This window comes from Syngnathus floridae, unplaced genomic scaffold (genome assembly GCF_059516105.1).
Source record: "Syngnathus floridae isolate MCC-2025c unplaced genomic scaffold, RoL_Sflo_1.0 HiC_scaffold_24, whole genome shotgun sequence".
In the NCBI taxonomy this organism is placed as follows: Eukaryota; Metazoa; Chordata; class Actinopteri; order Syngnathiformes; family Syngnathidae; genus Syngnathus; species Syngnathus floridae.
In genome coordinates this window covers 830,565-902,653 of record NW_028284053.1, presented here as the reverse complement: position 1 = coordinate 902,653, position 72,089 = coordinate 830,565, and the positions used below count along the sequence as shown (strand labels likewise).

The 72,089-nt window shown below is 46.2% G+C and overlaps 3 protein-coding genes across 9 annotated transcripts; all 3 read left to right on the top strand.

The window, feature by feature from the left end:
* The first annotated feature begins 3,408 nt into the window (after positions 1-3,408).
* LOC148378887 (janus kinase and microtubule-interacting protein 3-like) lies at positions 3,409-4,798 on the top strand. 2 transcript variants are annotated; one of them, XM_088367669.1, is made up of 4 exons: positions 3,409-3,493; positions 3,570-3,937; positions 4,017-4,142; positions 4,512-4,798. In XM_088367669.1, the coding sequence occupies exons 2-3, from the start codon at positions 3,725-3,727 to the stop codon at positions 4,131-4,133; spliced, it is 330 nt and encodes a 109-aa protein (XP_088223795.1). In that variant the 5' UTR covers positions 3,409-3,493; positions 3,570-3,724; the 3' UTR covers positions 4,134-4,142; positions 4,512-4,798. The 2 variants fall into 2 exon arrangements, with proteins under 2 accessions (XP_088223795.1, XP_088223794.1); XM_088367668.1 differs by lacking the exon at positions 4,512-4,798 and having other exon boundaries at positions 4,017-4,501.
* A 19,518-nt stretch (positions 4,799-24,316) lies between these two features.
* Positions 24,317-26,484, top strand: LOC148378886 (janus kinase and microtubule-interacting protein 3-like). Of its 5 annotated transcripts, none has more exons than XM_088367663.1 (7): positions 24,317-24,812; positions 24,949-25,053; positions 25,200-25,311; positions 25,426-25,509; positions 25,732-25,794; positions 25,881-26,298; positions 26,419-26,484. In XM_088367663.1, exons 4-6 carry the CDS (start codon positions 25,441-25,443, stop codon positions 26,004-26,006), a joined length of 258 nt encoding a protein of 85 aa, XP_088223789.1. In that variant the 5' UTR covers positions 24,317-24,812; positions 24,949-25,053; positions 25,200-25,311; positions 25,426-25,440; the 3' UTR covers positions 26,007-26,298; positions 26,419-26,484. The 5 variants fall into 5 exon arrangements, 2 of the variants coding, with proteins under 2 accessions (XP_088223789.1, XP_088223790.1); XM_088367664.1 differs by having other exon boundaries at positions 24,318-24,812; positions 25,448-25,509; XR_015855557.1 differs by having other exon boundaries at positions 24,324-24,812; positions 25,470-25,509.
* A 45-nt stretch (positions 26,485-26,529) lies between these two features.
* On the top strand, positions 26,530-27,919 carry LOC148378885 (janus kinase and microtubule-interacting protein 3-like). Of its 2 annotated transcripts, XM_088367676.1 has the most exons (4): positions 26,530-26,614; positions 26,691-27,058; positions 27,138-27,263; positions 27,633-27,919. In XM_088367676.1, exons 2-3 carry the CDS (start codon positions 26,846-26,848, stop codon positions 27,252-27,254), a joined length of 330 nt encoding a protein of 109 aa, XP_088223802.1. In that variant the 5' UTR covers positions 26,530-26,614; positions 26,691-26,845; the 3' UTR covers positions 27,255-27,263; positions 27,633-27,919. The 2 variants fall into 2 exon arrangements, with proteins under 2 accessions (XP_088223802.1, XP_088223801.1); XM_088367675.1 differs by lacking the exon at positions 27,633-27,919 and having other exon boundaries at positions 27,138-27,622.
* The last annotated feature ends 44,170 nt before the right edge of the window (positions 27,920-72,089 follow it).

Below are 72,089 nucleotides of genomic sequence, written 5' to 3'. Positions count from 1 at the left end.
TGGAGGAAGGTAGCACAAAAACAGTTTTGAACTTTGAACGAGTGCTTGTGTGTGTGTGTTGCGGGGCGTTTTCAGTCTCAGGAGGATCGGGACACGCGACGGTTTCATCTGAAAATCGCTGAGCTCAGCGCAGTCATCAGGAAACTGGAGGATCGAAACGCCCTGCTTTCTGAAGAGCGCAATGAACTGGTAATTTATTGACGGCACGCTTGAAGGTTTGCGCTACGTTTGATGCGCGCCATCCAGCGAGGCACCCATTGCGCTTGCTTATTAGTTGAGCGGCGCGGCGAGTCGGTTGCCTGGTAGATGTCTTTTATTGGGAGCCAAAGCCACGATTCCGTTCAAACCGATGCAAAAGGAATGGATACGTTCTGGCCCGCGTGTTGTGCGTCTTTCACATCCCGCACTTCATGCTTGCAGCTAAAGCGACTGAGAGAAACAGAAAGCCAGTTTCTGCCACTCCTGTACAAAAACAAACGCCTGAGCAGGAAGAATGAAGAACTCTCGCTGGTGCTGTGTCGCCTTGAAAACAAAGTGCGCTTTGTCACCCAGGAGAACGAGGAGATGGCAAGCTTGGTAAGTCGACGCGGACAACGGCGGCGTGCCAACAGAGTCCACTGCATTTGTGTTCCACAGAGAAGGCCTAGTTCGCTCAATGACCTGGACCGCGGTTGCGGCCAGCAGGACGGTGAAATGGAGTTCCTTCAAGTTGTGGAGCAGCGGCACATCATCGACGACTTGTCCAAGGTCTTCAGGCAGGCGACTCGGTGCACGTACGGCAGCGCCGCGCTCGCTCGCTGTCGCCAGGAAACCTTTTCCGTCCAAAGCTTGGCCGGCGGCCGCCATCCAAAAAATTGGCCCCTTAAATTCCGACCTTTCAAGCAGGAGCATTGTGCGCACGCGTTTGAACACGCTTTAGACTTGTTTTGCCGTTTTCAGCAGCTCAAAGCTCCCGTTTTGTCAGCGCCTTTGCCACTCGCTGTGCGCTGAAAACGACGGACTTGCCCGGCTGCTCAGCCCGTCAACCATGAGCCGCGAGCGCGACGTCATTGTCCGTAGGCAGCTAGTGGCAAAATGCACCCTGTTAGAGTTGCGCTCGCTCCAACTTATTTTGCAAGAACCACACGGGAGACAAGTAAGTTCTTTTGGACACCTGCAGGTGGAGAGTCCATCCGTTGTACGAATGAAGTCTGACTCTCGGCTCCTGCACGAGCATTTTAATTAAGAGAAACAGGGTGGGTGTAAGAGTGGATTGAATAGAGGAAGCCCTTGACCCCTAGTCAAAACATAGCAAGGGGTGTTTTACGACTTTGTGTAGGAAGGGATAAGCGATAGGGATAAATAAGGGATAAATAATATTATTTATTACAGGTCGCAGTCAAAGTCAAAGCAACACAATGATACGATAAAGATAATCTGGAAAACCCTGACACACCCTGTAGTTGTCACTTTTGGAAAAGACGAGCGTCCCTCCAATCATCGCCGGTGACGTGTTTTTCAGGCTCTGGAGACAGGAGCTCATGTCAGAAATGTCATTGTGAGTCGCGTTTGTTTCTGCGCCGGAGCCGTTCGTTCCCTTTGCATCCAAAGAATCTCAAAGGCGGATTATTTGTGTCGACAGGAGAGAGATTTGCTGCTACGATACCGACGTCGAGAATCTCTGAGGAGGAACAAAGCGTGAGGTCCTGCAAGGTGAGTCTGTTTGTTTGCGGCTGCTTGGTGTTGCGCAAGATGAAATGGCCTTTTTCTCGCTATCGTTCTTCTCGTCGATTCATCGTGAGGTGTCGCTTCAGTTTGTTCAGAGAGATGTTCGCTTCCGCGCCCGCAGGTCATCGAAACATTTTACGGCTACGACGAAGACGTGTTGGTGGACTCGGACGGATCGTCCTTGTCTTTTCACACCGACAGAACCCCCGACACGGAACCCGAAGAGGTAGCCCGCCATTTCTGCCAGCGTATTGGCACCAAACATTCCTCTTCAGCCTGGAATCGGACTCGTCTTTGCGTCGCGGGTGCTTTGTCGCCGGTCTGACTGATTCTGGTACTAGTGCTGTGTTGCATTGGTGTGTGCATGAAGAGGCGGAGCTTCGCTACCGCCAGCTGACGCAAGAATATCAAGCGCTGCAACGAGCCTACGCTCTGCTAGCCCAGACCAGCGAAGGGGACTACGACGCCGAGAAGGAGATCAAGGTGGCGCCCCTTCCCGCAACCCCCGGCCGGGTCGCAGCCTCCCCGTTCTCACCCAGCCTCGGGTGTTCTCTGGTCTGAAAGGAGGAGGAGGAGCCTCCCTCCTCCTCCTTTCAGACCAGAGAAAAGCTGATGGTAGAAATGGGTCACTATCAAAGCAGAGTAGCAGATCTGGAGTCAGCGCTGAAGCAACAAGGACAGGTAAGCTCATCAATGAGCACACCTTTTTCTCAGACAAAATAGCTACATTCTTCAGTCACTCATCCGTCTGGCATTACTGGACCAACCCCCCCCCCCCCCCCCCCCCCGAACGTGGCTGGGAAAATGCGGAGAAAAGCAAATGTCATTTTCCAGTCAACCAAAGAATTTGTGGATGAAAATGACACAACATTCCAAAGCTGTCCACGCGTTTGTCTCTTCTAGAATGTCAAGTGGGTGGAGGAGAAGCAGCTGCTGCGTCAGAGCAATCAGCAGTTGGCCGAAAAGGTGACGGAAAGAAAGGCGCTGGGCGGAGTCGCTTGGCGTCACACCTGTCGGGAAGCCCCGCAGATGAGGTCTGACTGTCTTTTCAGGTCAGGCGGATGGAGGCGGAAGAAGCGCGTCTGAAAGAGCACATCCAGGATATCCGAGACCAAAACGAACTGCTTGAGTTCCGCATCCTGGAGCTGGAGGTGGGAAGACTCGCACAAGCGTGTTGAGGCCAGAGATGTGACGGACGGACGGACGGACGGACGGATGCATGCCTCTGCCTTTCAGGAGAGGGAGTGGCGCTCCCCCGTCTTGAAGTTTCTGCAAGTCCGTTTCCCAGACGGCCTCAGCCCTTTGCAGATCTACTGCGAGGCCGAGGGCGTGAGCGTACGTAAGGCGTCCCTCGCAACCCTAACCTTAACCCGAGGTCCCAGAACACCTTACATTGCTCCTTGCGCCTTTCCCCCGGACATCGTCATCAGTGATCTGATGAAGAAGCTGGACATCCTGGGCTATAACGCCGTAAGTGTATGTCGAACTCCTTATGTTCGCACTCCACGAGACTCGGCGGCTCAAATGTGACTTTTGGAAGGCTTTGCGCTGAAAGAAGCTTGTTGACGCTGTGCCTTTGGGCTCTTGCAGAATCTCACCAACGAGGAGCAGGTGGTCGTGATTCACGCCAGGACCCTTCTCACCCTAGCCGAGAAGGTAACGCGCACGTCCACGCACGCTCTCGCATTCTGCTTATGTGACAGCAGCCTTTCCTCAGTGGTTAGAATACATCAAAGTGACCAAGTCAGCACTTCAACAGAAGATGTTGGACATTGAAAGTGAGAAGGTAGACAGACACGCGACATCAGCCAAGGGGAACTCCGGCAATGTGCCCCAACAATTCTGACCTTGAGCTGTGCTAGGATATGTTCTGCAAGCAGAAGGGCTACCTGGATGAAGAGTTGGACTTCAGGAAGTGTTCCATGGACCAGGCTCATAAGGTAAGCCGCCCTCAAATCTCCCGCCGGACCACTGATGGACGAGGATTGCGGCCCAGAGGATCCTGGAGCTGGAGGCCATGTTGTACGAGGCGCTACCGCAGCGGGACTGCCCCGCCACGGACGGCGAAAAAGCCAGCCACGCTGGCGTGAATGACGTGCTGACGGCGGATCAGAGAGAAGAGCTTAGGAGCGCCGTGGACCAATGGAAGCGAGCCCTGATGTGCGAGTTGAGGGAGCGCGACGCTTGCATCCTCCAAGAGAGAATGGATCTGCTGCACAGCGCGCAACAGGTAAGGGCCCAAAGCCAGCCCGGCACTTACTTGCACGCTTACTGGCTTTTGAATGCCACTTTCCATTTGTCCGTCCTAGAGGAACAAAGAGCTGAAAGAATTCATCGAAGCTCAGAAGAGACAAATCAAACAATTGGAGGAGAAGTTTCTGTTTCTCTTTCTATTCTTCTCCTTGGCCTTCATTCTGTGGCCCTAACACCAGCTGGTGAGTGAGCTCCAGCGGCACCGCACTCGACACCTCCGATACACTGCCAGCCGGTCTCAGACGTTGGCAGACGCTCCGATGCCAACGTATACCCCCCGCCACGGTGACAGAGGCACCGCGTCACACCGGCGCTCATCCAATCAGAAGGCAGGAAAAGCAAATTCACATGCAGGGCACTTTTGAACCAGAAGAGAGCGCCACAAAAAACGGTTGTTGCCCCAAACGCGCACTAAAAAGGGTCAGAATAACAAGAGTCCCACTGGCCAGCCGGGGCCACCCGTCCAGCTGTTTCTTCAGGGGGGAAAAAAATTGGAGTCACCGGTGAGTACATTTTGCATTTAGCTCTGCTTTTCTGCTTCTGTCTTCAAGTGTGTGGCATCCTGCGATCAAAGAGTCAGCCAACCCCAAAGCGGTTGACCTCAACGTCCCACCACCATGCCTACCAGAGCAGGTGACGTGATGCTTTGGACATCCTTCCGTCTCAGATGCCCAAAAGTACTCTTTGCCACATCTGCGGCAATACGGTGTCTTTTCAAAGGTGCAAATAAATCCAGCGTGGGCGGAACACGCACGTCTTCGGTTTTTCCCGCTTTGTTTGTGTGACAGCTGTTGTGAAAATTTTATACAAATAAAGTTGTATAGTACAGGTTTGGCCAAGCCGCAACTCCCGAACCGCATGCGGCTCTTTTATGTTCATATCAACATTTGTGTGTGTGTGTGTGTGTGGGGGGGGGGGGGGGTTGTGCGTGTTGGCTTCACTTGAGTTCAATTTGGTATTTTGGTCAAAAGCGCATGTGGTGAAATTCCACAAAGTAGGATGGGCAAACACATTTCTTTAAACTATGAGTGTCAATTGGGCTCTCGAAATGGCAGGGAAAAGATGCACAGCAAAACGAAAATACGTAGATGAACACAGGACGTTTTAATCAGAGTGGGAAAGTTTCTATTTTTTGTTGAACGTGATGGCAAACCATTCTGCCTGATATGTCAGACCTCAGCGCATTTCAAAGATTCAAATCTTCAGCGCCATGCACTTCAGCTCACTCCATGCTAACATTGATCAGGCGTCGAACCCGCATCATCATGCTTAAGAGGTGGCCATGCTAACCAGTGCGCCATTATGTCAACGCATAATAACTAAGTCTACTGGTCAAAACAGCGGTTACTATATGACGTCGCTACGTCGTGGTCACGTGACGCAGACAAGACGTCAATGGACGTGGGCAGAGTTAACTTGTTTAAAAGGGAGTAGGCAGAAGAAATATTTAATTTATTTAAATCTATTTTGAGTGCACACCATTATGCCAATGCATAACAACTGTAAATCTACTAAACAAAACAGCGGTTGCTATATGACATCTGCCACGTCGTGGTCACGTGACATACGTGACGTCGATGGGCGTAACTTTCGCCGGAATTCAAATCCGCGGGGAGAGTTAACTTGTTTAAAAGAGAGTGGGCAGAAGAATTATTTAATTTATTTAAATCTATTTGGTGTGTGCGCCATTATGTCAATGCATAACAACTGTAAGTCTACTAAACAAAACAGCGGTTGCTATTTGACGTCTGCCACGTCGTGGTCACGTGACGCGGACGTGACGTCGACGCCTACTTTACATCCCACCGATCACAGGACTCCTCGGCTGCATAACCGTGCCCCCTTCCCAACCAATCGGATTTGCTATACGCGAAAACGACGCCAATGGAAAGAGCTTCCGCCCAAATTTAAATCCGTGGGCGTGGCTCGCAGCAGGAAGTAGGAAAATGGCGGCGATGTTGACAAAGACACAGCGGATGGTAACATACGACTAACAAGAGAAATATTTTTATTTTCTGCTTGCAACTGGACCGTCCAGAGCGTACACGGTAAGTACAACTCATCGTTTTTAAAAAGAAGTACTTTTGTTGCCCTGAAAAGCGAGTGAGCGTGGCGTTTGTGGGGGACGTCGAATTTCGACGATTCTTTCTGGTCAACGGTTGTAAATGATTGTGTTGATTAAAAAAGAAAACTTGATGTAACTCTACTTTTAACTGCCGTTTCAGATAGATTTGGAATTGCATCACATCCAATTTTGCCTAGAGCGTACACGGTAAGTAACACTCGTTGTGTTTAAGGAGATTTACGTTTGTAATAGCAGAAGTGTAGCCGCGTTGCGTTGTACGTGTGAATGTTGGTCCGGGCGAAATGTTAATGTTTAATTTCATTTCTTTAGGTTCCACGGTGTTTGTTGGCTGCAAGTTTTCCACTGCAAGAAGAGGCTCATATCATTGACCAGGAGCGAGCTACAATGGTGAGTAGCCATAACATTTATGTTAAACACTTCCTATTTCATGTCTAACAGTACTTGATTTAACAAATAACCATAAATAAATACAGTGTGGGCACTGAAGTTAACATATGTGATTATACTGCCTAATCTGTCACCGAGTAGATTGTTGCAAAGTAATATAAGATCCAAAGTTGTAATTCAAAATAGTTTTCAAAAGAAGGCCATTAGAATTATATACAAGTCTGATTACCCTGAACAAGCTATTAATTAAATCACAAATTCTTCAATTCAAAGATTTGGTAGATTATCAGACAAATAATGTCTAACAGTAATTGATTTAACACATCACGATAAGTAGATTGAGTGTGGGCACTCTCAAGTTAACATATGTGATTATACTGCCTAATCTGTTACAGAGTATGTTGTTGCCAAGTAATGTAGAATAGATCCAAAGTAGTAATCCAGAATAGTTTTGAAGAGGCCATTAGAATGATAAACAAATCTGATTACCTTGAACATAATAACAAGCTAAGTGTTTAATATGTCCTATGAAGTCAAAATTGGGCACCATCATGTGGTGAAATTTGGAATTGCATCACATCCAATTTTGCCTGGGAACAAACAGATTACATAAATCTTAGTTTTGAATAAGCCACTCCTTCTCAAACAAGTAAACTCTGCCCATTTTGCGCAGTAGATGTTCTGTTAATATCTAGTATTTATACAAAGTCATAATTTAAATTGCTTTCAACCTTCATTCATCGGTTCAACCAACATTACTCGCTCTTATTACCAACTTGTATTGATTTAACTAAGCGTTTAATACTTCCTATCAGGTCTCAAATCGAGATTTGGCAAAATACAATTTCAGCAAATCCAATTTTGCCAGGGAACAAAAATAGATTAAATAAACTAAATAAGTCCTCTTCCCATTAAATAAATCAGAAAAGTCTGTCTTGTAACCAGTCCTCTTCAAACAAGTAAAGTCTGCCCATTTTGTGCCGTAGATTTTGTGTCTATGCCTAGTATTTAAACAAAATCATAATTTAAACGACTTCTTTCCTTCATTCACTTTGGAAATTTGGAATTGCAGCAAATCGAATTTTGGCAGGGAACAAAAATAGATCAATTAAACTAAATAAGTCTTCTTCCCATTAAATAAATTAAAAAAGTCTGTCTTGTAACCAGTCCTTTTCAAACAAGTAAAGTCTGCCCATTTTGTGCCGTCGATTTTGTGTTAATGCCTAGTATTTATACAAAATCATAATTTAAAGGACTTCATTCCTTCATTCACTTTGGAAATTTGGAATTGCAGCACATCAAATTTTGCCTGGGAAGAAAAGTAGATTAAATAAATTTAATAAGTCTTACTACTTCCCATTAAATAAATTAAATACGTCTTACTTGTTCCCACTCCTTTTCAAAACAGTAGTTTAAAACGAGGGCCCTTCACTCAATCTTTAACCTCAACCCCGCACGTTGTGTTGTATCTGTGAATGTTGGTTGTGGCCAAATGATAGTTTTCTTTCATTCGTTTAGGTTCCAAGAAAACTTGATGTAACTCTACTTTTAACTGCCGTTTCAGATAAGCGGGTATTACGTCGCAGTCAAATGCCGCGGATATGACGTAATTGCCCGAACCTCCGCCAAAATTCAAATCTGTTGGCGCGATGGCCGTGAGCCACTGAGCAGCGACGATTATCAACAGAAATATCTTTATTTTCTGCTTGCAACTGGACCGTCTAGAGCGTACACGGTAAGTAACACTCATTGTGTTTAAGGAGATTTACGTTTGTAATAGCAGAAGTGTAGCCGCGTTGCGTTGTACGTGTGAAAATTGGTCGAGGCGAAATGTTAATGTTTAATTTCATTCCTTTAGGTTCCACGGTGTTTGTTGGCTGCAAGTTTTCCACTGCAAGAAGAGGCTTGTATCATTGACCAGGAGCGAGCTACAATGGTGAGTAGCCATAACATTTATGTTAAACACTTCCTATTTCATGTCTAACAGTACTTGATTTAACAAATAACCATAAATAAATACAGTGTGGGCACTGAAGTTAACATATGTGATTATACTGCCTAATCTGTCACGGAGTAGATTGTTGCAAAGTAATATAAGATCCAAAGTTGTAATTCAGAATAGTTTTCAAAAGAAGGCCATTAGAATTATATACAAGTCTGATTACCCTGAACAAGCTATTAATTAAATCACAAATTCTTCAATTCAAAGATTTGGTAGATTATCAGACAAATAATGTCTAACAGTAATTGATTTAACACATCACGATAAGTAGATTGAGTGTGGGCACTCTCAAGTTAACATATGTGATTATACTGCCTAATCTGTTACAGAGTATGTTGTTGCCAAGTAATGTAGAATAGATCCAAAGTAGTAATCCAGAATAGTTTTGAAGAGGCCATTAGAATGATAAACAAATCTGATTACCTTGAACATAATAACAAGCTAAGTGTTTAATATGTCCTATGAAGTCAAAATTGGGCACCATCATGTGGTGAAATTTGGAATTGCATCACATCCAATTTTGCCTGGGAACAAACAGATTACATAAATCTTAGTTTTGAATAAGCCACTCCTTCTCAAACAAGTAAACTCTGCCCATTTTGCGCAGTAGATGTTCTGTTAATATCTAGTATTTATACAAAGTCATAATTTAAATTGCTTTCAACCTTCATTCATCGGTTCAACCAACATTACTCGCTCTTATTACCAACTTGTATTGATTTAACTAAGCGTTTAATACTTCCTATCAGGTCTCAAATCGAGATTTGGCAAAATACAATTTCAGCAAATCCAATTTTGCCAGGGAACAAAAATAGATTAAATAAACTAAATAAGTCCTCTTCCCATTAAATAAATCAGAAAAGTCTGTCTTGTAACCAGTCCTCTTCAAACAAGTAAAGTCTGCCCATTTTGTGCCGTAGATTTTGTGTCTATGCCTAGTATTTAAACAAAATCATAATTTAAACGACTTCTTTCCTTCATTCACTTTGGAAATTTGGAATTGCAGCAAATCGAATTTTGGCAGGGAACAAAAATAGATCAATTAAACTAAATAAGTCTTCTTCCCATTAAATAAATTAAAAAAGTCTGTCTTGTAACCAGTCCTTTTCAAACAAGTAAAGTCTGCCCATTTTGTGCCGTCGATTTTGTGTTAATGCCTAGTATTTATACAAAATCATAATTTAAAGGACTTCATTCCTTCATTCACTTTGGAAATTTGGAATTGCAGCACATCAAATTTTGCCTGGGAAGAAAAGTAGATTAAATAAATTTAATGAGTCTTACTACTTCCCATTAAATAAATTAAATACGTCTTACTTGTTCCCACTCCTTTTCAAAACAGTAGTTTAAAACGAGGGCCCTTCACTCAATCTTTAACCCCAACCCCGCACGTTGTGTTGTATCTGTGAGTGTTGGTTGTGGCCAAATGATAGTTTTCTTTCATTCGTTTAGGTTCCAAGAAAACTTGATGTAACTCTACTTTTAACTGCCGTTTCAGATAAGCGGGTATTACGTCGCAGTCATGTGCCGTGGATATGACGTAATTGCCCGAACCTCCGCCAAAATTCAAATCTGTTGGCGCGATGGCCGTGAGCCACTGAGCAGCGACGATTATCAACAGAAATATCTTTATTTTCTGCTTGCAACTGGACCGTCTAGAGCGTACACGGTAAGTAACACTCATTGTGTTTAAGGAGATTTACGTTTGTAATAGCAGAAGTGTAGCCGCGTTGCGTTGTACGTGTGAAAATTGGTCGAGGCGAAATGTTAATGTTTAATTTCATTCCTTTAGGTTCCACGGTGTTTGTTGGCTGCAAGTTTTCCACTGCAAGAAGAGGCTCGTATCATTGACCAGGAGCGAGCTACAATGGTGAGTAGCCATAACATTTATGTTAAACACTTCCTATTTCATGTCTAACAGTACTTGATTTAACAAATAACCATAAATAAATACAGTGTGGGCACTGAAGTTAACATATGTGATTATACTGCCTAATCTGTCACGGAGTAGATTGTTGCAAAGTAATATAAGATCCAAAGTTGTAATTCAGAATAGTTTTCAAAAGAAGGCCATTAGAATTATATACAAGTCTGATTACCCTTAACATAACAACAAGCTATTAATTAAATCACAAATTCTTCAATTCAAAGATTTGGTAGATTATCAGACAAATAATGTCTAACAGTAATTGATTTAACATCACGATAAGTAGATTGAGTGTGGGCACTCTCAAGTTAACAGATATGATTATACTGCCTAATCTGTTACAGAGTATGTTGTTGCCAAGTAATGTAGAATAGATCCAAAGTAGTAATCCAGAATAGTTTTGAAGAGGCCATTAGAATAATAAACAAATCTGATTACCTTGAACATAATAACAAGCTAAGTGTTTAATATGTCCTATGAAGTCAAAATTGGGCACCATCATGTGGTGAAATTTGGAATTGCATCACATCCAATTTTGCCTGGGAACAAACAGATTAAATAAATCTTAGTTTTGAATAAGCCACTCCTTCTCAAACAAGTAAACTCTGCCCATTTCGCGCAGTAGATGTTCTGTTAATATCTAGTATTTATACAAAGTCATAATTTAAATTGCTTTCAACCTTCATTCATCGGTTCAACCAACATTACTCGCTCTTATTACCAACTTGTATTGATTTAACTAAGCGTTTAATACTTCCTATCAGGTCTCAAGGCAAGATTTGGCAAAATACAATTTCAGCAAATCCAATTTTGCCAGGGAACAAAAATAGATTAAATAAACTAAATAAGTCTTCTTCCCATTAAATAAATCAGAAAAGTCTGTCTTGTAACCAGTCCTCTTCAAACAAGTAAAGTCTGCCCATTTTGTGCCGTAGATTTTGTGTCTATGCCTAGTATTTAAACAAAATCATAATTTAAACGACTTCTTTCCTTCATTCACTTTGGAAATTTGGAATTGCAGCAAATCGAATTTTGCCAGGGAACAAAAATAGATCAATTAAACTAAATAAGTCTTCTTCCCATTAAATAAATTAAAAAAGTCTGTCTTGTAACCAGTCCTTTTCAAACAAGTAAAGTCTGCCCATTTTGTGCCGTCGATTTTGTGTTAATGCCTAGTATTTATACAAAATCATAATTTAAAGGACTTCATTCCTTCATTCACTTTGGAAATTTGGAATTGCAGCACATCAAATTTTGCCTGGGAAGAAAAGTAGATTAAATAAATTTAATAAGTCTTACTACTTCCCATTAAATAAATTAAATACGTCTTACTTGTTCCCACTCCTTTACAAAAAAGTAGTTTAAAACGAGGTCCCTTCACTCAACCTTTAACCCTATTTATTCACCTTCTAGGCTAAGTGTTAAAGGCTAAGTGTTAAAGGCTAAGTGTTAAAGGCTAAGTGTTAGAGGCTAAGTGCCAGAGGCTAGGCGCCAGAGGCGAGTTTTTGTGGGCTGAAGTTTTAGTGGGGTTAGTGTGAATACAATCCAAAAGAATACAACAGAATACAATACAATAGAATATAATACATAGATTAAATTCAATAGCTCTTACTACTTCCCATTAAATAAATTAAATACGTCTTACTTGTTCCCAATCCTTTTCAAAAAAGTAGTTTAAAACGAGGGCCCTTCACTCAACCTTTAACCTCAACCCCGCACGTCACATTGTGTTGTATCTGTGAATGTTGGTTGTGGCCAAATGATAGTTTTCTTTCATTCGTTTAGGTTCCACGGTGTTTGTTGGCTATGTTTTCCACTGTCAGAAGGATGAAAATACAAAGTACAACGCTTGGACGTGGGCGAAGACGTCACCGGTGAGTCCTTCCTTCCTATTTATTTACCTTCTAGATGCTAGAGGCTAAGTGTTAGAGGCTAAGTGTTAGAGGCTAAGTGTTAAACACAATACGAACAACACAACGATACTGCACTGAACAACACGATACCGCACTGAGAAACACGATACCGCACTGAACAACACGATACCGCACTGAACAACACCATGCCGCACTGAACACCATGCCACACTGAACAACACCATCCCGCACTGAACAACACCATGCCGCACTAAACAACACCATGCCGCACTGAACAACACCATGCCTCACTGAACGACACCATGCCGCACTGAAAGACACCATGCCGCACTGAACGACACCATGCCGCACTGAAAGACACCATCCCGCACTGAACACCATGCCGCACTGAACAACACCATCCTGCACTGAACAACACCATCCCGCACTGAACAACACCATGCCGCACTGAACAACATTATGCCGCACTGAACATTATGCCGCACTGAACAACACCATGCCGCACTGAACAACACCATGCCGCACTGAACAACATTATGCCGCACTGAACAACACCATGCCGCACTGAACAACACCATGCCGCACTGAACAACACCATGCCGCACTGAACAACATTATGCCGCACTGAACAACACCATGCCGCACTGAACAACACCATCCTGCACTGAACAACACCATTCCGCATTGAACACCATGCCGCACTGAACAACACCATCCCGCACTGAACAACACCATCCCGCACTGAACAACACCATGCCGCACTGAACAACATTATGCCGCACTGAACAACATTATGCCGCACTGAACAACACCATGCCGCACTGAACAACACCATGCCGCACTGAACAACACCATGCCGCACTGAACAACATTATAACGCACTGAACAACACCATCCCGCACTGAACAACACCATGCCGCACTAAACAACATTATGCCGCACTGAACAACATTATGCCGAAATGAACAACACCATGCCGCACTGAACAACACCATGCCGCACTGAACAACACCATCCTGCACTGAACAACACCATCCCGCACTGAACAACACCATGCCGCACTGAACAACATTATGGCGCACTGAACAACATTATGCCGCACTGAACAACACCATGCCGCACTGAACAACACCATGCCGCACTGAACAACACCATGCCGCAATGAACAACACCATCCCGCACTGAACAACACCATGCCGCACTGAGCAACACCATGCCGCACTGAACAACACCATCCTGCACTGAACAACACCATGCCGCACTGAACAACACCATTCCGCACTGAACAACACCATGCCGCACTGAACAACATTACGCTGCACTGAACAACACCATGCCGCACTGAACAACACCATGCCGCACTGAACAACACCATGCCGCATTGAACAACACCATGCCGCATTGAACAACACCATGCCGCACTGAACAACACCATCCTGCACTGAACAACACCATGCCGCATTGAACAACACCATGCCGCACTGAACAACACCATCCTGCACTGAACAACACCATCCCGCACTGAACAACACCATCCCGCATTGAACAACACCATCCTGCACTGAACAACACCATGCCGCACTGAACAACACCATGCCGCACTGAACAACACCATTCCGCACTGAACAACACCATGCCGCACTGAACAACACCATCCTGCACTGAACAACACCATCCCGCACTGAACAACACCATGCCGCACTGAACAACACCATCCTGCACTGAACAACACCATCCTGCACTGAACAACACCATGCCGCACTGAACAACACCATGCCGCACTGAACAACACCATGCCGCACTGAACAACACCATGCCGCACTGAACAACATTATGCCGCACTGAACAACATTATGTCGCACTGAACAACACCATGCCGCACTGAACAACACCATGCCGCACTGAACAACATTATGCCGCACTGAAAAACACCATGCCGCACTGAACAACACCATCCCGCACTGAACAACACCATGCCGCATTGAACAACACCATGCCGCACTGAACAACACCATGCTGCACTGAACAACATTATGCTGCACTGAACAACACGATCCTGCATTGAACAACACCATGCCGCACTGAACAACACCATCCTGCACTGAACAACACCATCCTGCACTGAACAACACCACCCCGCACTGAACAACACGATCCCGCATTGAACACCATCCCGCACTGAACAACACCATGCCGCACTGAACAACACCATGCCGCACTGAACAACACCATTCCGCACTGAACAACACCATGCCGCACTGAACAACACCATGCCGCACTGAACAACACCATGCCGCATTAAACAACACCATGCCGCATTAAACAACACCATGCCGCACTGAACAACACCATGCCGCACTGAACAACACCATGCCGCACTGAACAACACCATGCCGCACTGAACAACATTATGCCGCACTGAACAACATTATGCCGCACTGAACAACATTATGCCGCACTAAACAACATTATGCCGCACTGAACAACACCATGCCGCACTGAACAACATTATGCCGCACTGAACAACATTATGCCGCATTGAACAACACCATCCCGCAGTGAACAACACCATGCCGCAGTGAACAACACCATGCCGCACTGAACAACACCATCCTGCACTGAACAACACCATGCCGCATTGAACAACACCATGCCGCACTGAACAACACCATCCTGCACTGAACAACACCATCCCGCACTGAACAACACCATCCCGCATTGAACAACACCATCCTGCACTGAACAACACCATGCCGCACTGAACAACACCATGCCGCACTGAACAACACCATTCCGCACTGAACAACACCATGCCGCACTGAACAACACCATCCTGCACTGAACAACACCATCCCGCACTGAACAACACCATGCCGCACTGAACAACACCATCCTGCACTGAACAACACCATCCTGCACTGAACAACACCATGCCGCACTGAACAACACCATGCCGCACTGAACAACACCATGCCGCACTGAACAACACCATGCCGCACTGAACAACATTATGCCGCACTGAACAACATTATGTCGCACTGAACAACACCATGCCGCACTGAACAACACCATGCCGCACTGAACAACATTATGCCGCACTGAAAAACACCATGCCGCACTGAACAACACCATCCCGCACTGAACAACACCATGCCGCATTGAACAACACCATGCCGCACTGAACAACACCATGCTGCACTGAACAACATTATGCTGCACTGAACAACACGATCCTGCATTGAACAACACCATGCCGCACTGAACAACACCATCCTGCACTGAACAACACCATCCTGCACTGAACAACACCACCCCGCACTGAACAACACGATCCCGCATTGAACACCATCCCGCACTGAACAACACCATGCCGCACTGAACAACACCATGCCGCACTGAACAACACCATTCCGCACTGAACAACACCATGCCGCACTGAACAACACCATGCCGCACTGAACAACACCATGCCGCATTAAACAACACCATGCCGCATTAAACAACACCATGCCGCACTGAACAACACCATGCCGCACTGAACAACACCATGCCGCACTGAACAACACCATGCCGCACTGAACAACATTATGCCGCACTGAACAACATTATGCCGCACTGAACAACATTATGCCGCACTAAACAACATTATGCCGCACTGAACAACACCATGCCGCACTGAACAACATTATGCCGCACTGAACAACATTATGCCGCATTGAACAACACCATCCCGCAGTGAACAACACCATGCCGCAGTGAACAACACCATGCCGCACTGAACAACACCATGCTGCACTGAACAACATTATGCTGCACTGAACAACACGATCCTGCATTGAACAACACCATGCCGCACTGAACAACACCATCCTGCACTGAACAACACCATGCCGCACTGAACAACACCATGCCGCACTGAACAACATTATGCCGCACTGAAAAACACCATGCCGCACTGAACAACACCATCCCGCACTGAACAACACCATGCCCCATTGAACAACACCATGCCGCACTGAACAACACCATGCTGCACTGAACAACATTATGCTGCACTGAACAACACGATCCTGCATTGAACAACACCATGCCGCACTGAACAACACCATCCTGCACTGAACAACACCATCCTGCACTGAACAACACCACCCCGCACTGAACAACACGATCCCGCATTGAACAACACCATCCCGCACTGAACAACACCATGCCGCACTGAACAACACCATGCCGCACTGAACAACACCATGCCGCACTGAACAACACCATGCCGCACTGAACAACACCATGCCGTACTGAACAACATTATGCCGCACTGAACAACACCATGCCGCACTGAACAACACCATCCCGCACTGAACAACACCATGCCGCATTGAACAACACCATGCCGCACTGAACAACACCATCCTGCACTGAACAACACCATCCCGCACTAAACAACACCATGCCGCACTGAACAACATTATGGCGCACTGGACAACATTATGCCGCACTGAACAACACCATGCCGCACTGAACAACACCATGCCGCACTGAACAACACCATGCCGCACTGAACAACATTATGCCGCACTGAACAACACCATGCCGCACTGAACAACACCATGCCGCACTGAACAACACGATCCCGCATTGAACAACACCATCCTGCACTGAACAACACCATGCCGCACTGAACAACACCATGCCGCACTGAACAACACCATGCCGCACTGAACAACACCATGCCGCACTGAACAACACCATCCTGCACTGAACAACACCATCCCGCACTGAACAACACCATGCCGCATTGAACAACACCATGCCGCACTGAACAACACCATCCTGCACTGAACAACACCATGCCGCACTGAACAACACCATGCCGCACTGAACAACACCATGCCGCACTGAACAACATTATGCCGCACTGAACAACATTATGCCGCACTAAACAACATTATGTCGCACTGAACAACACCATGCCGCACTGAACAACACCATGCTGCACTGAACAACATTATGCCGCACTGAACAACACGATCCCGCATTGAACAACACCATCCCGCAGTGAACAACACCATGCCGCATTGAACAACACCATGCCGCACTGAACAACACCATGCTGCACTGAACAACATTATGCTGCACTGAACAACACGATCCTGCATTGAACAACACCATGCCGCACTGAACAACACCATCCTGCACTGAACAACACCTTTCCACACTGAACAACACCATGCCGCACTGAACAACATTATGCCGCACTGAACAACACCATGCCGCACTGAACAACACCATGCCGCACTGAACAACACCATGCCGCACTGAACAACACCATGCCGCAATGAACAACACCATCCCGCACTGAACAACACCATGCCGCATTGAACAACACCATGCCGCACTGAACAACACCATCCCGCACTGAACAACACCACCCCGCACTGAACAACACGATCCCGCATTGAACAACACCATCCCGGACTGAACAACACCATGCCGCACTGAACAACACCATTCCGCACTGAACAACACCATGCCGCACTGAACAACACCATGCCGCACTGAACAACACCATGCCGCACTGAACAACACCATGCCGCACTGAACAACACCATGCCGCACTGAACAACACCATGCCGCACTGAACAACACCATCCCGCACTGAACAACACCATGCCGCATTGAACAACACCATGCCGCACTGAACAACACCATCCTGCACTGAACAACACCATCCCGCACTGAACAACACCATGCCGCACTGAACAACATTATGGCGCACTGAACAACATTATGCCGCACTGAACAACACCATGCCGCACTGAACAACACCATGCCGCACTGAACAACATTATGCCGCACTGAACAACATTATGCCGCACTGAACAACACCATGCCGCACTGAACAACACCATGCCGCACTGAACAACACCATGCCGCACTGAACAACACGACGTCGCACTGAACAACACGACGCCGCACAGAACAACACGACGCCGCACAGAATAACACAATACCGCACAGAACAACACAATACCGCACAAACAGTTTTAGATAATATTACGTCGCAGTCATGTGACGCGGACATGACGTCAATAGGCGGAACTCACGGCAAAATTATAATCCGTGGGCGTGGCTTGCAACAGGAAGTAGGAAAGCGGCAGTTCTGGCAAACAAGACACAGCTGTTAGTAACACGATGACTAACAAGGCAAATATTTTTGTTTTCAGCTTGCAACTTGACCGTCTAGAGCGTACAAGGTAATTACAACTGTTTTTTTTTAGCCCTGAAAAGCGAGGGAGTGTGGCGTTTGGGAGGAATGTCGAACTCGGCGTCTGCTTCCAGCCACAGACGCCAAATTTCGACGATTATTTCGACTGGTCAACGGTTGTAAATTATTGCGTTGACTAAAAACTTTATTTAACTCTACTCTTAACTTTGCCGTTTCAGATATGCGGGTATTACACCGCGGAAATGACGTCAATAGGCTGAACTCTCGCCAAAATTCAAATCTGTGGGCGCAATGGCCTTGAGCGAGACACCGGATACAAACACGACGATTATCAACAGAAATATCTTTATTTTCCGCTTGCAAGTGGACCGTCTAGAGCGTACACGGTAAGTACAACTCATTGTGTTTAAAAAGATTTACGTTTGTGTAGTTTGCGTTGCGTTGTATCTGTGAATGTTGGTTGAGGCTAAATGTTAATGTTTAATTTCATTCCTTTAGGTTCCACGGTGTTTGTTGGCTGTATGTTTTCCACTGCAAGAAGAGGCTCGTATCATTGACCAGCAGGAGCTACAATGGTGAGTACCCCTTTCGTCTTCCATTTATGTTAAACACTTCCTATTTCATGTCTAACAGTACTCGATTTAACAAATAACCATAAATAAATACAGTGTGGGCAGTCACGTTAACATATGTGATTATCCTGCCTAATATGTTTATCACAAATATGTCACTAATCACTAATATGTTTATTTGTTTATCACAACACCTTTGGACCTTCAGCAATCGATTATTTCCCTTCATCTACATAGAGACAGAACGATGGTGTCTTAAACATCTCATTCATTTCACCAAATAACTTCACGCAGGTGGATAACGGCCGTCTCGGTCACGCTATGTTGCGTGATGCAGTTTTGAAGAACCAAATGCATTTATTCAATGAATAAGTCAAGCTAGTTCTATGTTTATGATGTTGTAAGTTACGGTACCGATTGAAGTTGAGTTCGAAGCCAGTGGAAAACAGCGCTGCGTTTGTGCTCTCCAGGTACAAATGTTGTGATCTCTGACTGACGACCGGGCGAGACTCGAGTAAGAGATGTCCAAACGAGCTCCGGCAGGGCGGGCCAAGGCGGAGCGAACGGACGCCCTTCAGGCCGCCAATGACGAGCTGAGAACCAAACTGATGGACGTCCAGTTAGAACTTCAGCAGGAGAAGAACAAGGTGAAAACCTCAACAGACAGACACTGCCTGCCTCCCTGCCTGCCTCCCTGCCTGCCTCCCTGCCTGCCTCCCTCCCTCCCAGTTTTCCCGATGTAGATTAGACATGCGTGTGCCATGACTGTGTCAGCCTACATCAACAAATGCACCGAGGACGTCAGCACCACTAAGAATATCATCACCCGGGGCAACCAACGACCCTGGATGACTGAGGAGGTACGTCAAACGCTACGAGCGCGGAACTCTGCCTTCAAGTCTGGCGACAAGGAGACACTGAGGACAGCGAGAGCCAACTTGAACCGTGCCATCAGGATAGCGAAGCGAGACCGCAGTCGAAAATTTCAGGATCGTTTCCACGACGTCAAAAACATCAGGAGTATGTGGCAAGGCATACGGGCGATTACAGACTACAACTCACCCTCCCCCCCCCCCGGTGGGTGTAGTTGATGCTGACTTTCTAAATGGTCTAAATAACTTCTTTGGGAGGTTCGAGGCACTAAACGGCACTCCAGCAGTTAAAACTGTCCCCCATCAGGAAGAGGAGGTACTCTGCCTTGACTCCGCCGATGTGTTGAAGACCCTGAGGAGAGTCAACCCCTGTAAGGCCCCTGGCCCCGACAACATTCCTGGGCGTGTGTTCAGGGAATGTGCAAGTCATCTGGCTGGGGTCATCACAGACATTTTTAACACCTCGCTGGGCCAAGCCACAGTGCCGGCGTGCTTTAAGACTGCCTCCATCATTCCGGTGCCGAAGAAACCTCAAATCACCTCATTTAATGATTACCGGCCTGTTGCACTGACTCCGGTTATGATGAAGTGCTTCGAAAGGCTGCTTAAAGGTCACATCGTTTCCAGACTCCCCCTATTATTTGACCCGTTCCAGTTTGCCGACCGGCAAAACCGCTCCACTCAGGACGCCATCTCCTCCGTTCTTCACCTGAGCCTGGCTCACCTGGAGGAGAAGAACACCCATGTGCGGAGGCTGTTCCTGGACTTCAGCTCAGCGTTTAACACCATCATCCCACAGCATCTGGTAGGAAAATTGGAACACCTGGGCTTCAACACCCCCCTTCGCAACTGGCTGCTAGACTTCCTCACCAACAGACCTCAGTCAGTCCGGGTCGGACAGAACACCTCTGATGTCATCACCCTCAGCACAGGCTCCCTTCAGGGCTGCGTCCTGAGCCCCCTGCTGTGCACCCTGATGACACACGACTGCGTCCTCAGGTTCACCACCAATCACATCGTGAAGTCAGCAGACGACACAACGGTGGTGGGGCTCATCAGAGACAACAACGACCTGGACTACAGAGAGGAGGTGGAGCAGCTGGTGGGCTGGTGCAGAGAAAACAGCCTGATCCTGAATGAGGAGAAGATGAAGGAGATCATCGTCGACTTCAGGAAAAAACAGCCTCACCACGCTCCACTGATCATCAACAGCTCAGCTGTGGAGGTGGTCAGCACCACCAAATTCCTGGGGGTCCACATCACAGAAGACCTCACCTGGACTATGAACACTACGGCACTGGTCAAGAGGGCACAGAAGCGCTTGTACTTCCTGCGGAGGATGAGGAGAGCCCACCTGCCCCCACCCATCATGAGGACGTTCTACAGGAGCACCATAGAGAGCATTCTGACAAGCTGTCTCTCTGTGTGGTGTGGAGGCTGCACCGCCTCCGATTGGAAGAACGTGAGGAGAGTGGTGAGGACAGCAGAGAGGATCATAGGGGCTCCTCTTCCCTCCATTCAGGACATTTCATCTCAGCGCTGCATGTCCCGTGCCCGTAACATCATCAATGACCCATCACACCCCCACCATGGACTGTTCTCCCTGCTGCCCTCTGGGAAGAGGTTTGCAGCATCCGCTGCAGGTCCACCAGGTTCTGCAACAGCTTTTTCCCTGCTGTCATCAGACTGTTGAACACTAGAACTGTTGAGCTCTAAACTGAACTCTGCATCACACATTCACAGAACTGTACTTTATGACACTACGGACCTCTATCTTGCACTATCTCGCACTACCAACTTTACTGAACTTGTATAAACCCTTTAAATAGAAGTTTAATACATGGTTTAGCATTCCTCTGCACACTCTTGAATACTGTTTTGCCTACTTGCACTATTGCATAATTATCACTGCTGCACTTTATACTTATTTTTAATATATATATATATAGTATATATGTATATATATATATTTTCATAGGATATGTTACTTCTATTCAACTGCAATATCACTACTTTGTTGTAAGACGTATGCAACGGAATTTCGTTTTGTATGCACCATGTGCAGACAAGATGACAATAAAGTTTGTCTAAGTCTAAGTCATGTCAGGTCAGCTGTCTGGAGAGAGAGAGAAGTCAGGACCTGCGGGCGGAGCACCACCGTGCCACCGCCGCCATGACGGAACTCAAAAGCAAACTCCATGAGGAGAAGCAGAAAGAGTTAGCCATTACCAGGGAGACATTACTGCGGCAGCATGAAATGGAGCTGATGAGAGTGATCAAAATCAAAGATGGAGAGATCCAGCGACTGAATGCCTTGGTCCTCAGCCTGAGGGACGGCTCCATGGACAAGGTGATCCGCTCTATCCGTGTCTGACTATCCGCACGCCACGTCGGGCTTCGATGCGGCCGCTACCGTATTGTGTAGCTTGTCCCCAGTAAGCGTCGCGGCGCTCCGTTGCGGTCTCAACGGCCCGGTGTGGCGCAATGTCTGCTCAGGTGAGGAGGGGGGGCGCTTTGCTGGCGGAGGTGGAGGAGACGCGGCGGTGTCGGGAGACCGAGCGGTGTCGCCTCCACCAGGAGCGCGGAAGAAGCCCTGGCAGCGGCCCAGCAGGCCTGGCAGTCCCGAGCGGCCGAGCTCCGATCGGCTCATCACCAGCATCGGGAGGAGCTGAGCCGAACCAAGAGAGACTGCGAGAGGGAGATCCGCCGACTGGTAGGACTGATCAGATGCGCGGTGCGTGGCTATGTTCCCAATTTCGTTGTATACCTGCAGTGCAATGACACCTAAGGCATTCTATTCTATTCTATTTCACAAGAAGAAAATGTCCGGTTGCTCGCTTCGCTTTTGTCACAGCAAAGGTGTTCTAGTCGATTCCAGAAAAAAATTGGCCGGTTGCTCTCTTTGTTTTTGTCACAATTCTGGCAAATGAGTTTGCCCGCCTGCCTGAGCGCTCCCCGTTTGTACATCCAGACGGATGAGATCAAGCTGAAAGACAGAGCGGTTAGTGTTTTGGATGAAGCCCTGGGGCCGGCCACGTCCACCGCCTTCAGCTGCAGACTCAGGCTGCCGAGCAGCAGATCGCTGCCCTGAGGGATTCCCAAAGGGCGGGCCTAAACTACCCTGGAAGTGGGGTCAACGCCGCTACTAGCAATCCTCTTCATTGCGTAAGCCACCTCATCACACACTTGCAGTACGCATGACTTAGTTCGTTGCTGGAGGAAGGTAGCACAAAAACAGTTTTGAACTTTGAACGAGTGCTTGTGTGTGTGTGTTGCGGGGCGTTTTCAGTCTCAGGAGGATCGGGACACGCGACGGTTTCATCTGAAAATCGCTGAGCTCAGCGCAGTCATCAGGAAACTGGAGGATCGAAACGCCCTGCTTTCTGAAGAGCGCAATGAACTGGTAATTTATTGACGGCACGCTTGAAGGTTTGCGCTACGTTTGATGCGCGCCATCCAGCGAGGCACCCATTGCGCTTGCTTATTAGTTGAGCGGCGCGGCGAGTCGGTTGCCTGGTAGATGTCTTTTATTGGGAGCCAAAGCCACGATTCCGTTCAAACCGATGCAAAAGGAATGGATACGTTCTGGCCCGCGTGTTGTGCGTCTTTCACATCCCGCACTTCATGCTTGCAGCTAAAGCGACTGAGAGAAACAGAAAGCCAGTTTCTGCCACTCCTGTACAAAAACAAACGCCTGAGCAGGAAGAATGAAGAACTCTCGCTGGTGCTGTGTCGCCTTGAAAACAAAGTGCGCTTTGTCACCCAGGAGAACGAGGAGATGGCAAGCTTGGTAAGTCGACGCGGACAACGGCGGCGTGCCAACAGAGTCCACTGCATTTGTGTTCCACAGAGAAGGCCTAGTTCGCTCAATGACCTGGACCGCGGTTGCGGCCAGCAGGACGGTGAAATGGAGTTCCTTCAAGTTGTGGAGCAGCGGCACATCATCGACGACTTGTCCAAGGTCTTCAGGCAGGCGACTCGGTGCACGTACGGCAGCGCCGCGCTCGCTCGCTGTCGCCAGGAAACCTTTTCCGTCCAAAGCTTGGCCGGCGGCCGCCATCCAAAAAATTGGCCCCTTAAATTCCGACCTTTCAAGCAGGAGCATTGTGCGCACGCGTTTGAACACGCTTTAGACTTGTTTTGCCGTTTTCAGCAGCTCAAAGCTCCCGTTTTGTCAGCGCCTTTGCCACTCGCTGTGCGCTGAAAACGACGGACTTGCCCGGCTGCTCAGCCCGTCAACCATGAGCCGCGAGCGCGACGTCATTGTCCGTAGGCAGCTAGTGGCAAAATGCACCCTGTTAGAGTTGCGCTCGCTCCAACTTATTTTGCAAGAACCACACGGGAGACAAGTAAGTTCTTTTGGACACCTGCAGGTGGAGAGTCCATCCGTTGTACGAATGAAGTCTGACTCTCGGCTCCTGCACGAGCATTTTAATTAAGAGAAACAGGGTGGGTGTAAGAGTGGATTGAATAGAGGAAGCCCTTGACCTCTAGTCAAAACATAGCAAGGGGTGTTTTACGACTTTGTGTAGGAAGGGATAACCGATAGGGATAAATAAGGGATAAATAATATTATTTATTACAGGTCGCAGTCAAAGTCAAAGCAACACAATGATACGATAAAGATAATCTGGAAAACCCTGACACACCCTGTAGTTGTCACTTTTGGAAAAGACGAGCGTCCCTCCAATCATCGCCGGTGACGTGTTTTTCAGGCTCTGGAGACAGGAGCTCATGTCAGAAATGTCATTGTGAGTCGCGTTTGTTTCTGCGCCGGAGCCGTTCGTTCCCTTTGCATCCAAAGAATCTCAAAGGCGGATTATTTGTGTCGACAGGAGAGAGATTTGCTGCTACGATACCGACGTCGAGAATCTCTGAGGAGGAACAAAGCGTGAGGTCCTGCAAGGTGAGTCTGTTTGTTTGCGGCTGCTTGGTGTTGCGCAAGATGAAATGGCCTTTTTCTCGCTATCGTTCCTCTCGTCGATTCATCGTGAGGTGTCGCTTCAGTTTGTTCAGAGAGATGTTTGCTTCCGCGCCCGCAGGTCATCGAAACATTTTACGGCTACGACGAAGACGTGTTGGTGGACTCGGACGGATCGTCCTTGTCTTTTCACACCGACAGAACCCCCGACACGGAACCCGAAGAGGTAGCCCGCCATTTCTGCCAGCGTATTGGCACCAAACATTCCTCTTCAGCCTGGAATCGGACTCGTCTTTGCGTCGCGGGTGCTTTGTCGCCGGTCTGACTGATTCTGGTACTAGTGCTGTGTTGCATTGGTGTGTGCATGAAGAGGCGGAGCTTCGCTACCGCCAGCTGACGCAAGAATATCAAGCGCTGCAACGAGCCTACGCTCTGCTAGCCCAGACCAGCGAAAGGGGACTACGACGCCGAGAAGGAGATCAAGGTGGCGCCCCTTCCCGCAACCCCCGGCCGGGTCGCAGCCTCCCCGTTCTCACCCAGCCTCGGGTGTTCTCTGGTCTGAAAGGAGGAGGAGGAGCCTCCCTCCTCCTCCTTTCAGACCAGAGAAAAGCTGATGGTAGAAATGGGTCACTATCAAAGCAGAGTAGCAGATCTGGAGTCAGCGCTGAAGCAACAAGGACAGGTAAGCTCATCAATGAGCACACCTTTTTCTCAGACAAAATAGCTACATTCTTCAGTCACTCATCCGTCTGGCATTACTGGACCAACCCCCCCCCCCCCCCCCCCCCCGAACGTGGCTGGGAAAATGCGGAGAAAAGCAAATGTCATTTTCCAGTCAACCAAAGAATTTGTGGATGAAAATGACACAACATTCCAAAGCTGTCCACGCGTTTGTCTCTTCTAGAATGTCAAGTGGGTGGAGGAGAAGCAGCTGCTGCGTCAGAGCAATCAGCAGTTGGCCGAAAAGGTGACGGAAAGAAAGGCGCTGGGCGGAGTCGCTTGGCGTCACACCTGTCGGGAAGCCCCGCAGATGAGGTCTGACTGTCTTTTCAGGTCAGGCGGATGGAGGCGGAAGAAGCGCGTCTGAAAGAGCACATCCAGGATATCCGAGACCAAAACGAACTGCTTGAGTTCCGCATCCTGGAGCTGGAGGTGGGAAGACTCGCACAAGCGTGTTGAGGCCAGAGATGTGACGGACGGACGGACGGACGGACGGATGCATGCCTCTGCCTTTCAGGAGAGGGAGTGGCGCTCCCCCGTCTTGAAGTTTCTGCAAGTCCGTTTCCCAGACGGCCTCAGCCCTTTGCAGATCTACTGCGAGGCCGAGGGCGTGAGCGTACGTAAGGCGTCCCTCGCAACCCTAACCTTAACCCGAGGTCCCAGAACACCTTACATTGCTCCTTGCGCCTTTCCCCCGGACATCGTCATCAGTGATCTGATGAAGAAGCTGGACATCCTGGGCTATAACGCCGTAAGTGTATGTCGAACTCCTTATGTTCGCACTCCACGAGACTCGGCGGCTCAAATGTGACTTTTGGAAGGCTTTGCGCTGAAAGAAGCTTGTTGACGCTGTGCCTTTGGGCTCTTGCAGAATCTCACCAACGAGGAGCAGGTGGTCGTGATTCACGCCAGGACCCTTCTCACCCTAGCCGAGAAGGTAACGCGCACGTCCACGCACGCTCTCGCATTCTGCTTATGTGACAGCAGCCTTTCCTCAGTGGTTAGAATACATCAAAGTGACCAAGTCAGCACTTCAACAGAAGATGTTGGACATTGAAAGTGAGAAGGTAGACAGACACGCGACATCAGCCAAGGGGAACTCCGGCAATGTGCCCCAACAATTCTGACCTTGAGCTGTGCTAGGATATGTTCTGCAAGCAGAAGGGCTACCTGGATGAAGAGTTGGACTTCAGGAAGTGTTCCATGGACCAGGCTCATAAGGTAAGCCGCCCTCAAATCTCCCGCCGGACCACTGATGGACGAGGATTGCGGCCCAGAGGATCCTGGAGCTGGAGGCCATGTTGTACGAGGCGCTACCGCAGCGGGACTGCCCCGCCACGGACGGCGAAAAAGCCAGCCACGCTGGCGTGAATGACGTGCTGACGGCGGATCAGAGAGAAGAGCTTAGGAGCGCCGTGGACCAATGGAAGCGAGCCCTGATGTGCGAGTTGAGGGAGCGCGACGCTTGCATCCTCCAAGAGAGAATGGATCTGCTGCACAGCGCGCAACAGGTAAGGGCCCAAAGCCAGCCCGGCACTTACTTGCACGCTTACTGGCTTTTGAATGCCACTTTCCATTTGTCCGTCCTAGAGGAACAAAGAGCTGAAAGAATTCATCGAAGCTCAGAAGAGACAAATCAAACAATTGGAGGAGAAGTTTCTGTTTCTCTTTCTATTCTTCTCCTTGGCCTTCATTCTGTGGCCCTAACACCAGCTGGTGAGTGAGCTCCAGCGGCACCGCACTCGACACCTCCGATACACTGCCAGCCGGTCTCAGACGTTGGCAGACGCTCCGATGCCAACGTATACCCCCCGCCACGGTGACAGAGGCACCGCGTCACACCGGCGCTCATCCAATCAGAAGGCAGGAAAAGCAAATTCACATGCAGGGCACTTTTGAACCAGAAGAGAGCGCCACAAAAAACGGTTGTTGCCCCAAACGCGCACTAAAAAGGGTCAGAATAACAAGAGTCCCACTGGCCAGCCGGGGCCACCCGTCCAGCTGTTTCTTCAGGGGGGAAAAAAATTGGAGTCACCGGTGAGTACATTTTGCATTTAGCTCTGCTTTTCTGCTTCTGTCTTCAAGTGTGTGGCATCCTGCGATCAAAGAGTCAGCCAACCCCAAAGCGGTTGACCTCAACGTCCCACCACCATGCCTACCAGAGCAGGTGACGTGATGCTTTGGACATCCTTCCGTCTCAGATGCCCAAAAGTACTCTTTGCCACATCTGCGGCAATACGGTGTCTTTTCAAAGGTGCAAATAAATCCAGCGTGGGCGGAACACGCACGTCTTCGGTTTTTCCCGCTTTGTTTGTGTGACAGCTGTTGTGAAAATTTTATACAAATAAAGTTGTATAGTACAGGTTTGGCCAAGCCGCAACTCCCGAACCGCATGCGGCTCTTTTATGTTCATATCAACATTTGTGTGTGTGTGTGTGTGTGTGTGGGGGGGGGGGGTTGTGCGTGTTGGCTTCACTTGAGTTCAATTTGGTATTTTGGTCAAAAGCGCATGTGGTGAAATTCCACAAAGTAGGATGGGCAAACACATTTCTTTAAACTATGAGTGTCAATTGGGCTCTCGAAATGGCAGGGAAAAGATGCACAGCAAAACGAAAATACGTAGATGAACACAGGACGTTTTAATCAGAGTGGGAAAGTTTCTATTTTTTGTTGAACGTGATGGCAAACCATTCTGCCTGATATGTCAGACCTCAGCGCATTTCAAAGATTCAAATCTTCAGCGCCATGCACTTCAGCTCACTCCATGCTAACATTGATCAGGCGTCGAACCCGCATCATCATGCTTAAGAGGTGGCCATGCTAACCAGTGCGCCATTATGTCAACGCATAATAACTAAGTCTACTGGTCAAAACAGCGGTTACTATATGACGTCGCTACGTCGTGGTCACGTGACGCAGACAAGACGTCAATGGACGTGGGCAGAGTTAACTTGTTTAAAAGGGAGTAGGCAGAAGAAATATTTAATTTATTTAAATCTATTTTGAGTGCACACCATTATGCCAATGCATAACAACTGTAAATCTACTAAACAAAACAGCGGTTGCTATATGACATCTGCCACGTCGTGGTCACGTGACATACGTGACGTCGATGGGCGTAACTTTCGCCGGAATTCAAATCCGCGGGGAGAGTTAACTTGTTTAAAAGAGAGTGGGCAGAAGAATTATTTAATTTATTTAAATCTATTTGGTGTGTGCGCCATTATGTCAATGCATAACAACTGTAAGTCTACTAAACAAAACAGCGGTTGCTATTTGACGTCTGCCACGTCGTGGTCACGTGACGCGGACGTGACGTCGACGCCTACTTTACATCCCACCGATCACAGGACTCCTCGGCTGCATAACCGTGCCCCCTTCCCAACCAATCGGATTTGCTATACGCGAAAACGACGCCAATGGAAAGAGCTTCCGCCCAAATTTAAATCCGTGGGCGTGGCTCGCAGCAGGAAGTAGGAAAATGGCGGCGATGTTGACAAAGACACAGCGGATGGTAACATACGACTAACAAGAGAAATATTTTTATTTTCTGCTTGCAACTGGACCGTCCAGAGCGTACACGGTAAGTACAACTCATCGTTTTTAAAAAGAAGTACTTTTGTTGCCCTGAAAAGCGAGTGAGCGTGGCGTTTGTGGGGGACGTCGAATTTCGACGATTCTTTCTGGTCAACGGTTGTAAATGATTGTGTTGATTAAAAAAGAAAACTTGATGTAACTCTACTTTTAACTGCCGTTTCAGATAGATTTGGAATTGCATCACATCCAATTTTGCCTAGAGCGTACACGGTAAGTAACACTCGTTGTGTTTAAGGAGATTTACGTTTGTAATAGCAGAAGTGTAGCCGCGTTGCGTTGTACGTGTGAATGATGGTCCGGGCGAAATGTTAATGTTTAATTTCATTCCTTTAGGTTCCACGGTGTTTGTTGGCTGCAAGTTTTCCACTGCAAGAAGAGGCTCATATCATTGACCAGGAGCGAGCTACAATGGTGAGTAGCCATAACATTTATGTTAAACACTTCCTATTTCATGTCTAACAGTACTTGATTTAACAAATAACCATAAATAAATACAGTGTGGGCACTGAAGTTAACATATGTGATTATACTGCCTAATCTGTCACCGAGTAGATTGTTGCAAAGTAATATAAGATCCAAAGTTGTAATTCAGAATAGTTTTCAAAAGAAGGCCATTAGAATTATATACAAGTCTGATTACCCTGAACAAGCTATTAATTAAATCACAAATTCTTCAATTCAAAGATTTGGTAGATTATCAGACAAATAATGTCTAACAGTAATTGATTTAACACATCACGATAAGTAGATTGAGTGTGGGCACTCTCAAGTTAACATATGTGATTATACTGCCTAATCTGTTACAGAGTATGTTGTTGCCAAGTAATGTAGAATAGATCCAAAGTAGTAATCCAGAATAGTTTTGAAGAGGCCATTAGAATGATAAACAAATCTGATTACCTTGAACATAATAACAAGCTAAGTGTTTAATATGTCCTATGAAGTCAAAATTGGGCACCATCATGTGGTGAAATTTGGAATTGCATCACATCCAATTTTGCCTGGGAACAAACAGATTACATAAATCTTAGTTTTGAATAAGCCACTCCTTCTCAAACAAGTAAACTCTGCCCATTTTGCGCAGTAGATGTTCTGTTAATATCTAGTATTTATACAAAGTCATAATTTAAATTGCTTTCAACCTTCATTCATCGGTTCAACCAACATTACTCGCTCTTATTACCAACTTGTATTGATTTAACTAAGCGTTTAATACTTCCTATCAGGTCTCAAATCGAGATTTGGCAAAATACAATTTCAGCAAATCCAATTTTGCCAGGGAACAAAAATAGATTAAATAAACTAAATAAGTCCTCTTCCCATTAAATAAATCAGAAAAGTCTGTCTTGTAACCAGTCCTCTTCAAACAAGTAAAGTCTGCCCATTTTGTGCCGTAGATTTTGTGTCTATGCCTAGTATTTAAACAAAATCATAATTTAAACGACTTCTTTCCTTCATTCACTTTGGAAATTTGGAATTGCAGCAAATCGAATTTTGGCAGGGAACAAAAATAGATCAATTAAACTAAATAAGTCTTCTTCCCATTAAATAAATTAAAAAAGTCTGTCTTGTAACCAGTCCTTTTCAAACAAGTAAAGTCTGCCCATTTTGTGCCGTCGATTTTGTGTTAATGCCTAGTATTTATACAAAATCATAATTTAAAGGACTTCATTCCTTCATTCACTTTGGAAATTTGGAATTGCAGCACATCAAATTTTGCCTGGGAAGAAAAGTAGATTAAATAAATTTAATAAGTCTTACTACTTCCCATTAAATAAATTAAATACGTCTTACTTGTTCCCACTCCTTTTCAAAACAGTAGTTTAAAACGAGGGCCCTTCACTCAATCTTTAACCTCAACCCCGCACGTTGTGTTGTATCTGTGAATGTTGGTTGTGGCCAAATGATAGTTTTCTTTCATTCGTTTAGGTTCCAAGAAAACTTGATGTAACTCTACTTTTAACTGCCGTTTCAGATAAGCGGGTATTACGTCGCAGTCAAATGCCGCGGATATGACGTAATTGCCCGAACCTCCGCCAAAATTCAAATCTGTTGGCGCGATGGCCGTGAGCCACTGAGCAGCGACGATTATCAACAGAAATATCTTTATTTTCTGCTTGCAACTGGACCGTCTAGAGCGTACACGGTAAGTAACACTCATTGTGTTTAAGGAGATTTACGTTTGTAATAGCAGAAGTGTAGCCGCGTTGCGTTGTACGTGTGAAAATTGGTCGAGGCGAAATGTTAATGTTTAATTTCATTCCTTTAGGTTCCACGGTGTTTGTTGGCTGCAAGTTTTCCACTGCAAGAAGAGGCTCGTATCATTGACCAGGAGCGAGCTACAATGGTGAGTAGCCATAACATTTATGTTAAACACTTCCTATTTCATGTCTAACAGTACTTGATTTAACAAATAACCATAAATAAATACAGTGTGGGCACTGAAGTTAACATATGTGATTATACTGCCTAATCTGTCACGGAGTAGATTGTTGCAAAGTAATATAAGATCCAAAGTTGTAATTCAGAATAGTTTTCAAAAGAAGGCCATTAGAATTATATACAAGTCTGATTACCCTGAACAAGCTATTAATTAAATCACAAATTCTTCAATTCAAAGATTTGGTAGATTATCAGACAAATAATGTCTAACAGTAATTGATTTAACACATCACGATAAGTAGATTGAGTGTGGGCACTCTCAAGTTAACATATGTGATTATACTGCCTAATCTGTTACAGAGTATGTTGTTGCCAAGTAATGTAGAATAGATCCAAAGTAGTAATCCAGAATAGTTTTGAAGAGGCCATTAGAATGATAAACAAATCTGATTACCTTGAACATAATAACAAGCTAAGTGTTTAATATGTCCTATGAAGTCAAAATTGGGCACCATCATGTGGTGAAATTTGGAATTGCATCACATCCAATTTTGCCTGGGAACAAACAGATTACATAAATCTTAGTTTTGAATAAGCCACTCCTTCTCAAACAAGTAAACTCTGCCCATTTTGCGCAGTAGATGTTCTGTTAATATCTAGTATTTATACAAAGTCATAATTTAAATTGCTTTCAACCTTCATTCATCGGTTCAACCAACATTACTCGCTCTTATTACCAACTTGTATTGATTTAACTAAGCGTTTAATACTTCCTATCAGGTCTCAAATCGAGATTTGGCTAAATACAATTTCAGCAAATCCAATTTTGCCAGGGAACAAAAATAGATTAAATAAACTAAATAAGTCCTCTTCCCATTAAATAAATCAGAAAAGTCTGTCTTGTAACCAGTCCTCTTCAAACAAGTAAAGTCTGCCCATTTTGTGCCGTAGATTTTGTGTCTATGCCTAGTATTTAAACAAAATCATAATTTAAACGACTTCTTTCCTTCATTCACTTTGGAAATTTGGAATTGCAGCAAATCGAATTTTGGCAGGGAACAAAAATAGATCAATTAAACTAAATAAGTCTTCTTCCCATTAAATAAATTAAAAAAGTCTGTCTTGTAACCAGTCCTTTTCAAACAAGTAAAGTCTGCCCATTTTGTGCCGTCGATTTTGTGTTAATGCCTAGTATTTATACAAAATCATAATTTAAAGGACTTCATTCCTTCATTCACTTTGGAAATTTGGAATTGCAGCACATCAAATTTTGCCTGGGAAGAAAAGTAGATTAAATAAATTTAATAAGTCTTACTACTTCCCATTAAATAAATTAAATACGTCTTACTTGTTCCCACTCCTTTTCAAAACAGTAGTTTAAAACGAGGGCCCTTCACTCAATCTTTAACCCCAACCCCGCACGTTGTGTTGTATCTGTGAATGTTGGTTGTGGCCAAATGATAGTTTTCTTTCATTCGTTTAGGTTCCAAGAAAACTTGATGTAACTCTACTTTTAACTGCCGTTTCAGATAAGCGGGTATTACGTCGCAGTCATGTGCCGTGGATATGACGTAATTGCCCGAACCTCCGCCAAAATTCAAATCTGTTGGCGCGATGGCCGTGAGCCACTGAGCAGCGACGATTATCAACAGAAATATCTTTATTTTCTGCTTGCAACTGGACCGTCTAGAGCGTACACGGTAAGTAACACTCATTGTGTTTAAGGAGATTTACGTTTGTAATAGCAGAAGTGTAGCCGCGTTGCGTTGTACGTGTGAAAATTGGTCGAGGCGAAATGTTAATGTTTAATTTCATTCCTTTAGGTTCCACGGTGTTTGTTGGCTGCAAGTTTTCCACTGCAAGAAGAGGCTCGTATCATTGACCAGGAGCGAGCTACAATGGTGAGTAGCCATAACATTTATGTTAAACACTTCCTATTTCATGTCTAACAGTACTTGATTTAACAAATAACCATAAATAAATACAGTGTGGGCACTGAAGTTAACATATGTGATTATACTGCCTAATCTGTCACGGAGTAGATTGTTGCAAAGTAATATAAGATCCAAAGTTGTAATTCAGAATAGTTTTCAAAAGAAGGCCATTAGAATTATATACAAGTCTGATTACCCTGAACAAGCTATTAATTAAATCACAAATTCTTCAATTCAAAGATTTGGTAGATTATCAGACAAATAATGTCTAACAGTAATTGATTTAACACATCACGATAAGTAGATTGAGTGTGGGCACTCTCAAGTTAACATATGTGATTATACTGCCTAATCTGTTACAGAGTATGTTGTTGCCAAGTAATGTAGAATAGATCCAAAGTAGTAATCCAGAATAGTTTTGAAGAGGCCATTAGAATGATAAACAAATCTGATTACCTTGAACATAATAACAAGCTAAGTGTTTAATATGTCCTATGAAGTCAAAATTGGGCACCATCATGTGGTGAAATTTGGAATTGCATCACATCCAATTTTGCCTGGGAACAAACAGATTACATAAATCTTAGTTTTGAATAAGCCACTCCTTCTCAAACAAGTAAACTCTGCCCATTTTGCGCAGTAGATGTTCTGTTAATATCTAGTATTTATACAAAGTCATAATTTAAATTGCTTTCAACCTTCATTCATCGGTTCAACCAACATTACTCGCTCTTATTACCAACTTGTATTGATTTAACTAAGCGTTTAATACTTCCTATCAGGTCTCAAATCGAGATTTGGCAAAATACAATTTCAGCAAATCCAATTTTGCCAGGGAACAAAAATAGATTAAATAAACTAAATAAGTCCTCTTCCCATTAAATAAATCAGAAAAGTCTGTCTTGTAACCAGTCCTCTTCAAACAAGTAAAGTCTGCCCATTTTGTGCCGTAGATTTTGTGTCTATGCCTAGTATTTAAACAAAATCATAATTTAAACGACTTCTTTCCTTCATTCACTTTGGAAATTTGGAATTGCAGCAAATCGAATTTTGGCAGGGAACAAAAATAGATCAATTAAACTAAATAAGTCTTCTTCCCATTAAATAAATTAAAAAAGTCTGTCTTGTAACCAGTCCTTTTCAAACAAGTAAAGTCTGCCCATTTTGTGCCGTCGATTTTGTGTTAATGCCTAGTATTTATACAAAATCATAATTTAAAGGACTTCATTCCTTCATTCACTTTGGAAATTTGGAATTGCAGCACATCAAATTTTGCCTGGGAAGAAAAGTAGATTAAATAAATTTAATAAGTCTTACTACTTCCCATTAAATAAATTAAATACGTCTTACTTGTTCCCACTCCTTTTCAAAACAGTAGTTTAAAACGAGGGCCCTTCACTCAATCTTTAACCCCAACCCCGCACGTTGTGTTGTATCTGTGAATGTTGGTTGTGGCCAAATGATAGTTTTCTTTCATTCGTTTAGGTTCCAAGAAAACTTGATGTAACTCTACTTTTAACTGCCGTTTCAGATAAGCGGGTATTACGTCGCAGTCATGTGCCGTGGATATGACGTAATTGCCCGAACCTCCGCCAAAATTCAAATCTGTTGGCGCGATGGCCGTGAGCCACTGAGCAGCGACGATTATCAACAGAAATATCTTTATTTTCTGCTTGCAACTGGACCGTCTAGAGCGTACACGGTAAGTAACACTCATTGTGTTTAAGGAGATTTACGTTTGTAATAGCAGAAGTGTAGCCGCGTTGCGTTGTACGTGTGAAAATTGGTCGAGGCGAAATGTTAATGTTTAATTTCATTCCTTTAGGTTCCACGGTGTTTGTTGGCTGCAAGTTTTCCACTGCAAGAAGAGGCTCGTATCATTGACCAGGAGCGAGCTACAATGGTGAGTAGCCATAACATTTATGTTAAACACTTCCTATTTCATGTCTAACAGTACTTGATTTAACAAATAACCATAAATAAATACAGTGTGGGCACTGAAGTTAACATATGTGATTATACTGCCTAATCTGTCACGGAGTAGATTGTTGCAAAGTAATATAAGATCCAAAGTTGTAATTCAGAATAGTTTTCAAAAGAAGGCCATTAGAATTATATACAAGTCTGATTACCCTTAACATAACAACAAGCTATTAATTAAATCACAAATTCTTCAATTCAAAGATTTGGTAGATTATCAGACAAATAATGTCTAACAGTAATTGATTTAACACATCACGATAAGTAGATTGAGTGTGGGCACTCTCAAGTTAACAGATATGATTATACTGCCTAATCTGTTACAGAGTATGTTGTTGCCAAGTAATGTAGAATAGATCCAAAGTAGTAATCCAGAATAGTTTTGAAGAGGCCATTAGAATAATAAACAAATCTGATTACCTTGAACATAATAACAAGCTAAGTGTTTAATATGTCCTATGAAGTCAAAATTGGGCACCATCATGTGGTGAAATTTGGAATTGCATCACATCCAATTTTGCCTGGGAACAAACAGATTAAATAAATCTTAGTTTTGAATAAGCCACTCCTTCTCAAACAAGTAAACTCTGCCCATTTCGCGCAGTAGATGTTCTGTTAATATCTAGTATTTATACAAAGTCATAATTTAAATTGCTTTCAACCTTCATTCATCGGTTCAACCAACATTACTCGCTCTTATTACCAACTTGTATTGATTTAACTAAGCGTTTAATACTTCCTATCAGGTCTCAAGGCAAGATTTGGCAAAATACAATTTCAGCAAATCCAATTTTGCCAGGGAACAAAAATAGATTAAATAAACTAAATAAGTCTTCTTCCCATTAAATAAATCAGAAAAGTCTGTCTTGTAACCAGTCCTCTTCAAACAAGTAAAGTCTGCCCATTTTGTGCCGTAGATTTTGTGTCTATGCCTAGTATTTAAACAAAATCATAATTTAAACGACTTCTTTCCTTCATTCACTTTGGAAATTTGGAATTGCAGCAAATCGAATTTTGCCAGGGAACAAAAATAGATCAATTAAACTAAATAAGTCTTCTTCCCATTAAATAAATTAAAAAAGTCTGTCTTGTAACCAGTCCTTTTCAAACAAGTAAAGTCTGCCCATTTTGTGCCGTCGATTTTGTGTTAATGCCTAGTATTTATACAAAATCATAATTTAAAGGACTTCATTCCTTCATTCACTTTGGAAATTTGGAATTGCAGCACATCAAATTTTGCCTGGGAAGAAAAGTAGATTAAATAAATTTAATAAGTCTTACTACTTCCCATTAAATAAATTAAATACGTCTTACTTGTTCCCACTCCTTTACAAAAAAGTAGTTTAAAACGAGGTCCCTTCACTCAACCTTTAACCCTATTTATTCACCTTCTAGGCTAAGTGTTAAAGGCTAAGTGTTAAAGGCTAAGTGTTAAAGGCTAAGTGTTAGAGGCTAAGTGCCAGAGGCTAGGCGCCAGAGGCGAGTTTTTGTGGGCTGAAGTTTTAGTGGGGTTAGTGTGAATACAATCCAAAAGAATACAACAGAATACAATACAATAGAATATAATACATAGATTAAATTCAATAGCTCTTACTACTTCCCATTAAATAAATTAAATACGTCTTACTTGTTCCCAATCCTTTTCAAAAAAGTAGTTTAAAACGAGGGCCCTTCACTCAACCTTTAACCTCAACCCCGCACGTCACATTGTGTTGTATCTGTGAATGTTGGTTGTGGCCAAATGATAGTTTTCTTTCATTCGTTTAGGTTCCACGGTGTTTGTTGGCTATGTTTTCCACTGTCAGAAGGATGAAAATACAAAGTACAACGCTTGGACGTGGGCGAAGACGTCACCGGTGAGTCCTTCCTTCCTATTTATTTACCTTCTAGATGCTAGAGGCTAAGTGTTAGAGGCTAAGTGTTAGAGGCTAAGTGTTAAACACAATACGAACAACACAACGATACTGCACTGAACAACACGATACCGCACTGAGAAACACGATACCGCACTGAACAACACGATACCGCACTGAACAACACCATGCCGCACTGAACACCATGCCACACTGAACAACACCATCCCGCACTGAACAACACCATGCCGCACTAAACAACACCATGCCGCACTGAACAACACCATGCCTCACTGAACGACACCATGCCGCACTGAAAGACACCATGCCGCACTGAACGACACCATGCCGCACTGAAAGACACCATCCCGCACTGAACACCATGCCGCACTGAACAACACCATCCTGCACTGAACAACACCATCCCGCACTGAACAACACCATGCCGCACTGAACAACATTATGCCGCACTGAACATTATGCCGCACTGAACAACACCATGCCGCACTGAACAACACCATGCCGCACTGAACAACATTATGCCGCACTGAACAACACCATGCCGCACTGAACAACACCATGCCGCACTGAACAACACCATGCCGCACTGAACAACATTATGCCGCACTGAACAACACCATGCCGCACTGAACAACACCATCCTGCACTGAACAACACCATTCCGCATTGAACACCATGCCGCACTGAACAACACCATCCCGCACTGAACAACACCATCCCGCACTGAACAACACCATGCCGCACTGAACAACATTATGCCGCACTGAACAACATTATGCCGCACTGAACAACACCATGCCGCACTGAACAACACCATGCCGCACTGAACAACACCATGCCGCACTGAACAACATTATAACGCACTGAACAACACCATCCCGCACTGAACAACACCATGCCGCACTAAACAACATTATGCCGCACTGAACAACATTATGCCGAAATGAACAACACCATGCCGCACTGAACAACACCATGCCGCACTGAACAACACCATCCTGCACTGAACAACACCATCCCGCACTGAACAACACCATGCCGCACTGAACAACACCATGCCGCACTGAACAACACCATGCCGCAATGAACAACACCATCCCGCACTGAACAACATTATGCCGCACTGAACAACATTATGCCGCACTGAACAACACCATGCCGCACTGAACAACACCATGCCGCACTGAACAACACCATCCTGCACTGAACAACACCATCCCGCACTGAACAACACCATGCCGCACTGAACAACATTATGGCGCACTGAACAACATTATGCCGCACTGAACAACACCATGCCGCACTGAACAACACCATGCCGCACTGAACAACACCATGCCGCAATGAACAACACCATCCCGCACTGAACAACACCATGCCGCACTGAGCAACACCATGCCGCACTGAACAACACCATCCTGCACTGAACAACACCATGCCGCACTGAACAACACCATTCCGCACTGAACAACACCATGCCGCACTGAACAACATTACGCTGCACTGAACAACACCATGCCGCACTGAACAACACCATGCCGCACTGAACAACACCATGCCGCATTGAACAACACCATGCCGCATTGAACAACACCATGCCGCACTGAACAACACCATCCTGCACTGAACAACACCATGCCGCATTGAACAACACCATGCCGCACTGAACAACACCATCCTGCACTGAACAACACCATCCCGCACTGAACAACACCATCCCGCATTGAACAACACCATCCTGCACTGAACAACACCATGCCGCACTGAACAACACCATGCCGCACTGAACAACACCATTCCGCACTGAACAACACCATGCCGCACTGAACAACACCATCCTGCACTGAACAACACCATCCCGCACTGAACAACACCATGCCGCACTGAACAACACCATCCTGCACTGAACAACACCATCCTGCACTGAACAACACCATGCCGCACTGAACAACACCATGCCGCACTGAACAACACCATGCCGCACTGAACAACACCATGCCGCACTGAACAACATTATGCCGCACTGAACAACATTATGTCGCACTGAACAACACCATGCCGCACTGAACAACACCATGCCGCACTGAACAACATTATGCCGCACTGAAAAACACCATGCCGCACTGAACAACACCATCCCGCACTGAACAACACCATGCCGCATTGAACAACACCATGCCGCACTGAACAACACCATGCTGCACTGAACAACATTATGCTGCACTGAACAACACGATCCTGCATTGAACAACACCATGCCGCACTGAACAACACCATCCTGCACTGAACAACACCATCCTGCACTGAACAACACCACCCCGCACTGAACAACACGATCCCGCATTGAACACCATCCCGCACTGAACAACACCATGCCGCACTGAACAACACCATGCCGCACTGAACAACACCATTCCGCACTGAACAACACCATGCCGCACTGAACAACACCATGCCGCACTGAACAACACCATGCCGCATTAAACAACACCATGCCGCATTAAACAACACCATGCCGCACTGAACAACACCATGCCGCACTGAACAACACCATGCCGCACTGAACAACACCATGCCGCACTGAACAACATTATGCCGCACTGAACAACATTATGCCGCACTGAACAACATTATGCCGCACTAAACAACATTATGCCGCACTGAACAACACCATGCCGCACTGAACAACATTATGCCGCACTGAACAACATTATGCCGCATTGAACAACACCATCCCGCAGTGAACAACACCATGCCGCAGTGAACAACACCATGCCGCACTGAACAACACCATGCTGCACTGAACAACATTATGCTGCACTGAACAACACGATCCTGCATTGAACAACACCATGCCGCACTGAACAACACCATCCTGCACTGAACAACACCATGCCGCACTGAACAACACCATGCCGCACTGAACAACATTATGCCGCACTGAAAAACACCATGCCGCACTGAACAACACCATCCCGCACTGAACAACACCATGCCCCATTGAACAACACCATGCCGCACTGAACAACACCATGCTGCACTGAACAACATTATGCTGCACTGAACAACACGATCCTGCATTGAACAACACCATGCCGCACTGAACAACACCATCCTGCACTGAACAACACCATCCTGCACTGAACAACACCACCCCGCACTGAACAACACGATCCCGCATTGAACAACACCATCCCGCACTGAACAACACCATGCCGCACTGAACAACACCATGCCGCACTGAACAACACCATGCCGCACTGAACAACACCATGCCGCACTGAACAACACCATGCCGTACTGAACAACATTATGCCGCACTGAACAACACCATGCCGCACTGAACAACACCATCCCGCACTGAACAACACCATGCCGCATTGAACAACACCATGCCGCACTGAACAACACCATCCTGCACTGAACAACACCATCCCGCACTAAACAACACCATGCCGCACTGAACAACATTATGGCGCACTGGACAACATTATGCCGCACTGAACAACACCATGCCGCACTGAACAACACCATGCCGCACTGAACAACACCATGCCGCACTGAACAACATTATGCCGCACTGAACAACACCATGCCGCACTGAACAACACCATGCCGCACTGAACAACACGATCCCGCATTGAACAACACCATCCTGCACTGAACAACACCATGCCGCACTGAACAACACCATGCCGCACTGAACAACACCATGCCGCACTGAACAACACCATGCCGCACTGAACAACACCATCCTGCACTGAACAACACCATCCCGCACTGAACAACACCATGCCGCATTGAACAACACCATGCCGCACTGAACAACACCATCCTGCACTGAACAACACCATGCCGCACTGAACAACACCATGCCGCACTGAACAACACCATGCCGCACTGAACAACATTATGCCGCACTGAACAACATTATGCCGCACTAAACAACATTATGTCGCACTGAACAACACCATGCCGCACTGAACAACACCATGCTGCACTGAACAACATTATGCCGCACTGAACAACACGATCCCGCATTGAACAACACCATCCCGCAGTGAACAACACCATGCCGCATTGAACAACACCATGCCGCACTGAACAACACCATGCTGCACTGAACAACATTATGCTGCACTGAACAACACGATCCTGCATTGAACAACACCATGCCGCACTGAACAACACCATCCTGCACTGAACAACACCTTTCCACACTGAACAACACCATGCCGCACTGAACAACATTATGCCGCACTGAACAACACCATGCCGCACTGAACAACACCATGCCGCACTGAACAACACCATGCCGCACTGAACAACACCATGCCGCAATGAACAACACCATCCCGCACTGAACAACACCATGCCGCATTGAACAACACCATGCCGCACTGAACAACACCATCCCGCACTGAACAACACCACCCCGCACTGAACAACACGATCCCGCATTGAACAACACCATCCCGGACTGAACAACACCATGCCGCACTGAACAACACCATTCCGCACTGAACAACACCATGCCGCACTGAACAACACCATGCCGCACTGAACAACACCATGCCGCACTGAACAACACCATGCCGCACTGAACAACACCATGCCGCACTGAACAACACCATGCCGCACTGAACAACACCATCCCGCACTGAACAACACCATGCCGCATTGAACAACACCATGCCGCACTGAACAACACCATCCTGCACTGAACAACACCATCCCGCACTGAACAACACCATGCCGCACTGAACAACATTATGGCGCACTGAACAACATTATGCCGCACTGAACAACACCATGCCGCACTGAACAACACCATGCCGCACTGAACAACATTATGCCGCACTGAACAACATTATGCCGCACTGAACAACACCATGCCGCACTGAACAACACCATGCCGCACTGAACAACACCATGCCGCACTGAACAACACGACGTCGCACTGAACAACACGACGCCGCACAGAACAACACGACGCCGCACAGAATAACACAATACCGCACAGAACAACACAATACCGCACAAACAGTTTTAGATAATATTACGTCGCAGTCATGTGACGCGGACATGACGTCAATAGGCGGAACTCACGGCAAAATTATAATCCGTGGGCGTGGCTTGCAACAGGAAGTAGGAAAGCGGCAGTTCTGGCAAACAAGACACAGCTGTTAGTAACACGATGACTAACAAGGCAAATATTTTTGTTTTCAGCTTGCAACTTGACCGTCTAGAGCGTACAAGGTAATTACAACTGTTTTTTTTTAGCCCTGAAAAGCGAGGGAGTGTGGCGTTTGGGAGGAATGTCGAACTCGGCGTCTGCTTCCAGCCACAGACGCCAAATTTCGACGATTATTTCGACTGGTCAACGGTTGTAAATTATTGCGTTGACTAAAAACTTTATTTAACTCTACTCTTAACTTTGCCGTTTCAGATATGCGGGTATTACACCGCGGAAATGACGTCAATAGGCTGAACTCTCGCCAAAATTCAAATCTGTGGGCGCAATGGCCTTGAGCGAGACACCGGATACAAACACGACGATTATCAACAGAAATATCTTTATTTTCCGCTTGCAAGTGGACCGTCTAGAGCGTACACGGTAAGTACAACTCATTGTGTTTAAAAAGATTTACGTTTGTGTAGTTTGCGTTGCGTTGTATCTGTGAATGTTGGTTGAGGCTAAATGTTAATGTTTAATTTCATTCCTTTAGGTTCCACGGTGTTTGTTGGCTGTATGTTTTCCACTGCAAGAAGAGGCTCGTATCATTGACCAGCAGGAGCTACAATGGTGAGTACCCCTTTCGTCTTCCATTTATGTTAAACACTTCCTATTTCATGTCTAACAGTACTCGATTTAACAAATAACCATAAATAAATACAGTGTGGGCAGTCACGTTAACATATGTGATTATCCTGCCTAATATGTTTATCACAAATATGTCACTAATCACTAATATGTTTATTTGTTTATCACAACACCTTTGGACCTTCAGCAATCGATTATTTCCCTTCATCTACATAGAGACAGAACGATGGTGTCTTAAACATCTCATTCATTTCACCAAATAACTTCACGCAGGTGGATAACGGCCGTCTCGGTCACGCTATGTTGCGTGATGCAGTTTTGAAGAACCAAATGCATTTATTCAATGAATAAGTCAAGCTAGTTCTATGTTTATGATGTTGTAAGTTACGGTACCGATTGAAGTTGAGTTCGAAGCCAGTGGAAAACAGCGCTGCGTTTGTGCTCTCCAGGTACAAATGTTGTGATCTCTGACTGACGACCGGGCGAGACTCGAGTAAGAGATGTCCAAACGAGCTCCGGCAGGGCGGGCCAAGGCGGAGCGAACGGACGCCCTTCAGGCCGCCAATGACGAGCTGAGAACCAAACTGATGGACGTCCAGTTAGAACTTCAGCAGGAGAAGAACAAGGTGAAAACCTCAACAGACAGACACTGCCTGCCTCCCTGCCTGCCTCCCTGCCTGCCTCCCTGCCTGCCTCCCTCCCTCCCAGTTTTCCCGATGTAGATTAGACATGCGTGTGCCATGACTGTGTCAGCCTACATCAACAAATGCACCGAGGACGTCAGCACCACTAAGAATATCATCACCCGGGGCAACCAACGACCCTGGATGACTGAGGAGGTACGTCAAACGCTACGAGCGCGGAACTCTGCCTTCAAGTCTGGCGACAAGGAGACACTGAGGACAGCGAGAGCCAACTTGAACCGTGCCATCAGGATAGCGAAGCGAGACCGCAGTCGAAAATTTCAGGATCGTTTCCACGACGTCAAAAACATCAGGAGTATGTGGCAAGGCATACGGGCGATTACAGACTACAACTCACCCTCCCCCCCCCGGTGGGTGTAGTTGATGCTGACTTTCTAAATGGTCTAAATAACTTCTTTGGGAGGTTCGAGGCACTAAACGGCACTCCAGCAGTTAAAACTGTTCCCCATCAGGAAGAGGAGGTACTCTGCCTTGACTCCGCCGATGTGTTGAAGACCCTGAGGAGAGTCAACCCCTGTAAGGCCCCTGGCCCCGACAACATTCCTGGGCGTGTGTTCAGGGAATGTGCAAGTCATCTGGCTGGGGTCATCACAGACATTTTTAACACCTCGCTGGGCCAAGCCACAGTGCCGGCGTGCTTTAAGACTGCCTCCATCATTCCGGTGCCGAAGAAACCTCAAATCACCTCATTTAATGATTACCGGCCTGTTGCACTGACTCCGGTTATGATGAAGTGCTTCGAAAGGCTGCTTAAAGGTCACATCGTTTCCAGACTCCCCCTATTATTTGACCCGTTCCAGTTTGCCGACCGGCAAAACCGCTCCACTCAGGACGCCATCTCCTCCGTTCTTCACCTGAGCCTGGCTCACCTGGAGGAGAAGAACACCCATGTGCGGAGGCTGTTCCTGGACTTCAGCTCAGCGTTTAACACCATCATCCCACAGCATCTGGTAGGAAAATTGGAACACCTGGGCTTCAACACCCCCCTTCGCAACTGGCTGCTAGACTTCCTCACCAACAGACCTCAGTCAGTCCGGGTCGGACAGAACACCTCTGATGTCATCACCCTCAGCACAGGCTCCCTTCAGGGCTGCGTCCTGAGCCCCCTGCTGTGCACCCTGATGACACACGACTGCGTCCTCAGGTTCACCACCAATCACATCGTGAAGTCAGCAGACGACACAACGGTGGTGGGGCTCATCAGAGACAACAACGACCTGGACTACAGAGAGGAGGTGGAGCAGCTGGTGGGCTGGTGCAGAGAAAACAGCCTGATCCTGAATGAGGAGAAGATGAAGGAGATCATCGTCGACTTCAGGAAAAAACAGCCTCACCACGCTCCACTGATCATCAACAGCTCAGCTGTGGAGGTGGTCAGCACCACCAAATTCCTGGGGGTCCACATCACAGAAGACCTCACCTGGACTATGAACACTACGGCACTGGTCAAGAGGGCACAGAAGCGCTTGTACTTCCTGCGGAGGATGAGGAGAGCCCACCTGCCCCCACCCATCATGAGGACGTTCTACAGGAGCACCATAGAGAGCATTCTGACAAGCTGTCTCTCTGTGTGGTGTGGAGGCTGCACCGCCTCCGATTGGAAGAACGTGAGGAGAGTGGTGAGGACAGCAGAGAGGATCATAGGGGCTCCTCTTCCCTCCATTCAGGACATTTCATCTCAGCGCTGCATGTCCCGTGCCCGTAACATCATCAATGACCCATCACACCCCCACCATGGACTGTTCTCCCTGCTGCCCTCTGGGAAGAGGTTTGCAGCATCCGCTGCAGGTCCACCAGGTTCTGCAACAGCTTTTTCCCTGCTGTCATCAGACTGTTGAACACTAGAACTGTTGAGCTCTAAACTGAACTCTGCATCACACATTCACAGAACTGTACTTTATGACACTACGGACCTCTATCTTGCACTATCTCGCACTACCAACTTTACTGAACTTGTATAAACCCTTTAAATAGAAGTTTAATACATGGTTTAGCATTCCTCTGCACACTCTTGAATACTGTTTTGCCTACTTGCACTATTGCATAATTATCACTGCTGCACTTTATACTTATTTTTAATATATATATATATAGTATATATGTATATATATATATTTTCATAGGATATGTTACTTCTATTCAACTGCAATATCACTACTTTGTTGTAAGACGTATGCAACGGAATTTCGTTTTGTATGCACCATGTGCAGACAAGATGACAATAAAGTTTGTCTAAGTCTAAGTCATGTCAGGTCAGCTGTCTGGAGAGAGAGAGAAGTCAGGACCTGCGGGCGGAGCACCACCGTGCCACCGCCGCCATGACGGAACTCAAAAGCAAACTCCATGAGGAGAAGCAGAAAGAGTTAGCCATTACCAGGGAGACATTACTGCGGCAGCATGAAATGGAGCTGATGAGAGTGATCAAAATCAAAGATGGAGAGATCCAGCGACTGAACGCCTTGGTCCTCAGCCTGAGGGACGGCTCCATGGACAAGGTGATCCGCTCTATCCGTGTCTGACTATCCGCACGCCACGTCGGGCTTCGATGCGGCCGCTACCGTATTGTGTAGCTTGTCCCCAGTAAGCGTCGCGGCGCTCCGTTGCGGTCTCAACGGCCCGGTGTGGCGCAATGTCTGCTCAGGTGAGGAGGGGGGGCGCTTTGCTGGCGGAGGTGGAGGAGACGCGGCGGTGTCGGGAGACCGAGCGGTGTCGCCTCCACCAGGAGCGCGGAAGAAGCCCTGGCAGCGGCCCAGCAGGCCTGGCAGTCCCGAGCGGCCGAGCTCCGATCGGCTCATCACCAGCATCGGGAGGAGCTGAGCCGAACCAAGAGAGACTGCGAGAGGGAGATCCGCCGACTGGTAGGACTGATCAGATGCGCGGTGCGTGGCTATGTTCCCAATTTCGTTGTATACCTGCAGTGCAACGACACCTAAGGCATTCTATTCTATTCTATTTCACAAGAAGAAAATGTCCGGTTGCTCGCTTCGCTTTTGTCACAGCAAAGGTGTTCTAGTCGATTCCAGAAAAAAATTGGCCGGTTGCTCTCTTTGTTTTTGTCACAATTCTGGCAAATGAGTTTGCCCGCCTGCCTGAGCGCTCCCCGTTTGTACATCCAGACGGATGAGATCAAGCTGAAAGACAGAGCGGTTAGTGTTTTGGATGAAGCCCTGGGGCCGGCCACGTCCACCGCCTTCAGCTGCAGACTCAGGCTGCCGAGCAGCAGATCGCTGCCCTGAGGGATTCCCAAAGGGCGGGCCTAAACTACCCTGGAAGTGGGGTCAACGCCGCTACTAGCAATCCTCTTCATTGCGTAAGCCACCTCATCACACACTTGCAGTACGCATGACTTAGTTCGTTGCTGGAGGAAGGTAGCACAAAAACAGTTTTGAACTTTGAACGAGTGCTTGTGTGTGTGTGTTGCGGGGCGTTTTCAGTCTCAGGAGGATCGGGACACGCGACGGTTTCATCTGAAAATCGCTGAGCTCAGCGCAGTCATCAGGAAACTGGAGGATCGAAACGCCCTGCTTTCTGAAGAGCGCAATGAACTGGTAATTTATTGACGGCACGCTTGAAGGTTTGCGCTACGTTTGATGCGCGCCATCCAGCGAGGCACCCATTGCGCTTGCTTATTAGTTGAGCGGCGCGGCGAGTCGGTTGCCTGGTAGATGTCTTTTATTGGGAGCCAAAGCCACGATTCCGTTCAAACCGATGCAAAAGGAATGGATACGTTCTGGCCCGCGTGTTGTGCGTCTTTCACATCCCGCACTTCATGCTTGCAGCTAAAGCGACTGAGAGAAACAGAAAGCCAGTTTCTGCCACTCCTGTACAAAAACAAACGCCTGAGCAGGAAGAATGAAGAACTCTCGCTGGTGCTGTGTCGCCTTGAAAACAAAGTGCGCTTTGTCACCCAGGAGAACGAGGAGATGGCAAGCTTGGTAAGTCGACGCGGACAACGGCGGCGTGCCAACAGAGTCCACTGCATTTGTGTTCCACAGAGAAGGCCTAGTTCGCTCAATGACCTGGACCGCGGTTGCGGCCAGCAGGACGGTGAAATGGAGTTCCTTCAAGTTGTGGAGCAGCGGCACATCATCGACGACTTGTCCAAGGTCTTCAGGCAGGCGACTCGGTGCACGTACGGCAGCGCCGCGCTCGCTCGCTGTCGCCAGGAAACCTTTTCCGTCCAAAGCTTGGCCGGCGGCCGCCATCCAAAAAATTGGCCCCTTAAATTCCGACCTTTCAAGCAGGAGCATTGTGCGCACGCGTTTGAACACGCTTTAGACTTGTTTTGCCGTTTTCAGCAGCTCAAAGCTCCCGTTTTGTCAGCGCCTTTGCCACTCGCTGTGCGCTGAAAACGACGGACTTGCCCGGCTGCTCAGCCCGTCAACCATGAGCCGCGAGCGCGACGTCATTGTCCGTAGGCAGCTAGTGGCAAAATGCACCCTGTTAGAGTTGCGCTCGCTCCAACTTATTTTGCAAGAACCACACGGGAGACAAGTAAGTTCTTTTGGACACCTGCAGGTGGAGAGTCCATCCGTTGTACGAATGAAGTCTGACTCTCGGCTCCTGCACGAGCATTTTAATTAAGAGAAACAGGGTGGGTGTAAGAGTGGATTGAATAGAGGAAGCCCTTGACCTCTAGTCAAAACATAGCAAGGGGTGTTTTACGACTTTGTGTAGGAAGGGATAAGCGATAGGGATAAATAAGGGATAAATAATATTATTTATTACAGGTCGCAGTCAAAGTCAAAGCAACACAATGATACGATAAAGATAATCTGGAAAACCCTGACACACCCTGTAGTTGTCACTTTTGGAAAAGACGAGCGTCCCTCCAATCATCGCCGGTGACGTGTTTTTCAGGCTCTGGAGACAGGAGCTCATGTCAGAAATGTCATTGTGAGTCGCGTTTGTTTCTGCGCCGGAGCCGTTCGTTCCCTTTGCATCCAAAGAATCTCAAAGGCGGATTATTTGTGTCGACAGGAGAGAGATTTGCTGCTACGATACCGACGTCGAGAATCTCTGAGGAGGAACAAAGCGTGAGGTCCTGCAAGGTGAGTCTGTTTGTTTGCGGCTGCTTGGTGTTGCGCAAGATGAAATGGCCTTTTTCTCGCTATTGTTCCTCTCGTCGATTCATCGTGAGGTGTCGCTTCAGTTTGTTCAGAGAGATGTTTGCTTCCGCGCCCGCAGGTCATCGAAACATTTTACGGCTACGACGAAGACGTGTTGGTGGACTCGGACGGATCGTCCTTGTCTTTTCACACCGACAGAACCCCCGACACGGAACCCGAAGAGGTAGCCCGCCATTTCTGCCAGCGTATTGGCACCAAACATTCCTCTTCAGCCTGGAATCGGACTCGTCTTTGCGTCGCGGGTGCTTTGTCGCCGGTCTGACTGATTCTGGTACTAGTGCTGTGTTGCATTGGTGTGTGCATGAAGAGGCGGAGCTTCGCTACCGCCAGCTGACGCAAGAATATCAAGCGCTGCAACGAGCCTACGCTCTGCTAGCCCAGACCAGCGAAGGGGACTACGACGCCGAGAAGGAGATCAAGGTGGCGCCCCTTCCCGCAACCCCCGGCCGGGTCGCAGCCTCCCCGTTCTCACCCAGCCTCGGGTGTTCTCTGGTCTGAAAGGAGGAGGAGGAGCCTCCCTCCTCCTCCTTTCAGACCAGAGAAAAGCTGATGGTAGAAATGGGTCACTATCAAAGCAGAGTAGCAGATCTGGAGTCAGCGCTGAAGCAACAAGGACAGGTAAGCTCATCAATGAGCACACCTTTTTCTCAGACAAAATAGCTACATTCTTCAGTCACTCATCCGTCTGGCATTACTGGACCACCCCCCCCCCCCCCCCCCCCGAACGTGGCTGGGAAAATGCGGAGAAAAGCAAATGTCATTTTCCAGTCAACCAAAGAATTTGTGGATGAAAATGACACAACATTCCAAAGCTGTCCACGCGTTTGTCTCTTCTAGAATGTCAAGTGGGTGGAGGAGAAGCAGCTGCTGCGTCAGAGCAATCAGCAGTTGGCCGAAAAGGTGACGGAAAGAAAGGCGCTGGGCGGAGTCGCTTGGCGTCACACCTGTCGGGAAGCCCCGCAGATGAGGTCTGACTGTCTTTTCAGGTCAGGCGGATGGAGGCGGAAGAAGCGCGTCTGAAAGAGCACATCCAGGATATCCGAGACCAAAACGAACTGCTTGAGTTCCGCATCCTGGAGCTGGAGGTGGGAAGACTCGCACAAGCGTGTTGAGGCCAGAGATGTGACGGACGGACGGACGGACGGACGGACGGATGCATGCCTCTGCCTTTCAGGAGAGGGAGTGGCGCTCCCCCGTCTTGAAGTTTCTGCAAGTCCGTTTCCCAGACGGCCTCAGCCCTTTGCAGATCTACTGCGAGGCCGAGGGCGTGAGCGTACGTAAGGCGTCCCTCGCAACCCTAACCTTAACCCGAGGTCCCAGAACACCTTACATTGCTCCTTGCGCCTTTCCCCCGGACATCGTCATCAGTGATCTGATGAAGAAGCTGGACATCCTGGGCTATAACGCCGTAAGTGTATGTCGAACTCCTTATGTTCGCACTCCACGAGACTCGGCGGCTCAAATGTGACTTTTGGAAGGCTTTGCGCTGAAAGAAGCTTGTTGACGCTGTGCCTTTGGGCTCTTGCAGAATCTCACCAACGAGGAGCAGGTGGTCGTGATTCACGCCAGGACCCTTCTCACCCTAGCCGAGAAGGTAACGCGCACGTCCACGCACGCTCTCGCATTCTGCTTATGTGACAGCAGCCTTTCCTCAGTGGTTAGAATACATCAAAGTGACCAAGTCAACACTTCAACAGAAGATGTTGGACATTGAAAGTGAGAAGGTAGACAGACACGCGACATCAGCCAAGGGGAACTCCGGCAATGTGCCCCAACAATTCTGACCTTGAGCTGTGCTAGGATATGTTCTGCAAGCAGAAGGGCTACCTGGATGAAGAGTTGGACTTCAGGAAGTGTTCCATGGACCAGGCTCATAAGGTAAGCCGCCCTCAAATCTCCCGCCGGACCACTGATGGACGAGGATTGCGGCCCAGAGGATCCTGGAGCTGGAGGCCATGTTGTACGAGGCGCTACCGCAGCGGGACTGCCCCGCCACGGACGGCGAAAAAGCCAGCCACGCTGGCGTGAATGACGTGCTGACGGCGGATCAGAGAGAAGAGCTTAGGAGCGCCGTGGACCAATGGAAGCGAGCCCTGATGTGCGAGTTGAGGGAGCGCGACGCTTGCATCCTCCAAGAGAGAATGGATCTGCTGCACAGCGCGCAACAGGTAAGGGCCCAAAGCCAGCCCGGCACTTACTTGCACGCTTACTGGCTTTTGAATGCCACTTTCCATTTGTCCGTCCTAGAGGAACAAAGAGCTGAAAGAATTCATCGAAGCTCAAGTGTTGGCTTCACTTGAGTTCAATTTGGTATTTTGGTCAAAAGCGCATGTGGTGAAATTCCACAAAGTAGGATGGGCAAACACATTTCTTTAAACTATGAGTGTCAATTGGGCTCTCGAAATGGCAGGGAAAAGATGCACAGCAAAACGAAAATACGTAGATGAACACAGGACGTTTTAATCAGAGTGGGAAAGTTTCTATTTTTTGTTGAACGTGATGGCAAACCATTCTGCCTGATATGTCAGACCTCAGCGCATTTCAAAGATTCAAATCTTCAGCGCCATGCACTTCAGCTCACTCCATGCTAACATTGATCAGGCGTCGAACCCGCATCATCATGCTTAAGAGGTGGCCATGCTAACCAGTGCGCCATTATGTCAACGCATAATAACTAAGTCTACTGGTCAAAACAGCGGTTACTATATGACGTCGCTACGTCGTGGTCACGTGACGCAGACAAAACGTCAATGGACGTGGGCAGAGTTAACTTGTTTAAAAGGGAGTAGGCAGAAGAAATATTTAATTTATTTAAATCTATTTTGAGTGCACACCATTATGCCAATGCATAACAACTGTAAATCTACTAAACAAAACAGCGGTTGCTATATGACATCTGCCACGTCGTGGTCACGTGACATACGTGACGTCGATGGGCGTAACTTTCGCCGGAATTCAAATCCGCGGGGAGAGTTAACTTGTTTAAAAGAGAGTGGGCAGAAGAATTATTTAATTTATTTAAATCTATTTGGTGTGTGCGCCATTATGTCAATGCATAACAACTGTAAGTCTACTAAACAAAACAGCGGTTGCTATATGACGTCTGCCACGTCGTGGTCACGTGACGCGGACGTGACGTCGACGCCTACTTTACATCCCACCGATCACAGGACCCCTCGGCTGCATAACCGTGCCCCCTTCCCAACCAATCGGATTTGCTATACGCGAAAACGACGCCAATGGAAAGAGCTTCCGCCCAAATTTAAATCCGTGGGCGTGGCTCGCAGCAGGAAGTAGGAAAATGGCGGCGATGTTGACAAAGACACAGCGGATGGTAACAAACGACTAACAAGAGAAATATTTTTATTTTCTGCTTGCAACTGGACCGTCCAGAGCGTACACGGTAAGTACAACTCATCGTTTTTAAAAAGAAGTACTTTTGTTGCCCTGAAAAGCGAGTGAGCGTGGCGTTTGTGGGGGACGTCGAATTTCGAGACGATTCTTTCTGGTCAACGGTTGTAAATGATTGTGTTGATTAAAAAAGAAAACTTGATGTAACTCTACTTTTAACTGCCGTTTCAGATAGATTTGGAATTGCATCACATCCAATTTTGCCTAGAGCGTACACGGTAAGTAACACTCGTTGTGTTTAAGGAGATTTACGTTTGTAATAGCAGAAGTGTAGCCGCGTTGCGTTGTACGTGTGAATGTTGGTCCGGGCGAAATGTTAATGTTTAATTTCATTCCTTTAGGTTCCACGGTGTTTGTTGGCTGCAAGTTTTCCACTGCAAGAAGAGGCTCATATCATTGACCAGGAGCGAGCTACAATGGTGAGTAGCCATAACATTTATGTTAAACACTTCCTATTTCATGTCTAACAGTACTTGATTTAACAAATAACCATAAATAAATACAGTGTGGGCACTGAAGTTAACATATGTGATTATACTGCCTAATCTGTCACCGAGTAGATTGTTGCAAAGTAATATAAGATCCAAAGTTGTAATTCAGAATAGTTTTCAAAAGAAGGCCATTAGAATTATATACAAGTCTGATTACCCTGAACAAGCTATTAATTAAATCACAAATTCTTCAATTCAAAGATTTGGTAGATTATCAGACAAATAATGTCTAACAGTAATTGATTTAACACATCACGATAAGTAGATTGAGTGTGGGCACTCTCAAGTTAACATATGTGATTATACTGCCTAATCTGTTACAGAGTATGTTGTTGCCAAGTAATGTAGAATAGATCCAAAGTAGTAATCCAGAATAGTTTTGAAGAGGCCATTAGAATGATAAACAAATCTGATTACCTTGAACATAATAACAAGCTAAGTGTTTAATATGTCCTATGAAGTCAAAATTGGGCACCATCATGTGGTGAAATTTGGAATTGCATCACATCCAATTTTGCCTGGAACAAACAGATTACATAAATCTTAGTTTTGAATAAGCCACTCCTTCTCAAACAAGTAAACTCTGCCCATTTTGCGCAGTAGATGTTCTGTTAATATCTAGTATTTATACAAAGTCATAATTTAAATTGCTTTCAACCTTCATTCATCGGTTCAACCAACATTACTCGCTCTTATTACCAACTTGTATTGATTTAACTAAGCGTTTAATACTTCCTATCAGGTCTCAAATCGAGATTTGGCAAAATACAATTTCAGCAAATCCAATTTTGCCAGGGAACAAAAATAGATTAAATAAACTAAATAAGTCCTCTTCCCATTAAATAAATCAGAAAAGTCTGTCTTGTAACCAGTCCTCTTCAAACAAGTAAAGTCTGCCCATTTTGTGCCGTAGATTTTGTGTCTATGCCTAGTATTTAAACAAAATCATAATTTAAACGACTTCTTTCCTTCATTCACTTTGGAAATTTGGAATTGCAGCAAATCGAATTTTGGCAGGGAACAAAAATAGATCAATTAAACTAAATAAGTCTTCTTCCCATTAAATAAATTAAAAAAGTCTGTCTTGTAACCAGTCCTTTTCAAACAAGTAAAGTCTGCCCATTTTGTGCCGTCGATTTTGTGTTAATGCCTAGTATTTATACAAAATCATAATTTAAAGGACTTCATTCCTTCATGTCACTTTGGAAATTTGGAATTGCAGCACATCAAATTTTGCCTGGGAAGAAAAGTAGATTAAATAAATTTAATAAGTCTTACTACTTCCCATTAAATAAATTAAATACGTCTTACTTGTTCCCACTCCTTTTCAAAACAGTAGTTTAAAACGAGGGCCCTTCACTCAATCTTTAACCTCAACCCCGCACGTTGTGTTGTATCTGTGAATGTTGGTTGTGGCCAAATGATAGTTTTCTTTCATTCGTTTAGGTTCCAAGAAAACTTGATGTAACTCTACTTTTAACTGCCGTTTCAGATAAGCGGGTATTACGTCGCAGTCAAATGCCGCGGATATGACGTAATTGCCCGAACCTCCGCCAAAATTCAAATCTGTTGGCGCGATGGCCGTGAGCCACTGAGCAGCGACGATTATCAACAGAAATATCTTTATTTTCTGCTTGCAACTGGACCGTCTAGAGCGTACACGGTAAGTAACACTCATTGTGTTTAAGGAGATTTACGTTTGTAATAGCAGAAGTGTAGCCGCGTTGCGTTGTACGTGTGAAAATTGGTCGAGGCGAAATGTTAATGTTTAATTTCATTCCTTTAGGTTCCACGGTGTTTGTTGGCTGCAAGTTTTCCACTGCAAGAAGAGGCTCGTATCATTGACCAGGAGCGAGCTACAATGGTGAGTAGCCATAACATTTATGTTAAACACTTCCTATTTCATGTCTAACAGTACTTGATTAACAAATAACCATAAATAAATACAGTGTGGGCACTGAAGTTAACATATGTGATTATACTGCCTAATATCTGTCACCGAGTAGATTGTTGCAAAGTAATATAAGATCCAAAGTTGTAATTCAGAATAGTTTTCAAAAGAAGGCCATTAGAATTATATACAAGTCTGATTACCCTGAACAAGCTATTAATTAAATCACAAATTCTTCAATTCAAAGATTTGGTAGATTATCAGACAAATAATGTCTAACAGTAATTGATTTAACACATCACGATAAGTAGATTGAGTGTGGGCACTCTCAAGTTAACATATGTGATTATACTGCCTAATCTGTTACAGAGTATGTTGTTGCCAAGTAAATGTAGAATAGATCCAAAGTAGTAATCCAGAATAGTTTTGAAGAGGCCATTAGAATGATAAACAAATCTGATTACCTTGAACATAATAACAAGCTAAGTGTTTAATATGTCCTATGAAGTCAAAATTGGGCACCATCATGTGGTGAAATTTGGAATTGCATCACATCCAATTTTGCCTGGGAACAAACAGATTACATAAATCTTAGTTTTGAATAAGCCACTCCTTCTCAAACAAGTAAACTCTGCCCATTTTGCGCAGTAGATGTTCTGTTAATATCTAGTATTTATACAAAGTCATAATTTAAATTGCTTTCACCTTCATTCATCGGTTTCAACCAACATTACTCGCTCTTATTACCAACTTGTATTGATTTAACTAAGCGTTAATACTTCCTATCAGGTCTCAAATCGAGATTTGGCAAAATACAATTTCAGCAAATCCAATTTTGCCAGGGAACAAAAATAGATTAAATAAACTAAATAAGTCCTCTTCCCATTAAATAAATCAGAAAAGTCTGTCTTGTAACCAGTCCTCTTCAAACAAGTAAGTCTGCCCATTTTGGTGGCCGTAGATTTTGTGTCTATGCCTAGTATTTAAACAAAATCATAATTTAAACGACTTCTTTCCTTCATTCACTTTGGAAATTTGGAATTGCAGCAAATCGAATTTTGGCAGGGAACAAAAATAGATCAATTAAACTAAATAAGTCTTCTTCCCATTAAATAAATAAAAAAGTCTGTCTTGTAACCAGTCCTTTTCAAACAAGTAAAGTCTGCCCATTTTGTGCGTCGATTTTGTGTTAATGCCTAGTATTTATACAAAATCATAATTTAAAGGACTCATTCCTTCATTCACTTTGGAAATTTGAATTGCAGCACATCAAATTTTGCCTGGGAAGAAAAGTAGATTAAATAAATTTAATGAGTCTTACTACTTCCCATTAAATAAATTAAATACGTCTTACTTGTTCCCACTCCTTTCAAAACAGTAGTTTAAAACGAGGGCCCTTCACTCAATCTTTAACCCCAACCCCCGCCACGTTGTGTTGTATCTGTGAGTGTTTGGTTGTGGCCAAATGATTAGTTTTCTTTCATTCGTTTAGGTTCCAAGAAAACTTGATGTAACTCTACTTTTAACTGCCGTTTCAGATAAGCGGGTATTACGTCGCAGTCATGTGCCGTGGATATGACGTAATTGCCCGAACCTCCGCCAAAATTCAAATCTGTTGGCGCGATGGCCGTGAGCCACTGAGCAGCGACGATTATCAACAGAAATATCTTTATTTTCTGCTTGCAACTGGACCGTCTAGAGCGTACACGGTAAGTAACACTCATTGTGTTTAAGGAGATTTACGTTTGTAATAGCAGAAGTGTAGCCGCGTTGCGTTGTACGTGTGAAAATTGGTCGAGGCGAAATGTTAATGTTTAATTTCATTCCTTTAGGTTCCACGGTGTTTGTTGGCTGCAAGTTTTCCACTGCAGAAGAGGCTCGTATCATTGACCAGAGCGAGCTACAATGGTGAGTAGCCATAACATTTATGTTAAACACTGTCCTATTTCATGTCTAACAGTACTTGATTTAACAAATAACCATAAATAAATACAGTGTGGGCACTGAAGTTAACATATGTGATTATACTGCCTAATCTGTCACGGAGTAGATTGTTGCAAAGTAATATAAGATCCAAAGTTGTAATTCAGAATAGTTTTCAAAAAGAAGGCCATTAGAATTATATACAAGTCTGATTACCCTGAACAAGCTATTAATTGGGGGGGTGGGGAATAGTGGGGGTGTGGGGGGGGGGGGGGGGGGGGGTCGGCCCCCACCCCCCCCCACCCACCCCCCCACCGACAACGGGGGGTCGGTAGGAAGGGTGGGGGAGGGGGGGGGGGGGGCTAGGGAGGACGAATGGGGGTTTGGGGGGGGTGAAGGATGGGTAGTGTAAGGGTTCGTGTTGTGTGTAGCTGGGGGGGGTGTGTGGAGATGGGGGGGGGGTGGGTGGGTAGGTGGGAGGAGGGGGTGGATTTATTTAAATTTTTTTATTTTTTTTTTTTAGCGGTAATTATTTTTTGTTTTTTTTTTTTTTGTTTTAATTTTTAATTTTTCTTTTAATTTTTTTTTTAATTTTTATTTTTATTATTCAAGCCCCCCCCCCCCCCAATAATTTTTTTTTAATTTTTATATATTTTTTTAATTTTTTTGTCTTATTTTTATTTTATATACTTTTTTTTTTTTTTTATTGTATTGTTTTTTTAATTTTTTTTTTTTTAACATTTTATTAATACTTAATTTCTTATTTATAAATTTTTTATAATTTTTGTTTTTTTTTAACCAGATTTTTTTTTTTTTTTAGATTTTTGTTGTTGAGAGAGATCCAATTTTGCCAGGGAACAAAATAGATTAAATAAACTAAATAAGTCCTCTTCCCATTAAATAAATCAGAAAAGTCTGTCTTGTAACCAGTCCTCTTCAAACAAGTAAAGTCTGCCCATTTTGTGCCGTAGATTTTGTGTCTATGCCTAGTATTTAAACAAAATCATAATTTAAACGACTTCTTTCCTTCATTCACTTTGGAAATTTGGAATTGCAGCAAATCGAATTTTGGCAGGGAACAAAAATAGATCAATTAAACTAAATAAGTCTTCTTCCCATTAAATAAATTAAAAAAGTCTGTCTTGTAACCAGTCCTTTTCAAACAAGTAAAGTCTGCCCATTTTGTGCCGTCGATTTTGTGTTAATGCCTAGTATTTATACAAAATCATAATTTAAAGGACTTCATTCCTTCATTCACTTTGGAAATTTGGAATTGCAGCACATCAAATTTTGCCTGGGAAGAAAAGTAGATTAAATAAATTTAATAAGTCTTACTACTTCCCATTAAATAAATTAAATACGTCTTACTTGTTCCCACTCCTTTTCAAAACAGTAGTTTAAAACGAGGGCCCTTCACTCAATCTTTAACCCCAACCCCGCACGTTGTGTTGTATCTGTGAATGTTGGTTGTGGCCAAATGATAGTTTTCTTTCATTCGTTTAGGTTCCAAGAAAACTTGATGTAACTCTACTTTTAACTGCCGTTTCAGATAAGCGGGTATTACGTCGCAGTCATGTGCCGTGGATATGACGTAATTGCCCGAACCTCCGCCAAAATTCAAATCTGTTGGCGCGATGGCCGTGAGCCACTGAGCAGCGACGATTATCAACAGAAATATCTTTATTTTCTGCTTGCAACTGGACCGTCTAGAGCGTACACGGTAAGTAACACTCATTGTGTTTAAGGAGATTTACGTTTGTAATAGCAGAAGTGTAGCCGCGTTGCGTTGTGTGTGTGAAAATTGGTCGAGGCGAAATGTTAATGTTTAATTTCATTCCTTTAGGTTCCACGGTGTTTGTTGGCTGCAAGTTTTCCACTGCAAGAAGAGGCTCGTATCATTGACCAGGAGCGAGCTACAATGGTGAGTAGCCATAACATTTATGTTAAACACTTCCTATTTCATGTCTAACAGTACTTGATTTAACAAATAACCATAAATAAATACAGTGTGGGCACTGAAGTTAACATATGTGATTATACTGCCTAATCTGTCACGGAGTAGATTGTTGCAAAGTAATATAAGATCCAAAGTTGTAATTCAGAATAGTTTTCAAAAGAAGGCCATTAGAATTATATACAAGTCTGATTACCCTTAACATAACAACAAGCTATTAATTAAATCACAAATTCTTCAATTCAAAGATTTGGTAGATTATCAGACAAATAATGTCTAACAGTAATTGATTTAACACATCACGATAAGTAGATTGAGTGTGGGCACTCTCAAGTTAACAGATATGATTATACTGCCTAATCTGTTACAGAGTATGTTGTTGCCAAGTAATGTAGAATAGATCCAAAGTAGTAATCCAGAATAGTTTTGAAGAGGCCATTAGAATAATAAACAAATCTGATTACCTTGAACATAATAACAAGCTAAGTGTTTAATATGTCCTATGAAGTCAAAATTGGGCACCATCATGTGGTGAAATTTGGAATTGCATCACATCCAATTTTGCCTGGGAACAAACAGATTAAATAAATCTTAGTTTTGAATAAGCCACTCCTTCTCAAACAAGTAAACTCTGCCCATTTCGCGCAGTAGATGTTCTGTTAATATCTAGTATTTATACAAAGTCATAATTTAAATTGCTTTCAACCTTCATTCATCGGTTCAACCAACATTACTCGCTCTTATTACCAACTTGTATTGATTTAACTAAGCGTTTAATACTTCCTATCAGGTCTCAAGGCAAGATTTGGCAAAATACAATTTCAGCAAATCCAATTTTGCCAGGGAACAAAAATAGATTAAATAAACTAAATAAGTCTTCTTCCCATTAAATAAATCAGAAAAGTCTGTCTTGTAACCAGTCCTCTTCAAACAAGTAAAGTCTGCCCATTTTGTGCCGTAGATTTTGTGTCTATGCCTAGTATTTAAACAAAATCATAATTTAAACGACTTCTTTCCTTCATTCACTTTGGAAATTTGGAATTGCAGCAAATCGAATTTTGCCAGGGAACAAAAATAGATCAATTAAACTAAATAAGTCTTCTTCCCATTAAATAAATTAAAAAAGTCTGTCTTGTAACCAGTCCTTTTCAAACAAGTAAAGTCTGCCCATTTTGTGCCGTCGATTTTGTGTTAATGCCTAGTATTTATACAAAATCATAATTTAAAGGACTTCATTCCTTCATTCACTTTGGAAATTTGGAATTGCAGCACATCAAATTTTGCCTGGGAAGAAAAGTAGATTAAATAAATTTAATAAGTCTTACTACTTCCCATTAAATAAATTAAATACGTCTTACTTGTTCCCACTCCTTTACAAAAAAGTAGTTTAAAACGAGGTCCCTTCACTCAACCTTTAACCCTATTTATTCACCTTCTAGGCTAAGTGTTAAAGGCTAAGTGTTAAAGGCTAAGTGTTAAAGGCTAAGTGTTAGAGGCTAAGTGCCAGAGGCTAGGCGCCAGAGGCGAGTTTTTGTGGGCTGAAGTTTTAGTGGGGTTAGTGTGAATACAATCCAAAAGAATACAACAGAATACAATACAATAGAATATAATACATAGATTAAATTCAATAGCTCTTACTACTTCCCATTAAATAAATTAAATACGTCTTACTTGTTCCCAATCCTTTTCAAAAAAGTAGTTTAAAACGAGGGCCCTTCACTCAACCTTTAACCTCAACCCCGCACGTCACATTGTGTTGTATCTGTGAATGTTGGTTGTGGCCAAATGATAGTTTTCTTTCATTCGTTTAGGTTCCACGGTGTTTGTTGGCTATGTTTTCCACTGTCAGAAGGATGAAAATACAAAGTACAACGCTTGGACGTGGGCGAAGACGTCACCGGTGAGTCCTTCCTTCCTATTTATTTACCTTCTAGATGCTAGAGGCTAAGTGTTAGAGGCTAAGTGTTAGAGGCTAAGTGTTAAACACAATACGAACAACACAACGATACTGCACTGAACAACACGATACCGCACTGAGAAACACGATACCGCACTGAACAACACGATACCGCACTGAACAACACCATGCCGCACTGAACACCATGCCACACTGAACAACACCATCCCGCACTGAACAACACCATGCCGCACTAAACAACACCATGCCGCACTGAACAACACCATGCCTCACTGAACGACACCATGCCGCACTGAAAGACACCATGCCGCACTGAACGACACCATGCCGCACTGAAAGACACCATCCCGCACTGAACACCATGCCGCACTGAACAACATTATGCCGCACTGAACATTATGCCGCACTGAACAACACCATGCCGCACTGAACAACACCATGCCGCACTGAACAACATTATGCCGCACTGAACAACACCATGCCGCACTGAACAACACCATGCCGCACTGAACAACACCATGCCGCACTGAACAACATTATGCTGCACTGAACAACACCATGCCGCACTGAACAACACCATCCTGCACTGAACAACACCATTCCGCATTGAACACCATGCCGCACTGAACAAAACCATCCCGCACTGAACAACACCATCCCGCACTGAACAACACCATGCCGCACTGAACAACATTATGCCGCACTGAACAACATTATGCCGCACTGAACAACACCATGCCGCACTGAACAACACCATGCCGCACTGAACAACACCATGCCGCACTGAACAACATTATAACGCACTGAACAACACCATCCCGCACTGAACAACACCATGCCGCACTAAACAACATTATGCCGCACTGAACAACATTATGCCGAAATGAACAACACCATGCCGCACTGAACAACACCATGCCGCACTGAACAACACCATCCTGCACTGAACAACACCATCCCGCACTGAACAACACCATGCCGCACTGAACAACACCATGCCGCACTGAACAACACCATGCCGCAATGAACAACACCATCCCGCACTGAACAACATTATGCCGCACTGAACAACATTATGCCGCACTGAACAACACCATGCCGCACTGAACAACACCATGCCGCACTGAACAACACCATCCCGCACTGAACAACACCACCCCGCACTGAACAACACCATGCCGCACTGAACAACATTATGGCGCACTGAACAACATTATGCCGCACTGAACAACACCATGCCGCACTGAACAACACCATGCCGCACTGAACAACACCATGCCGCAATGAACAACACCATCCCGCACTGAACAACACCATGCCGCACTGAGCAACACCATGCCGCACTGAACAACACCATCCTGCACTGAACAACACCATGCCGCACTGAACAACACCATTCCGCACTGAACAACACCATGCCGCACTGAACAACATTACGCTGCACTGAACAACACCATGCCGCATTGAACAACACCATGCCGCACTGAACAACACCATCCTGCACTGAACAACACCATCCCGCACTGAACAACACCATCCCGCATTGAACAACACCATCCTGCACTGAACAACACCATGCCGCACTGAACAACACCATGCCGCACTGAACAACACCATGCCGCACTGAACAACACCATGCCGCACTGAACAACACCATCCTGCACTGAACAACACCATCCCGCACTGAACAACACCATGCCGCATTGAACAACACCATCCTGCACTGAACAACACCATCCTGCACTGAACAACACCATGCCGCACTGAACAACACCATGCCGCACTGAACAACACCATGCCGCACTGAACAACACCATGCCGCACTGAACAACATTATGCCGCACTGAACAACATTATGTCGCACTGAACAACACCATGCCGCACTGAACAACACCATGCCGCACTGAACAACATTATGCCGCACTGAAAAACACCATGCCGCACTGAACAACACCATCCCGCACTGAACAACACCATGCCGCATTGAACAACACCATGCCGCACTGAACAACACCATGCTGCACTGAACAACATTATGCTGCACTGAACAACACGATCCTGCATTGAACAACACCATGCCGCACTGAACAACACCATCCTGCACTGAACAACACCATCCTGCACTGAACAACACCACCCCGCACTGAACAACACGATCCCGCATTGAACACCACCATCCCGCACTGAACAACACCATGCCGCACTGAACAACACCATTCCGCACTGAACAACACCATGCCGCACTGAACAACACCATGCCGCACTGAACAACACCATGCCGCACTGAACAACATTATGCCGCACTGAACAACACCATGCCGCACTGAACAACATTATGCCGCACTGAACAACACCATGCCGCACTGAACAACACCATCCCGCACTGAACAACACCATGCCGCATTGAACAACACCATGCCGCACTGAACAACACCATCCTGCACTGAACAACACCATCCCGCACTAAACAACACCATGCCGCACTGAACAACATTATGGCGCACTGGACAACATTATGCCGCACTGAACAACACCATGCCGCACTGAACAACACCATGCCGCACTGAACAACACCATGCCGCACTGAACAACACCATGCCGCACTGAACAACATTATGCCGCACTGAACAACACCATGCCGCACTGAACAACACCATGCCGCACTGAACAACACGATCCCGCATTGAACAACACCATCCTGCACTGAACAACACCATGCCGCACTGAACAACACCATGCCGCACTGAACAACACCATTCCGCACTGAACAACACCATGCCGCACTGAACAACACCATCCTGCACTGAACAACACCATTCCGCACTGAACAACACCATGCCGCATTGAACAACACCATGCCGCACTGAACAACACCATCCTGCACTGAACAACACCATGCCGCACTGAACAACACCATGCCGCACTGAACAACACCATGCCGCACTGAACAACATTATGCCGCACTGAACAACATTATGCCGCACTAAACAACATTATGTCGCACTGAACAACACCATGCCGCACTGAACAACACCATGCTGCACTGAACAACATTATGCCGCACTGAACAACATGATCCCGCATTGAACAACACCATCCCGCAGTGAACAACACCATGCCGCATTGAACAACACCATGCCGCACTGAACAACACCATGCTGCACTGAACAACATTATGCTGCACTGAACAACACGATCCTGCATTGAACAACACCATGCCGCACTGAACAACACCATCCTGCACTGAACAACACCTTTCCACACTGAACAACACCATGCCGCACTGAACAACATTATGCCGCACTGAACAACACCATGCCGCACTGAACAACACCATGCCGCACTGAACAACACCATGCCGCACTGAACAACACCATGCCGCAATGAACAACACCATCCCGCACTGAACAACACCATGCCGCATTGAACAACACCATGCCGCACTGAACAACACCATCCCGCACTGAACAACACCACCCCGCACTGAACAACACGATCCCGCATTGAACAACACCATCCCGGACTGAACAACACCATGCCGCACTGAACAACACCATGCCGCACTGAACAACACCATGCCGCACTGAACAACACCATGCCGCACTGAACAACACCATGCCGCACTGAACAACACCATGCCGCACTGAACAACATTATGCCCTACTGAACAACACCATGCCGCACTGAACAACACCATCCCGCACTGAACAACACCATGCCGCATTGAACAACACCATGCCGCACTGAACAACACCATCCTGCACTGAACAACACCATCCCGCACTGAACAACACCATGCCGCACTGAACAACATTATGGCGCACTGAACAACATTATGCCGCACTGAACAACACCATGCCGCACTGAACAACACCATGCCGCACTGAACAACACCATGCCGCACTGAACAACATTATGCCGCACTGAACAACATTATGCCGCACTGAACAACACCATGCCGCACTGAACAACACCATGCCGCACTGAACAACACCATGCCGCACTGAACAACACGACGTCGCACTGAACAACACGACGCCGCACAGAACAACACGACGCCGCACAGAATAACACAATACCGCACAGAACAACACAATACCGCACAAACAGTTTTAGATAATATTACGTCGCAGTCATGTGACGCGGACATGACGTCAATAGGCGGAACTCACGGCAAAATTATAATCCGTGGGCGTGGCTTGCAACAGGAAGTAGGAAAGCGGCAGTTCTGGCAAACAAGACACAGCGGTTAGTAACACGATGACTAACAAGGCAAATATTTTTGTTTTCAGCTTGCAACTTGACCGTCTAGAGCGTACAAGGTAATTACAACTGTTTTTTTTTAGCCCTGAAAAGCGAGGGAGTGTGGCGTTTGGGAGGAATGTCGAACTCGGCGTCTGCTTCCAGCCACAGACGCCAAATTTCGACGATTATTTCGACTGGTCAACGGTTGTAAATTATTGCGTTGACTAAAAACTTTATTTAACTCTACTCTTAACTTTGCCGTTTCAGATATGCGGGTATTACACCGCGGAAATGACGTCAATAGGCTGAACTCTCACCAAAATTCAAATCTGTGGGCGCAATGGCCTTGAGCGAGACACCGGATACAAACACGACGATTATCAACAGAAATATCTTTATTTTCTGCTTGCAAGTGGACCGTCTAGAGCGTACACGGTAAGTACAACTCATTGTGTTTAAAAAGATTTACGTTTGTGTAGTTTGCGTTGCGTTGTATCTGTGAATGTTGGTTGAGGCTAAATGTTAATGTTTAATTTCATTCCTTTAGGTTCCACGGTGTTTGTTGGCTGTATGTTTTCCACTGCAAGAAGAGGCTCGTATCATTGACCAGCAGGAGCTACAATGGTGAGTACCCCTTTCGTCTTCCATTTATGTTAAACACTTCCTATTTCATGTCTAACAGTACTCGATTTAACAAATAACCATAAATAAATACAGTGTGGGCAGTCACGTTAACATATGTGATTATCCTGCCTAATATGTTTATCACAAATATGTCACTAATCACTAATATGTTTATTTGTTTATCACAACACCTTTGGACCTTCAGCAATCGATTATTTACCTTCATCTACATAGAGACAGAACGATGGTGTCTTAAACATCTCATTCATTTCACCAAATAACTTCACGCAGGTGGATAACGGCCGTCTCGGTCACGCTATGTTGCGTGATGCAGTTTTGAAGAACCAAATGCATTTATTCAATGAATAAGTCAAGCTAGTTCTATGTTTATGATGTTGTAAGTTACGGTACCGATTGAAGTTGAGTTCGAAGCCAGTGGAAAACAGCGCTGCGTTTGTGCTCTCCAGGTACAAATGTTGTGATCTCTGACTGACGACCGGGCGAGACTCGAGTAAGAGATGTCCAAACGAGCTCCGGCAGGGCGGGCCAAGGCGGAGCGAACGGACGCCCTTCAGGCCGCCAATGACGAGCTGAGAACCAAACTGATGGACGTCCAGTTAGAACTTCAGCAGGAGAAGAACAAGGTGAAAACCTCAACAGACAGACACTGCCTGCCTCCCTGCCTGCCTCCCTGCCTGCCTCCCTGCCTGCCTCCCTCCCTCCCAGTTTTCCCGATGTAGATTAGACATGCGTGTGCCATGACTGTGTCAGCCTACATCAACAAATGCACCGAGGACGTCAGCACCACTAAGAATATCATCACCCGGGGCAACCAACGACCCTGGATGACTGAGGAGGTACGTCAAACGCTACGAGCGCGGAACTCTGCCTTCAAGTCTGGCGACAAGGAGACACTGAGGACAGCGAGAGCCAACTTGAACCGTGCCATCAGGATAGCGAAGCGAGACCGCAGTCGAAAATTTCAGGATCGTTTCCACGACGTCAAAAACATCAGGAGTATGTGGCAAGGCATACGGGCGATTACAGACTACAACTCACCCTCCCCCCCCCCCGGTGGGTGTAGTTGATGCTGACTTTCTAAATGGTCTAAATAACTTCTTTGGGAGGTTCGAGGCACTAAACGGCACTCCAGCAGTTAAAACTGTCCCCCATCAGGAAGAGGAGGTACTCTGCCTTGACTCCGCCGATGTGTTGAAGACCCTGAGGAGAGTCAACCCCTGTAAGGCCCCTGGCCCCGACAACATTCCTGGGCGTGTGTTCAGGGAATGTGCAAGTCATCTGGCTGGGGTCATCACAGACATTTTTAACACCTCGCTGGGCCAAGCCACAGTGCCGGCGTGCTTTAAGACTGCCTCCATCATTCCGGTGCCGAAGAAACCTCAAATCACCTCATTTAATGATTACCGGCCTGTTGCACTGACTCCGGTTATGATGAAGTGCTTCGAAAGGCTGCTTAAAGGTCACATCGTTTCCAGACTCCCCCTATTATTTGACCCGTTCCAGTTTGCCGACCGGCAAAACCGCTCCACTCAGGACGCCATCTCCTCCGTTCTTCACCTGAGCCTGGCTCACCTGGAGGAGAAGAACACCCATGTGCGGAGGCTGTTCCTGGACTTCAGCTCAGCGTTTAACACCATCATCCCACAGCATCTGGTAGGAAAATTGGAACACCTGGGCTTCAACACCCCCCTTCGCAACTGGCTGCTAGACTTCCTCACCAACAGACCTCAGTCAGTCCGGGTCGGACAGAACACCTCTGATGTCATCACCCTCAGCACAGGCTCCCTTCAGGGCTGCGTCCTGAGCCCCCTGCTGTGCACCCTGATGACACACGACTGCGTCCTCAGGTTCACCACCAATCACATCGTGAAGTCAGCAGACGACACAACGGTGGTGGGGCTCATCAGAGACAACAACGACCTGGACTACAGAGAGGAGGTGGAGCAGCTGGTGGGCTGGTGCAGAGAAAACAGCCTGATCCTGAATGAGGAGAAGATGAAGGAGATCATCGTCGACTTCAGGAAAAAACAGCCTCACCACGCTCCACTGATCATCAACAGCTCAGCTGTGGAGGTGGTCAGCACCACCAAATTCCTGGGGGTCCACATCACAGAAGACCTCACCTGGACTATGAACACTACGGCACTGGTCAAGAGGGCACAGAAGCGCTTGTACTTCCTGCGGAGGATGAGGAGAGCCCACCTGCCCCCACCCATCATGAGGACGTTCTACAGGAGCACCATAGAGAGCATTCTGACAAGCTGTCTCTCTGTGTGGTGTGGAGGCTGCACCGCCTCCGATTGGAAGAACGTGAGGAGAGTGGTGAGGACAGCAGAGAGGATCATAGGGGCTCCTCTTCCCTCCATTCAGGACATTTCATCTCAGCGCTGCATGTCCCGTGCCCGTAACATCATCAATGACCCATCACACCCCCACCATGGACTGTTCTCCCTGCTGCCCTCTGGGAAGAGGTTTGCAGCATCCGCTGCAGGTCCACCAGGTTCTGCAACAGCTTTTTCCCTGCTGTCATCAGACTGTTGAACACTAGAACTGTTGAGCTCTAAACTGAACTCTGCATCACACATTCACAGAACTGTACTTTATGACACTACGGACCTCTATCTTGCACTATCTCGCACTACCAACTTTACTGAACTTGTATAAACCCTTTAAATAGAAGTTTAATACATGGTTTAGCATTCCTCTGCACACTCTTGAATACTGTTTTGCCTACTTGCACTATTGCATAATTATCACTGCTGCACTTTATACTTATTTTTAATATATATATATATATATATATATAGTATATATGTATATATATATATTTTCATAGGATATGTTACTTCTATTCAACTGCAATATCACTACTTTGTTGTAAGACGTATGCAACGGAATTTCGTTTTGTATGCACCATGTGCAGACAAGATGACAATAAAGTTTGTCTAAGTCTAAGTCATGTCAGGTCAGCTGTCTGGAGAGAGAGAGAAGTCAGGACCTGCGGGCGGAGCACCACCGTGCCACCGCCGCCATGACGGAACTCAAAAGCAAACTCCATGAGGAGAAGCAGAAAGAGTTAGCCATTACCAGGGAGACATTACTGCGGCAGCATGAAATGGAGCTGATGAGAGTGATCAAAATCAAAGATGGAGAGATCCAGCGACTGAATGCCTTGGTCCTCAGCCTGAGGGACGGCTCCATGGACAAGGTGATCCGCTCTATCCGTGTCTGACTATCCGCACGCCACGTCGGGCTTCGATGCGGCCGCTACCGTATTGTGTAGCTTGTCCCCAGTAAGCGTCGCGGCGCTCCGTTGCGGTCTCAACGGCCCGGTGTGGCGCAATGTCTGCTCAGGTGAGGAGGGGGGGCGCTTTGCTGGCGGAGGTGGAGGAGACGCGGCGGTGTCGGGAGACCGAGCGGTGTCGCCTCCACCAGGAGCGCGGAAGAAGCCCTGGCAGCGGCCCAGCAGGCCTGGCAGTCCCGAGCGGCCGAGCTCCGATCGGCTCATCACCAGCATCGGGAGGAGCTGAGCCGAACCAAGAGAGACTGCGAGAGGGAGATCCGCCGACTGGTAGGACTGATCAGATGCGCGGTGCGTGGCTATGTTCCCAATTTCGTTGTATACCTGCAGTGCAATGACACCTAAGGCATTCTATTCTATTCTATTTCACAAGAAGAAAATGTCCGGTTGCTCGCTTCGCTTTTGTCACAGCAAAGGTGTTCTAGTCGATTCAAGAAAAAAATTGGCCGGTTGCTCTCTTTGTTTTTGTCACAATTCTGGCAAATGAGTTTGCCCGCCTGCCTGAGCGCTCCCCGTTTGTACATCCAGACGGATGAGATCAAGCTGAAAGACAGAGCGGTTAGTGTTTTGGATGAAGCCCTGGGGCCGGCCACGTCCACCGCCTTCAGCTGCAGACTCAGGCTGCCGAGCAGCAGATCGCTGCCCTGAGGGATTCCCAAAGGGCGGGCCTAAACTACCCTGGAAGTGGGGTCAACGCCGCTACTAGCAATCCTCTTCATTGCGTAAGCCACCTCATCACACACTTGCAGTACGCATGACTTAGTTCGTTGCTGGAGGAAGGTAGCACAAAAACAGTTTTGAACTTTGAACGAGTGCTTGTGTGTGTGTGTTGCGGGGCGTTTTCAGTCTCAGGAGGATCGGGACACGCGACGGTTTCATCTGAAAATCGCTGAGCTCAGCGCAGTCATCAGGAAACTGGAGGATCGAAACGCCCTGCTTTCTGAAGAGCGCAATGAACTGGTAATTTATTGACGGCACGCTTGAAGGTTTGCGCTACGTTTGATGCGCGCCATCCAGCGAGGCACCCATTGCGCTTGCTTATTAGTTGAGCGGCGCGGCGAGTCGGTTGCCTGGTAGATGTCTTTTATTGGGAGCCAAAGCCACGATTCCGTTCAAACCGATGCAAAAGGAATGGATACGTTCTGGCCCGCGTGTTGTGCGTCTTTCACATCCCGCACTTCATGCTTGCAGCTAAAGCGACTGAGAGAAACAGAAAGCCAGTTTCTGCCACTCCTGTACAAAAACAAACGCCTGAGCAGGAAGAATGAAGAACTCTCGCTGGTGCTGTGTCGCCTTGAAAACAAAGTGCGCTTTGTCACCCAGGAGAACGAGGAGATGGCAAGCTTGGTAAGTCGACGCGGACAACGGCGGCGTGCCAACAGAGTCCACTGCATTTGTGTTCCACAGAGAAGGCCTAGTTCGCTCAATGACCTGGACCGCGGTTGCGGCCAGCAGGACGGTGAAATGGAGTTCCTTCAAGTTGTGGAGCAGCGGCACATCATCGACGACTTGTCCAAGGTCTTCAGGCAGGCGACTCGGTGCACGTACGGCAGCGCCGCGCTCGCTCGCTGTCGCCAGGAAACCTTTTCCGTCCAAAGCTTGGCCGGCGGCCGCCATCCAAAAAATTGGCCCCTTAAATTCCGACCTTTCAAGCAGGAGCATTGTGCGCACGCGTTTGAACACGCTTTAGACTTGTTTTGCCGTTTTCAGCAGCTCAAAGCTCCCGTTTTGTCAGCGCCTTTGCCACTCGCTGTGCGCTGAAAACGACGGACTTGCCCGGCTGCTCAGCCCGTCAACCATGAGCCGCGAGCGCGACGTCATTGTCCGTAGGCAGCTAGTGGCAAAATGCACCCTGTTAGAGTTGCGCTCGCTCCAACTTATTTTGCAAGAACCACACGGGAGACAAGTAAGTTCTTTTGGACACCTGCAGGTGGAGAGTCCATCCGTTGTACGAATGAAGTCTGACTCTCGGCTCCTGCACGAGCATTTTAATTAAGAGAAACAGGGTGGGTGTAAGAGTGGATTGAATAGAGGAAGCCCTTGACCCCTAGTCAAAACATAGCAAGGGGTGTTTTACGACTTTGTGTAGGAAGGGATAAGCGATAGGGATAAATAAGGGATAAATAATATTATTTATTACAGGTCGCAGTCAAAGTCAAAGCAACACAATGATACGATAAAGATAATCTGGAAAACCCTGACACACCCTGTAGTTGTCACTTTTGGAAAAGACGAGCGTCCCTCCAATCATCGCCGGTGACGTGTTTTTCAGGCTCTGGAGACAGGAGCTCATGTCAGAAATGTCATTGTGAGTCGCGTTTGTTTCTGCGCCGGAGCCGTTCGTTCCCTTTGCATCCAAAGAATCTCAAAGGCGGATTATTTGTGTCGACAGGAGAGAGATTTGCTGCTACGATACCGACGTCGAGAATCTCTGAGGAGGAACAAAGCGTGAGGTCCTGCAAGGTGAGTCTGTTTGTTTGCGGCTGCTTGGTGTTGCGCAAGATGAAATGGCCTTTTTCTCGCTATCGTTCCTCTCGTCGATTCATCGTGAGGTGTCGCTTCAGTTTGTTCAGAGAGATGTTCGCTTCCGCGCCCGCAGGTCATCGAAACATTTTACGGCTACGACGAAGACGTGTTGGTGGACTCGGACGGATCGTCCTTGTCTTTTCACACCGACAGAACCCCCGACACGGAACCCGAAGAGGTAGCCCGCCATTTCTGCCAGCGTATTGGCACCAAACATTCCTCTTCAGCCTGGAATCGGACTCGTCTTTGCGTCGCGGGTGCTTTGTCGCCGGTCTGACTGATTCTGGTACTAGTGCTGTGTTGCATTGGTGTGTGCATGAAGAGGCGGAGCTTCGCTACCGCCAGCTGACGCAAGAATATCAAGCGCTGCAACGAGCCTACGCTCTGCTAGCCCAGACCAGCGAAGGGGACTACGACGCCGAGAAGGAGATCAAGGTGGCGCCCCTTCCCGCAACCCCCGGCCGGGTCGCAGCCTCCCCGTTCTCACCCAGCCTCGGGTGTTCTCTGGTCTGAAAGGAGGAGGAGGAGCCTCCCTCCTCCTCCTTTCAGACCAGAGAAAAGCTGATGGTAGAAATGGGTCACTATCAAAGCAGAGTAGCAGATCTGGAGTCAGCGCTGAAGCAACAAGGACAGGTAAGCTCATCAATGAGCACACCTTTTTCTCAGACAAAATAGCTACATTCTTCAGTCACTCATCCGTCTGGCATTACTGGACCAACCCCCCCCCGAACGTGGCTGGGAAAATGCGGAGAAAAGCAAATGTCATTTTCCAGTCAACCAAAGAATTTGTGGATGAAAATGACACAACATTCC

Coding starts and splice junctions, on each gene's coding strand:
- LOC148378887 (XM_088367669.1), top strand. CDS start 3,725: ATGTTGTACGAGGCGCTACCGCAGCGGGACTGCCCCGCCACGGACGGC. Junction 3,938..4,016: donor TGCTGCACAGCGCGCAACAG/GTAAGGGCCCAA, acceptor TGTCCGTCCTAG/AGGAACAAAGAGCTGAAAGA.
- LOC148378886 (XM_088367663.1), top strand. CDS start 25,441: ATGGTAGAAATGGGTCACTATCAAAGCAGAGTAGCAGATCTGGAGTCA. Junction 25,510..25,731: donor CGCTGAAGCAACAAGGACAG/GTAAGCTCATCA, acceptor TGTCTCTTCTAG/AATGTCAAGTGGGTGGAGGA. Junction 25,795..25,880: donor ATCAGCAGTTGGCCGAAAAG/GTGACGGAAAGA, acceptor CTGTCTTTTCAG/GTCAGGCGGATGGAGGCGGA.
- LOC148378885 (XM_088367676.1), top strand. CDS start 26,846: ATGTTGTACGAGGCGCTACCGCAGCGGGACTGCCCCGCCACGGACGGC. Junction 27,059..27,137: donor TGCTGCACAGCGCGCAACAG/GTAAGGGCCCAA, acceptor TGTCCGTCCTAG/AGGAACAAAGAGCTGAAAGA.